The 59,906-nt window shown below is 48.6% G+C and overlaps 1 protein-coding gene across 1 annotated transcript; it reads left to right on the top strand.

Annotated features, from left to right (window-relative positions):
- Positions 1–30,945: 30,945 nt before the first annotated feature.
- LCMT2 (leucine carboxyl methyltransferase 2) lies at positions 30,946–56,136 on the top strand. Its single transcript, XM_078602211.1, has 11 exons — positions 30,946–31,103; positions 33,306–33,387; positions 34,050–34,284; positions 36,729–36,882; positions 37,395–37,584; positions 39,901–40,008; positions 40,976–41,059; positions 41,830–42,124; positions 42,693–42,914; positions 43,352–43,449; positions 55,778–56,136. Exons 1-11 carry the CDS (start codon positions 30,946–30,948, stop codon positions 56,000–56,002), a joined length of 1,851 nt encoding a protein of 616 aa, XP_078458337.1. The 3' UTR covers positions 56,003–56,136.
- The last annotated feature ends 3,770 nt before the right edge of the window (positions 56,137–59,906 follow it).

Genomic DNA, 59,906 nt, shown 5'->3' with positions numbered 1-59,906 from the left:
GTTTTTATTTTTTACCGAATTCGAAAAAAATATATCTTCTTGTTATTTTGGTTGCCGACCCCTGGCCATGACCGACTCGGCGTGGTGAAGCCTTCATCCAGCGGTGGATTGACAAAGATAAGTTACAATTCATAAGAAAGTTTTTTAGGTCAGATCGCGTAAGTATAAATGTGTCATAACCGTCCACCGCCCGACACAGCCAGTAAGGTTTGTCGCGTAAACAATGCGCCAATTAGTTACTACTTCAGCCCACTGGTGTGTTGGAGAGTAAATCCACAATATTTACAATAAAAATTCACATTTACAATTCAAATCCACAACATTTACAATTCAAATTGTTTACAATTCGAATTGTAAATGTTGTGTGTTCATAGATGTACAACAAACTAAACACAAAAGCAGTTTGTTGTCCTTCCCCCGCACCTCCGATTAGCACAGTTGGCTACGTACGGCGCGAAAGAAGTTCAACATACATATGGTTTCTGTAAAAAAACACACTATGTGGCACCAGATGTGACTAACGCTGTAGTTCGGTTGAATCGTGCAGGCAGGCGCTGATGTCGTCATCGTCACGATCATCATCTCTCTACCTCCCGCCTGCATCATCATCATCGGAGTGCGTTTTCACGAGCGCTCTGATGTCACCGTTCCCCCGCCGGGAGCTCCCTGAGTGCAGGGCCAGGCGGGCAGGCGGGATACGCGGCAGCTCCCGTTGCTGCAGAAGGAGCAATTACCAAAGCTCGCGCCGCCTTCTGCTGCAAAAAAGGAAGACACGCGCACGCACAGCGTGGATGAGCGAGCGAATCATGGGTGACATCGTGGTTCATAAACGTGGTCATTAACCCAAAAATGATGGGCCAGAAGCTGAAAAGCGTGGAGATATGTATGCTGTGAACGAGATTTTTTCTTAAGGAGGAACACGCGGATTAGAGAACATACCCTGGTGAATAAGGTCGACAATTCTCCGAATTATGCGTCTTATTTTCGGTCGGTGTTCGTGCGTGCGCGTGACGATACATCTTTAACTTTATGGACACCGGGAACGCGGTTAGGGTACGCCTTACTTTCCGGAGCGTCTTATAATCTAGAGATTTCACACAAAGTAGGTGCCACAAATTGACCACGGTACCTTGCTGATCTTGTCAAGAAGCATACACCATCACGCGAACTCGAGTCATCCACGTAGCAGCGGCTTTTGGCTAACCATTGAACAAAGACGGTCACGGCATTGCGCGCTTTCAGATGCGCTTCTGCGGCCGTCTGGAACGCTCTTCCTTCCGATATTAGGAAGCCACTGGAGCTACGCACTTTTACATTTCGATTGACAGCCTCATTTCTTTAAGACTGCTTTTTGTGCTTCGATTAGCACGGTTGGCTACGTACGGTGCGAAAAAAAGTTAAACGTACAGGACATGCGGAGAATACGGCCATTCAAACTGTTAATACAAGTCAGTGGGCTTGGACAGGACACGTCGTAGACAAAACATGGTCGAGAATAATGACGGAGTGGGAGGCAACGCATGGAGCACGTCCCAGAGAAGTCGTCCGCCGAGGAGGTGGAGCGATGAAATCGGCTCATGTGCAGGTGCTGGGTGGATTATCAGAATCAGTATTTATACTGGAGAAATCCGATGAGCTATGGAGCTCTTTTTCACAGATGTCCATTACCCACATTCGCAGGATCGTGAGAGAAGGCGACGGCTTTGGGGAAGTCTCCGCCTTGCAGTATGCGATGAAGAAGGTCCATGACCCGAAGCGTCGTCGATTATATGCTTTCTTTAAAGTTAGCGTTGTTGGCGAGTGTGTTGAAATGATGTTTTGTTGTTGTTAAGTGTCCCGCAGTCGATTGATCATGCCTGCTGATGATGATGACGAAGACGCCGGAGTAGGCATCTTGCCTCACCCTTACCAGCTTTAATCACATCCCCCAGTTACGAAAACTGGAAATGTGTAAATGTGTTTCCTGCCGCGTGGGCGCGTGTGGAAGCGTGTCAACTTGTCGCGGCGTGTTATCAACAACCATGGTATAATTGTTTTCCCACTGCTGGATTAAGGCCTCCTCTCCCAGCTCCGTCGTTCGGAGCGGTTTGTTTTGATCCAAGATCATCACGCCGGTGAAGTATGTCAAATGTTAGCCATCCTGACTGTGACTCGAAGGAAATGGCAGCATCGTGCAATATAGCATCAAATGCAACTGCATCCCCGGTCATTGTCACAGGTGCCACGCTGGTCACTGCAGGTTGACACCGCGGTAGAAGATTGGGGGGGGGGGGGGCGAGTGTGTAGGACCGGTTCGCATATCACTGGCCACTGGTGTGAGCGGTGAGAATCGGCCTCAGTGCGCCGGGTTCAAAGCGTAGTGTAGTACTGTACCCGCGCATTCGCCAGGTGCGAGGTCAGTGTGTTTTGTTTGCGGTTAGCCAGTGGACGGCATGGGTCCCTGTACACGGAATGTTATGGGGGCACCCGCTGTGCATCACGTACGACTAGGCAGCTGTGAAAAAGAGCTCTATAGCCCCATCGGATTCCTCCAGTATACTCTTAGGTTTTCTCGGTAATGTCACGTAGGTAAAAAATTTATAAATAATAAACTAAATAATACAAATAATAGAAATAGTAATAGAATACAATAATAATGATTTATTATTTCATTTCTATCATTATTTCTATTATTTGTATTATTTATTTTATTTTTATTTTATTTTTTACCTACGTGACTTTACCGAGAAAAACCTAAGAGTATGAATCCTTGCAGTCACGAAAGCTTCAAATCTAGAATCCTCCAGTATACTTATTCTGATTCAATCTCTCTCCGAGCCTCAATTGTGGATAAGCGTGTGGAGTGGTTATTCATGGTTGAGTCATCGCCTTATTTATACGAACTGCCCGTGTTTCTGCTGGGTCGGTGTGTTGCCGATACGTTGCATGACTTATGGGGAAATGATGGCACACGTCTTTGGAGGCGAGGGTTGATGAATCATGCAGTTTTGTAAGGACTCCCAATCCCGCTCGGACTGCGAGGTAGGACAGAAAGTGGGTTCGTGAATCAGTCTGTGCTGGCCTATGAACGTTAACCCCCCCACCGCCCACTCCCCCCATTCGTGTGGTGGGTTTTCTCCGGGTACTCCTTTTTCTTCAGATTCAGTACACTCGCTGCAGAAATAGGTCTTTGGCCGAACACATCAATGCTGAACGCTGCTGAAATAGTCTTGAAACCATGGCTTTCTCATACAAGTACATTGTTTGGTATTAAATCAGGTTGCCTGTACTTCACCACGTTGGTCAGTGCTGGTTGATGAAGGCGGGCAGCACGGATGTGCGAGCATGGTAGTGCAGTACAACGATTGATTTTTCTGCACCGCCCTCTTCTGCTATCCGAACGCGTAGCCCCGAAGCTGACTACAATGGCTGACCACCTGTTTCATGCACGCTGGTCACCCACCCATCCAAGCACTACTCAGGCGCAGCACCACTTAGCTTAGCCAAATCACTCGGGCGCATACAGAGTGATTTGGCCAGCGGCTGGAAGCAACAATGCAAAGTACTGCACACACAAAACTACAATTATGCACGATTTTTTATTTCGGGTGTTGAATGCAGTAATTGCAGAGGTGTAGGCATCATTGTCACAGATGTAAGAACGAGACTACTAATTATTCGCTTTAAGTGCTGCCAAAGAGCAGCATGGTTTATAAACGCGCTTGCCTCGCGTCATTATGGGGCATTGATCTCCAGTGAGGCAGGGGGTAGAAAGCCATCAGCAGCAGCAATACTCTATCCACTGCTGGATGCAGACCTCACCAAAATTGTTGCCATCCCTCGCCGTCCTGTGAAGCGACAATCCGTCACCTGGCTCGTGCACACGAGAAACGTGGACATGATGAAAATGAGACAAAAGCTGAAAAATTGTGCAAAGAAAGATTGTGGAGGTGCATTCTTGGAACTACACCCAGAGACCGAAAGAGCAGCCTTTTGATAAGAGAACGCAGCACGTTGGAGACACCCTATTTACTGCGAAGAAAGGCAAGTGGGGGCTTGGACAGGACAAGTCGCTAGAAGGGATGATGTAAGGAGCGTCAAGACTGAGGACGCAAGAGCCATTTGGGAGGTTGCTAAGAATATAGATAAAATAATCTTACAGCCATTTAACAATCAACTGCTGGTGATGTGGGTTGTTTCATTCATCCTGCACTGCGATGGCCAATATGAGTTGGTGAAGAGGGTGCCCACGAACGGTTCCCTGGGGTCGTGGTTCCCATTGTTAAAAAGGGGACCAGAGGGTGTGCTCCAACTACAGAGGAATCACACTCCTCAGCGTCCCAGGCTTATGCCAGAGTACTGGAGAGGAGGCTCCGTCCGGTGGTCCAGCCTCAGATTCAGGAGGAACAATGGGGATTCTGTCTTGGAAGTGGAACAATGGACCGGCTCTTTTCCGTCTCACAGATATTTAAGGGGTCATGCGGAGTATGCTTCTCCGGTCTATCTCTGCTTTGTAGACGTGAAGAAAGCATATGACCGTGTTCCCCGCAATGTCTTGTGGGTGGTGCTGCGGGAGTATGATGTATTGGTGACGCTTTTGTGCACTATCCAGTCCCTCTATTCCAGGAGTGTGAACTGTGTCCGTATTCTTGGTGTCAAATCAACGTCGTTCACTGTGGATGTTGGACTCCTGTTTGTGATTTTCATGGATAGGATATCGAGGCGTAGCCGAGGTATGGAAAGTATCCAGTCCGGTGGCATGAAGGTGGCGTCGCTGCTTTTTGCAGATGACGTCCTCTTAGCCTCGTCAGTCTGTGATCTCCAGCGTTCACTTGAGCACTTTGATGCCGAGTGTGAAGCGGCTGGGATGAGGATCAGCGCCTCCAAATCTGAGGTCACGGTTCACTCCCCGGAGACGGTGGATTGTTCTCTCCAGGTGAGAGGGGAACAGCCGCCCTGAGTGAATGAGTTTAAATACCTCGGGATCTCTTTCGCGAGTGATGGTAAGTGTGATGCGGGAAATCGGCCAGCAGATCGGTGCAACGTCCGCAGTGTTGCGGGCACTGTACCATTCCGTGGTAGTGAAGTGGGAGCTAAGTTCCTCAACAAAGCTCTCGGCTTACAGGTCGATCTACATTCCCACCCTCACCTATGGTCATGAGCTTTGGGTAATGACCAAAATTATGAGATCGCGGATACAAGGGGCCGAAATGAGGTTTCTCCGCAGGGTTGCCGGGTTCACTCTCCGTGATCGGATGAGGAGCTCGCTAATCTGGGAGAGCTTCAAAGTCGAGCCGCTACTCCTCCTGATCGAGAGGAGCCAGTTGAGGTGGTTCGGGAACCTGGTAAGGATGCCCCCCGGTAGACTCTCCCTGAAACTCTATCACGCAGGACACGCTGGCGGGACGATGTCACTCGGGTCGCCTAGGAACGCCTGGGAACGCCTGGGAATTCCTCAGGAAAAGCGAGAGTTTGTCGCCAGGGAAAGGGGAGTCTGGACCGCCCTACTCAACGTGCTGCCGCCGGGACCTTCACTGAGACAAGTAAGCTGAGAAACGAACGAAGTACAAGATGGAAGAAAAAAGGTGCGATGTATTTGGCTGGGTGGCAAAATTATTCCCAGAACAATGTTCCAGACGCTTTCGGCTGGAATTAAGCACTAGATGTAAAAGTAATTTACACTTATAAAGGGCGTTTCACCTAGAGGTGGCAAGGCGCTGCACAGAGCTAAACGCAAGTAAGTAAATAACTCAGGCAAAATCTAAACCGAAAATAAGCATGCAGGCTCATTGTTTAACCACAGACACAAATACCCCCCCCCCCCATCCACGCTCCCAAACACATAACCAAATTAATTACGAGTAAAGGCCTGTATAAGTAAAAAAGAAATTCTTAAGGCGGGATTTAAATAAACCGAGGGACTCATCATATCGAATATTCGATGGCAGTCAATTCCACAACTTGGGGACAACAGAAGAAAAGGGCCCCAGGTAAACCATTGAACGGAAGTTCGACCTCGGCACACACAATAGCCCACATTCAGTATTGATGTTAATACTGTTGAACACATAAAGGCGGACGGGGGGGGATATAAACTTGTCCATTGTTTCAACTGCCGTGCTCGGAGATGGACTATACCTAGATTTGAAGCTTTCGTGACAGCAAGGATTCATACTCTTAAGTTTTTTTCGGTAAAGTCACGTAGGTAAAAAAAAATAGAAATAAAATAATAAATCACGACTTTTCGGAGGCAACACAAGTCTCCGTCTTCAGGTGGGACCATCACAGCTAAATTTACTGTATTAAGTGAGGAAAAATCCAAGAGACAAGCTCTTAAATACAAGTTAAGGCGGAGGGGCTTATCTGAATGTGGTAGCCAGGGAATGGAACGGTGGGGGGGGGGGGGTTAAAATGGAATAATTGGTGCACCTCAACCCGGGGTTACGGCCGATGTTAGCTGACAAATACAAAATACAAAATAGCAGTACTGTTAAACGCTGGGGATGTCAACACTCGGTAAAGTAGACTAGTATCTGCCAAATAAGATGGTACAAATACGTGCAGTTAAATCTTTTTTACAGGGTTAATAACATCTTTCCAATGATTGCTCAGTTTTATTTTTTACCTACGTGACTTTACCGAAAAAAACTTAAAGAGTATGGACTATACCATGGTATACCTCCTCAAATGCCAGCCCTGCCGCCAGTCACAGGCCATAACCCCACGGCGTCGCTCGTTTTGCGCGCACGCTTTAAGCGTTAATGACCACCATTGCGAGTCTAATGGAATAATGACTCACTCGCAGTCAAGCCGCCTCAATATTGATTTAGCCATAACCTGGGAGAACACAGCGCACGTGCAGGGCACCCTCAGTGAGTGCGATCGGCTGCTGGTAGGATTACGGTAATTGCTAATGATCACATGCGTTGCGCTGCCGCATGCGACTGCAAAGCATCACAGCAGCCAGCCGACCGGCTCTCTCTCTGTTGGGATTTCTTGCGCGGAAGACTCATTAACCTCGACCATTTCAACGTGGACCCAGCCCACACGGACTGTGCCCATCGTACAGCCCCAGCAGTTTAACGTTACGTCGGTCTTATCATATCTATAGTCTGTTCCATTGTTAAAATTACAACCGAGAAGCGATTGGATTATGGTGTAATGATGAAGGCATAATTACCGCGTTGGAGGCCAAGCAAGTGAAGGAGTCCAAAAGGACATTTCGCGGAGATGGAACGATTGAATCGGCACCACTACGGGTGCTAGGTGGATTGTCACATCACAGAACCGTGTGTGATGATGATGGTTTGAGGGACGCCTTCATCCAGCGAGTGGATCGATCATGGTTGATGATGACTGATGTGTAATTGCCATTAATAATCAGCCATTGTCTTATTCGCTGCTGGATGATCCCCATAGCTGCCACCTCTCGCGATCGATCCCGCGGTGTTCCAAACCACCTCGCGCCAGCACGTGAACTAATGTCATCGCTCCATCTCCTCTGTCGACGTCCTCTGGAACGAGTTCCATTTTTGGCTACCACCACTTATACTTGACAACCGTTCATCATGCGTTTGAGCGACGTGTCCCGTGCACCGCCCCCCTTCCCCGCTACTTTTCTTAACAGGCTACTGCTACGGCGTATGTTATAATATTTGACATTTGGAAGGCCTATTTCATCCAAGGTTCCCAAAATGCGCCGTATTCAGCTCGCCTATGTTATATTATCCAACTGTTCCTTCTCTTGTCAATCATTGTTGGAGTCATGCCGAGCACGATTTACACGAGACTCTATAACAAGTATAACCCGTAAAAACAAAGTTTTTCACTATAAATCCTTTATATGCGTGGCGGCTAGAGTCCTCTCGTCCTCTGGCTTGAGATGGCTGTCACCTATGGGTCAGATGATTGCATTGCACCATTAAGCAATTGGTAATTAAATATAATATTTTTGACCTAAAAAGTGTAAAATTTTGGGAAAAAAATTTCACGAACATTAATTGTCACGCACAACGAGTCTGTGTGGAAAATGTCAGCTCGATTGGATCACGGGAAGTGGGTTAAAAACGACCGAAAGATTTTCACGGTCCTAAGCAAGCAAGCGAACTTAATATAAAGGATTTGAAAATGAGCTTTGCTGACTGTCACGCGCGGTTGCATCGAGTGACAGCGAAATATATTTACTGTCCCTAATTTGGCTGTTAATCCCTCATTAGTCTCTACCACGTGGCATCAGCTCTTGCCACGACGTATCATTTGAAAGTGAAAATGATATATTTAACATTATCATGAATATCTAGAGGGGAAACAGAGGTATTGCGACACATTTTGCGTGATGCCCATATTTCGTGTACCACTGTGAAAATTTTATTTTTATCTGAATCTTAGGAATGCGTCAGTGATTGTTCATGCTTAGTATAACGGTTGTGCTCATGTCAACATCCAGTCTCTCTGTAAATCTCTCGTTGTGACAAAGATTGTGCATTATGATTGTGAATATAGCATGTCATCAGAGTACCATAACCATAACCCAGTCTGCCATGCCAACGACATCAGATATATCTGTCTCGCTGTCTCTCTCCCTGCCAAACGCGTGTTGGGATTAGCTCATTGGCTAAGGATTCTTATTGTGGGCAGCTACATAGACGCAAAAACGCGGTTTCTAGACACCAAAATTATCCATTGTGACCATTGGAGGCGGTGACATGGCCCAGCGGCAGTGTTTTTGTCGAGGTCTTCGGTTCAAATCCAGCTTGTTAATAATGTGGGTGTTTGAACAATACAAAAAACGCGCCATCTGGTTTACAAGTGGACGTCCAAGATCCCGTGACGTCATCCCACGGAGAAGTAGTCCACCGTGCACCGTGATGGTCCACATTTTGGACAATTGTACACGTGATTCGCAAATTACTTAATTTGGAAACACGCAGCGATTGTTACTCCCTGACTGAGAATAATCGAACAGGATCCTCCTGCATAAAAAATCTTGAGACTCAGTGAGGCTTTTAAAAAATATCATGAAATTAACGACTTAATTTTTATACCGTACACGCAAACAGTTAAATGAAATAACGTATTGATTTGCATAAATGATGTTTTAAATAGATAAACTACCCAGAAGTGCAATTGCCCAAATATCCCAGTGCCCTCTTGAAAAAGCCATGAGACTCGCGAAGGTTTTTCTAGATAAAGACATGGATTTATTATCATTATCCCTATGGATGTATTATTATCATTATGCGACTATACCCAAAGTCTCGCACTCGTACGACGAGGATTCGCTATGCCGGCAAAGATTAACCTTAAAAAAAATAGGGTCCAAATACATTGCTGTGCGACACCGAATCCACACTGACATTATTTGGTATCTGACACGGAACGAGCTTAATTTGAGCGTAACGCGGTTAGCATCGACGCGGGCCGCCACGAGCGCACGGCGGGCGCGGCACACGAAGCTGTGTGGGCTCGCTGTCGCGTTTCCACCGCCACGAGCAAGCGTGCTGGTAGAGATCCCCGGTTTGCCGGCTCATTCACACACGTGCCTGTGTGTATGTATATACGCACATAACATTCGTGACCCCACGCCACCAACCCCAGCTGTCCCCTCCAGGGAACGTCAGCCATCGGCTTAATGCCATAAACCGGCCAGGTGACTCAGCGGTCGAGTGAGCGGTTCCCAGTCTGAAGGTTACCAATTCGAAATCCTGCTTTGTGGCTGACTCAGCCCATCAGCACTTGACGAGGGAGTCAATGGTGGTTGTCCTATGGAGAGGGCCTCGTCCCCACCACCGGCACAGGGGTTGTGATCAGGAGATGAACAACCGTTTCGATGCTCACGTGAGCCCGGAGATCACTCGACTGACGATGACATTCACCGGAACATTCGCACACAGCTATTGCAGCATTCATGCAGCTCTTGTACCAGGCTTAAGGTCGCATTCAGTGTCGATGGTCCGCTGGCATGTAAACCAAGGCCGTAGCCATGGAGTCAACATTGGGGGGGACCAAATCTTCCAGGGGGTCTGGGGGTCCCCCCCCAGAAAAAAGTCTAAATTTGAAAACGAATTTCCTGCCATTTCCTGCCTAAAATATAACAAAATTCACTAACACATAGGATTGACATTTTTTTTTATTTTTAACAATAATGTCTAATAGTGTATTGTATTTATTACATTACTCTGTTTTTTTCTTTTTTACCTTTTCTTGTTTCATTGTATGTAATGACAGATTAAGGATTAATAAAGTAAAACCATAACCACAATCATATAAACAGAAATCTATTTTATAGCAATATATTGGGGGGGACATTTTGAGCATATTTGAATATTGGGGAGGATGTGTCCCCCCCCCCCAATATATATTATATTTACGGCCTTGATGTAAACCGACAGACCCAGGTAATATAGGGTGAACTAACACACACAAAGACAAAGACCCGCCCCTTCCCCATATAGCCTAAACAGACTGTTAGGGCAAGTGCTGTCAGCAAGCACCTATGAAGGGCGGCAAGGAACACGAGGAGGCGGGTGGTGAATACCACACCCGGTCGCCCCTGTCTCCCCATTTGGTGATGTTTATACACGTCACCAGGTACTCATTTGAGGCGGAATCGACCTAGGGGAGGCCCAGTACTGGTTCAAATAATAATCGTCACTGGTGTTGGCCGTCAGTGGCCCTCGAATTCGGGTACACTGCCGCTCCCAATAAAGACAACGATCCCCCGTATTACATTATCAGACCGTTGGGGCAAGTGCTGTTAGCGAGCACTGAACATACATGCACACAGACGCTCACGCGCACGCACACAACCCATAACCCTGCCCCGGAGTCGGATTTAAACGCTGCGAATAATCTCACGATTACAGGAGCATACGCTTGAATATCGCGTCTGTTTGTTCCCGTAAAGCGTGAGGGTAACGCACATCACTGCCGCTTTAATTTAATACGACGGCAGGTGCCACCGGCGTGAGATGATGCCATGGGGGTGCGTGGACACCCAGCGCGTTAGCCGCTCGTTGTTTTGCGGAGGTTCACGGTTCGTGTCCAGCGTCCGCCCCCGTTCAACACTGCTGCGTGGTTGAAATTCACCGCAACAAAAAAACAAATACACGCGTCGGTTGCTTCACAGTTGGACGTCGGTGACGTCAGGAGCCGGCCACTGTTTGCCGGCGTCACGGCTCCAAAATGAGGCAATATTTGAAAAATGACTCGCAACTTCATCAATTGTTGTGCTGTACTTTCTATGCTTCCGTGTCTATGCCCCCCCCCCCCCCTCTTCACCAACAAGCAGAGTGAAGTATGATCAAATAACCTGTCGACCCGCAGAGCGTGAGGAGGCCCTAGTCCAGCAATAGATTTACTAATTAACTGTATATATCCACCCCTCAATCTGGCGACAAAACACACGTTTTATATATATACTTGACGGTTGAAGGCAGTACACTCTTGAAAAAGACACTCATTGAGGCTTTTTACTGGCTAAAGGGGGTCATAATTATCATGGCTATCGAGACCGGACCAGAGTTTACTTGCTGTATAAGGTTGGTCTGCAAAGCCCTTGCGCTCATGGGCTAAACACGTTGCATTTTTCATACGGAGAGACGAGCGGACATAGAGCCGTTTGACTTGAAGCAAGGCTCGCTGTTTGCAAGCGAGCCTAGCTGTGTTGGCCAATGGACCTACAATGCAATTCTCGTCTCTCTACTTGTAAATAACGGGTGGAACAACGAATATATTCCTCAAACACATCCCTGCGGAGGGAGCTGGTAGGAACGTTGGGTTGCTCGGTCAATGGCCAGGGTCAACGGCGGCGTGGTGTATTCCGCAAATATGCCCGACTGTGAGGGCGGGCACAAGCCGGCGTGAGTAGGTTAAACGTTGTAAGGGCACCACAGGGTGACCAGCCCCTCCCCACCCAGCCCCCCCCCACCCAGCCCCACCCTCCCCACCCAGCCCCTCCCCACCCTCCCCTCCTCACCCAGCCCCTCCCCACCCAGCCCCTCCCCACTCTCCCCACCCAGCCCCTCCCATTTTTGGATGCACGACGGACGGACGGACACAATAATCCCCTGTGGGCTAGTGTAACCAGGAGGTTCCTACCAGTATTAACATATCGACACTGAAGCTCAAGATACATTCATGGGATCGCGTCGATTCGTATTTGTTAAGGGTTAACGTTAATTTGTTTTAGCAGCTACTAGTGGCGCTACCACTCACAGACAGCAACGTGTGGCTTACGAACGCCCCCGCCGCAGGTGGTGGCCCCCCTATATTGCCCCCTGATTAACGCGTGCCCCCCTCGAACCTCGAATCGCCACCGTGTGTACAGAAAGAGACGGAGGCAACGTCGCTGCCGCCCCAATAATCTCGACAGCACACACCCGCACAGTCCGCCGTGTCTATGTAACATCGCAGCAGCCCTTTAAACCCAGGGCCATGTACTCGAAACCGCGTGAGTGCGTGGGGATGCATTACAGCGGCGGCGATTGTCCAATAACGACACTGGGGTTGCCGTGGAGACGAGAGTCAATGGTGTGGGAAAGTCAGCTGGCAGGGGCCTCGCATCTGATCGCGAGCGAGAATTTCCATATCGTGCCAGGTTGTGTGTGTGCGTGATCTGAGTTCCATGTCCGGCCACCACACCACGGCAAACATCACTGGGGTGAGTGAGTGATATTGGAAAACCACTCTTGGGATGAGCTCCCCTTACCGACTGCTTCATCGATCCACGCTGACCGTCGTGGGTGGTGAAGTATGGTCACAAAACCCCCCACGATTGACACGGCGTGGGGAGGCATTCATCAAGCAGTATATTGACAGAGGGCTGACATAGTATGATTAATTTAGAGTTCAATATTTTGGACCGTTTACAGGAACAGTCTGTCAGTAGCGGGGTCCCCTAGGATAAACACTGTGAAGAGCGTATTATTAATTTACGTATTACGTGAATTTAGTACCGAATCGCGACAATGTTGGAGTCAAAAATTTAAGGTCCTGCAAATTAGTGCTCCCCAAGTTATCATGAATGTCGAACATACTATGGGAAATCGTGGCCCACGGCATAACGATTGTGAAATATCCACCAGTTGGCTCATGGCTGTAAAAGGCAGAGATGCTACTGCTGCTTACACGGTACCCCTACAGTGGTATACAGTGGCCATTGAACTGGACGTGACTCTTTCGTGATGCGCCGGGAAGATGCGTTTATTGTTGCCACTCGGAGATGGCGAGAGCTCGAAAGCAGGCTTTTAAAGGGCTACGTTATGGGAACGGTAACAACTTGATGACGGGTCCGGAGGGTATGGTTAATGGGGACAGCGGCAATGGGGGGGGGTAGATATTTCATTGGTTAAAAAATCAAATACAAATACTTTTTTATTTTACCAGGTAAGAAGGCTCACTGAGCTATACAGCTCTTTTACAGAAGCGAGATGGCAACAAATGACAGCAGCTCAACGAAGTGGCTTATCGGTTGACATTTAGAGCAACCAAATACTCTCAACGAGTGTTTCTAAATGTGGAGGGGGAAAAAACGGAGGACCCGGAGAAAGATCCAGGCGTCAGGGTCCGGATCGAACTCACGACCACCTGTGTACCTGGCGAGGTAGTTAACATTTCGCTACCGTGGGTGCCATGGTGGCCAGAAGTAGTAGCATTCGCTCTAATTTGGAGTCTCTGGGAGCAGTGATGTCCACACACTAGCAGGTGGTTAAGTTGCGCGACGATTTCGAGAGCGGTCTGGACCCGCCTCTCGGAACCGTTCAGGTTGCGTTAACCACCGAAGCGTCAGCTGTGAAACCAAATCAGGCCCGTCGGGTTCGCAGTGTAGTGCGTTAACCGCTGCGCCACCACTCCTGTTTTTGGCGAACACGTGTTTCTCCACCGTCACCAGCAAACGAAGATGCACTGGTAAAGCATCAAGGAAGACAGGATAAACAAAGGCTGTTAACCTACTCTCAAAACACTAATCCGCAAATTAATAAAATAATAATTTTTAAAATAATATTTTTCATGACGGAAAACATTCATTAACAATACATCCAAATAAATCACGCACACGTTAACAGTGACCTACTTACCTCCATGGTTAGGCACATCATATGTACGCATGTATCCTTTATTTAACGAGGAGGTTACATAACCCCATAGAGACATGATGAAAACAACAATTCCGCTTTTAAACTAAAACTAAACTTTTTATTTTACCAATTGAGGCCCACTGAGCCGATATAGCTATTTTTCAGAAGCGACCTGGCCACAAATATGAGCTCAACGAAGTGGCTTATATGGAAATGTATCGCAGCCAAATACTCTAAAAGCATGCTTCTCAATTTGGCGAGAAACTATGAGGATCCGGAGAAAAATTCACGCGACCACGGGGAGAACATGCAAACTCCAAATATACAGCAGGCGTCAGGGTCGGGATCGAACCCACGACCTCTCGCATACCAGACGAGGTAGAGGCAAGGTCTGCCTTGCTTTTGCAAGGAAGACCTGGAAAGGTTATGAACGACATCGCCTTTGCAGAGGTTATTGCTTGCAGCTGTCACGCCACAACAAAGGGAAGCTCGTGGAGAAAAGTGTCCGTGTAAGTGGCTAAACTCATTAGTGTGCAGGCGGTGCAACTTCACCGGTGGCCACGGGACGGAAGGGTTCCCATGCGCCTGGCTACAAACATACAGATAATTGTACGAGGTATGCCATTCCACATGGCCATGTTGAGGCAGTGACACGGCCGCTCACAGCGCAAAGGTGTCATCACGTGTGGGGCCACCGTCAGTTTCACAGGCTCGCTTCGCCAGAGATAACAGTCCCAGGGCCCTATTTAAACGACATCTTATCACTGATCATTGGGTTGTGTCAAGTACGTGTGAGTGTACAGCATAGTTGTTACAGGGCACAGAGCAACAGCGACCATTCATATGTTATTACTGAGCGTTTGTAAATGTAACACTGACCGAAGTGGGCAAGCACCGATCGCTTTGGTAGTCACTAACCATTAAAGCCGGCCTTGGATAACACTGATCGGGTAACCTATAATACAGGTAGGTAAGGAAAGCCTGAGTCTCGATGTAACCCAGGTCGGCCTTGCAAAGGAAGCATTTTTGTTTCATGCGTCTCAATGGGTTTATTTAATCTCCTGGTAAAATAAAGAACACTGACTGAGTCTCCAAGTATACTGTCGACATTATGTCATACGATTAATAGATGTGGATGTGGAACTCTCATAGAAAGCTCTGTAACATTTGTCCGTGTTAAGAGTACGGCTTCTGGTAGATGACATCGCAGGCAAAATTCTGCCGCCACATTCTCACCCGCCCTAGCGTTATTTTTATATTCCTGGCATTCACACCGATTCTATGTAGTCCTCGGTCGATTAATTCGAATTAAGGTAATATCCTACATCTGTTATAACGGTCATGGTAGAGACCATTATCAACTCTCCACACTGGAGAACTCAGTTTCATATCTACAGCTGAGATTAAAACCCTGAATCTCAGCTGTGTCATGTAGCTCAACATTTTACCAAAACTCAAGTGACTGCGTTGGCGCTGGTGCACAAGCACGAATTTATGTAAAAACTAATATAAACACTCCACTTTCTCCATTAACACTCTAATAGAACAGACGCGTGTGGCAGAGGATGGCATGTCGGGCAATGGTCTGCATTACCGGGTGGCTGCTATGAGCCACCTGGCTACCACGTTTTCCGAGGCGCGTTGTTGCTGTTGTAGTAGTGGTGACCTCACAATTAACCTGAAAATAGAAATTGACCGGTTCGGACAACGTGAGTGTAATAGCCTTACTTGTGTCTGTTCAAGGTTAATTTGCAAGTTACACTGCAAACCATAGTGGTAAAACAAAGCACCAACAATCCTATAGAAGCAGTTTAAATTCAACGTTCAATTCAGAATAAGAAATATTAAACAAAAAGGAATAAAACACAACCTATTGCATGGTTTTGTGCTGTATAGCCTCTCTTTTCGGGTTGTACCTGTGCATGGTACAAGTGGGGGGAAAAAACATCTCCTGTATAAAAACAGGAGAGATTGAAATTGTAAAACAGTGTTGGTTTTCGCCTCTTGTGGGAGCAGGGGACCCAGGAGGAGGGGCCGGGGTTCCGACGGAGCAGGGGAGGGGGCTGGCTGGTGGAGGATGAAAAGGTGTGGGAGAGCTCGTGTCAAGGCGAAATCGCTTGAAAATCAGTTGCGCCCCCCGTGTTGCTAAAACAGCCAATTACTGCAGGGGCAGCTGGCGGGAACAGCGGGTCTCCTTTGTAAGCGTCCCCCAAACGGAGCTCTTATCTCAGGCGGGGCATTAGTGCCGCATTCGCGTGGAAATTGTGTCGCTAATGACTGCAATCGGTAAAAACGCATCTCTATGCGCCCCTACGGGGCACCAAATATGATGACACGGGTCGGGGAGTTGAGCTCCAGGGGGGGGAGTGTTATGGGAACGGCGGGCCTGAGTTGGACACGTGGTGACGAAGTTCTGTGGGGGTGGGCGGTGCGGTAGTGGGGGTTCAGATGCTACGTGACGTAAACTAATGGCATTCATCACTACGTCGATATTTAATGGGTGGCCATTAAGACGTATGAGCAATGTCAAATTATTGAAAGCAAATTATGGTGTTGTTATTATTCCTGTAAGTAGAGTCCCTTAATACTAGATTTGAAGTTATCGTGACTGCAAGTCACCTAGGTGAAAACAAACTAAATTAAATCACGACGTTTCGGAGGCAACACAAGCTTCCGTCATCAGGTGGGACAACCAAAGCCCACTAGAGTAATTCTGTTGTTTTTTTTGCTGTGGTTGTCCCACCTGATGACGGAAGCTTGTGTTGCTTCCGAAACGTCGTGACTTAATTTAGGTTGTTTTTTTTTCACCTACGTGACTTTGAGTCCCTTACTTATTTCCCAATTAAAATTGATCAACTTTTTACGGCCACTACTGGGGTCATGTGCTGTGATTGTTTTCCCAGTGTGAGCCATCCGACTGCGATGAGGTTGAATTTTCCATGTGAGGCTTATTTCGACTCAAAACACATTAGTATTCATCTGGTTTACTTTCTTCAACAAGCACACATACACTTGTTTTTTTGACGAGGAGGACACCCTTTTGGAAAGACGTATACATATTTATTCAGTCTATCAATGACACAAACTCCGGTCATTCAAATAAACGGCACTTATTCGACACTAAATCGTTAACAATATATCCGGTCGATAATAGTTTTTTTACCCTTTTATCTGGCAACAAAACTGACGCCTTTTTTACAAGGAGTCATGTTTGCATAGACCACAATACCTGCAGTCAATATGCAAACAAAAAACATAACTCTGATAATGTATGCACTGTCCTTGAAGTTGATTGGTCCACACCCGAGACAGCTTTCCTTAGAGCCTAGTCTCACATGGTGTTGGACCAGATGACGCCAAAAGGTGCACAACTCAAAGACAATGCACCATCAGAGTATGAGAGCTCGGGGAAAGCATTTACACCATTGGAACCTCATTTGCCAGTAAAACAATATGATAATTGTTTTTTTACCCTTTTATCTGGCAACAAAACTGACACCTTTTTTTACAAGGAGTCAGTTTCCAATGGTGGTAATACATCCGGTCGTTTTAGCATTGCTGAAGAGTTGACGGGTCACGCGAGCCAGCCAGACTCGTCATTGTGAATAGATTTACCTCACGTGACCTTGGTTCGTACTAAACGAAGTCGCGGGATGTGTCCAGCCTGCGGGCCATACTTTTTTTGCAGCAATTATGTTGTGTATTCCGCTTGTTTATCCATGAAAGCCTCAGCGAGTCACGACTCTTTTTCAAGAGAGTCCTACCAAGAATCAGCAGTAGCGGCACAACGATTGATCGCTATTATCCCAAAGGAGTGATATAATGGATAATTTTACATAATTGGACCATTTCGCTGCCACGCAAACAGTCTACTCTTGTGACTGACATCACGCGATCTTCAAAGTGCAAATAATGTGCACGGGATTTTATTAACGGCTACTGTTAAGAAGCGAACGGCAAAACAAGCATGATCAGTCATTCATGGAGAATGGTGACGCATTGAATAATGTCAAGTTCAAGACGAGTAGGACGCAGAGCAGGAATTTAATTCACTGTGTAGGCAGCTGGAGAACATCCTGTGACTTACAAAATGCAATTACCGTCATTAGAAGCCATCATCTGTAAAACGCGTAAACACTTGTATATTTTGGAAACTAAGACCCCCTTTCTTTTTACAACTGTAGACATCGTTAATCTGGATTTGAAGCTTTCGTGACTGCAGGAATCCACACTCTTTGGTTCTTTCGGTAAAGTCGCGTAGGTAGAAAATAATAGATCACGACGTTTCGATCGCAACACAAGCAACCGTCATCAGGTGATATCAACACCGCAGGGGAACTGCTGCTAATAGGATCGTGCTGCAGTTCCCCTGCTGTGATTGTCTCACCTGATGACGGTTGCTTGTGGTGCGATTGAAACGTCGTGATATATTATTTTCTACCTACGTGACTTTACCGAAAGAACCAAAGAGTAAGTAGACATCGTTTAAAATGAAATCCAATAACTGTAGTGGTTTTGGTTTGTAAAATAAATAGTGCACCTGGGATTCATGTCTGCTTATTTGTGGTATCAATCATGATAATTACGAAATTGCATCGCTGGTAAACTAGAAAAATAAAAGTACATTACGCCGACTATTACTTTATACAGACACAAGTTCCTGGCTGGTTGTGTGCCTGCCTAGAACTGACCTCGTTTTAAGATGGATCATTTAGTCACGGTAAGTGCTGGCAGCATCATAAATTAAAACTGGCCAAAGGGCATGAGATGCATGAGGGGAGGAGGGCCAAGCGGTTTGGGAATGCAGCAGACTCGCCCACCAAAATCCAGGCCTGCCACGAATTCCGACCACCAAGCCAAAGCAGCAATTGTTATTTATCATAGCCTTAATCCTACCCAACACGATCTTATTACGAGCCCTTCCACTGACCTTAACCAACTCGCCAAGAATAACCTATTAGTGTTCCCGCTGACCATTGCCTTAACCCCACATAATGTGCTTCTCCAGGTCACACATTCACTGTTTATTCGATTTAATATTTTTATTGTTCACAGAGGGCCTCGTCCATCCAATTCCAAACTGTCGTCCCTCCTCCTCCTTGTCCCCGAGCGCTTCCACCAAACCTTCGTTTTGCACCTCCCCAGCCGCAGACTTAATAAATCTTTGACTTGCAATAAAACCATTAATCGTGATATAATTAATCATAATAATATCATCATGAATTATAATATCGTCAAGATGATTACAGCTTCGTTCCTCTCCAATCCCAGCTGACTTCTCTCCCCCCCTCCCCCCCTGGTTCTCTCATTGTCGGAACTGAACTCCCAACAATCTCACACTCCCCAGCCACCGCAATGATACAAATGCTTTTTTGAAGAAAAAACAAACACCTTTTATATAAAGAAACTATATTCGCGCATGAGAGTGTGTCGCTGTTAACAAATGCCCGTAGGCAGGATAATGCAGACAAAAGCGGGTGAGTATTGCGTGTTTTTTTAAATTATAATAATAGATACTAATTACATTAATAGCGTAGTTTATAATTGAAAGTGATTTGTCAAATCCCATGCCGTGCTGAGCATACTTTCCTGAATTTGAACCATGAACCTCTGCAACAAGCGGCGAACGTGCTACTCCTGGGCAGCGTCACCGCTGCGTGTTCGCGGTGGCTATCGCGTGTGCAGGCGGTGCAACTGCACGGGGGCCCACAGGCCAGAGGGGCCCAGGCGCCAGACTACGAACAGGAGGTGAACATTGGACGGTGGCTCCCATTTAATTCCTTGCACGAGGGGGTCATGCCTACCATGCGACGCCACTTCGTGTGTGCAACGTGCCTTGGTCGACTAAGCTTCAAATGGGTACCTGGGGCGGTGTGTCAACATCACCACTGGGGAGACAAAGGAGGCCGGGCGTAGTGCTGGCCACGTTTGTGTGCCGTGCCGGCCTTCATAGGCGCCCGCTAACAGCACTTGCTCCTATATTTTGTTAAGGCTACACGGGGGGGTCTATGTCTTTGTGTGAGAGAGAGAGAGTGTGTGCGTGCGTGCGTGTGTGTGAGAGTGTCTTTGTATTTATACGTGTGTGCGTGAGTGCTGCAATCATTGTTAGATGGAGTATAGACCACGAACGCTGCGCATGGGAACGCATTTTCTTGAGTAAGTAGTAATTGGATGCTTGATCCCAGGATATCAGACATGCTGACTTGGAATTCTCAGCTTCAATATCCTGTATTTAAAGTAGGTGTTAATGGACGTCAGTTGCGCCGAGAGACATCCTGAATGATCAATAACGAACACACTGGTCATCCTTATCACCAACATTCTTGTTATTATTTTATTTTCTAAAGTGAACCTTAGCTAGCTGAAGCGGTCCACCTACTCCAAACCATTGGCTTGTTCCCTCTTTAAATTTTATATTTCGTTAGTGCCGTATTAATTATATTCTTTCGATATTATAGCATTACGTAATGGACCGCGCCTTAAACGTTCCTCGCGTGCGTTATTAATGGGAATGCTTAATGCATTCTGCAATCCGGCTGTGATGAATCAATGTAATGCATTTTTTTCGCCAGGATATAGCAGAGCCTACAGCACAACGGGCCGACGCTTGGTCAATACTCAGCATAAATGCGTAAAATTCCATTAACCAGCATCAGCAATCCACAGGCCATAAGGTCTGGAAACAAATGTATATATGCGCACACTCGTCATTGGTGGTGGGCTGAGCAGCCCCGAAACGTCAGGAGGGGGGTATCTTAGCACCCCCCCTCTGACCCCACCCCCCTCCCGATGAAGGTTCAGCCACCCTTTCTCAATTCTTATTGGCAAGTAAAAAATGTTGATACAATATTTACATTGTCTCTGTGCCCTCTGACATCACAGCGTGCTCGGTACACTGTCACATCACAGTGTTCTGCATTGTGATACCATTTCACGCTCTGTGCATGGTTATATCACATGCTCGCTGCACTGTGACATCTCAGCATATTTTGTGACATCACATTAGCCCGGTAGCATCGGGGGATAGGGGGGGCTGTAGATGGATAACCCCCCTCCCACTTCCCACTTAAGGCTCAGTTCCAATCTAAATGTTTATGTCAGAATAAAACAAATCTTGGTACAGCCTTTCCTCGTGTACACATAACTATATTTCTCAGATTTGTTTAAATCACATAATCAAAATTCGTCTGTCCTCATGGTGTCTCGAACGACGAGACTGACAGTAGCGGTAGCAGAGAAGGCAGTCGGAGACGGCTCATAATAAAGTGGTTGTGATTTGAACCTCTCTTAACATAAAGGAACACAATAGCACCTTTTGAACGTAATCCTGCGATAATAACCCTGTCGCTTTTTGACAATGCGTGTCTTTCATGTGACTCATGTATACTACCCATCATATGTACGCTTTATGACGCATCCATACAATTGGAGAATAATTATGAGGCATTCTGTATAATCTGCATACATTTTCGGCGCCCTTCGCAGCTTTGCCGCCTGGGCAGTTGCCGTGAGGTCGCCCAAACATAAAGCCTGGGCCTGAGACCAAAGATCTGTAAAGTTGACAGCTATGTTGAGAGTTGAACACGTGGGTGCGAATGAGTAATTTCAATCGCAAGTTCAGGAGGAAATTATTTTGATCAGAGGAATCCATAAAATGCTAAATACATGGATTGAGAAAAGTCTCCTCGGTCATAGCTTGTTGAAGGAAGTTCTGGAGAGAAGTACGTTGGGAAAGAGACCCCAGAGGAACAACAAGAGAGATGCCTCTTCTTGGTTCTTTCGGTAAAGTCACGTAGAAGGGAAATAATAAAATAATAAAAATAAAACATAATAATTATATTATATAATTTTTTTTATTGTTTTATTTTTATTACTTCATTATTTCCCTTCTACGTGACTTTACCGAAAGAACCAAGAAGACGAATCCCTGCAGTCACGAAAGCTTTAAATCGAAATTTAAGAGAGATGCCGTTTGACGATTTAAAGGAAACTGGAGACAAACGATGAAAAGGAGAATAAGGTTCAAGATACGGTTTTTTGATATTCGTTCCAAGCCTCCACGCACTCTGATGCATGTCTCAACCGAGGAGCATTAGCAACACTGTACGGATTTTCTTCTGAAGCCCTCTCCGTGGCTATCAGACCACAACATTGGCATTTACCTCCTGAACCCACTGCTGCCATGCGCAAGAATAGACCAGTATGTGCGAAACATTTCAGAATGCGCCATTGGTACCTCATTTGCCAGTAAAAGCATGATAATTGTTTTTTTACCCTTTTTATCTGGCAACAAAACTGACACCCCGAGCTCTCATACTCTGATGGTGCATTGTCTTTGAGTTGTGCACCTTTTGGCGTCATCTGGTCCAACCCATGTGAGACTAGGCTCTAAGGAAAGCTGTCTCGGGTGTGGACCAATCAACTTCAAGGACAGTGCATACATTATCAGAGTTATGTTTTTTGTTTGCATTATGACTGCAGGTATTGTGGTCTATTCAAACATGACTCCTCGTAAAACAAGGTGTCAGTTTTGTTGCCAGATAAAAGGGTAAAAAACCAATTATCATTTCAGAATGCGTTCTAATTATGTGTTCACACACGGAGGGAGACTGAACCAAGGGTCTGTCATTGGGGCAGAGGACTAGAGAAGAGAACGGGCAGCGCTGCATCTGGTTTCACTCTCGCGTTGGTGTACGGACGCCGAGTTCATCCAAGCAACACCGCAGCATCGCGGATTACCTTCGTGTCCTTCAGAGCAACGAGTTCCGCTCGTGCCGTTCACCACTCGAAGTGGCGCTGCTTTGTAATTCGGCGCCACACAACGAGGGGATTGCGCGTTATTAAAATTACAATAGAGCAATTACACAAAACAGCGTGTAACGTAATCGCTAATTGCTAAAATAAACAGAGCGCCGCACGCGAGCGGCTCGCGCTGAAATGCGGGTAAACGTACCTCTCTGAAAGTCTCATAGTAGCGGGGGCCTGACATATTAATCGACTGGGCGGATTGAGTTGTCTAACGGAGTGATTGGATTCGGCAGCGGCTGGTGAGTGCTCTCTTACACCAAGCAGTGGCCGGGGTGGAATTGATCGCATTGTTCACTCTCGCCCATTGCAAATATACATATAAAGGAGCAGCCCCTGCAATTGCTCGCGCACACGGCGCTGCTGCATGGCAGAAGGGCCTTCACTTGGAGGGAGCTCTTCAGGTTATTTGGACCCAATGTTCCACGCTGCTGGGCCAACGTGGTTTACTGGGCATGCACAAACATGTTGTCACAGGGCTTTTTGGGTCACGTTGTGGACAGCCGAGGGCAGTGCGGTAACATTCAAATGTTGTACTGCACAGTACTTGTATAATCTGACGCCTTTGCTACCCGGCTTCACCAACGTGCACTGCCCAGCGTTGGTGAAGTGTAGTGAAATGACATTCACGACCCTATAAACAGGCACGCAAAGGAGCTTATCCAGCGGTCGATTGAAAAAAGGGCGAACAAGTTGTATATTAAAACTTGATTTGAAGCTTTCGTGACTACAGGAATTACTCTTTGGTTATTTCGGTAAAGTCACGTAGAAAGAAAATAAATTAAATAATAGAATACGACGTTTCGAATGCAACACAAGCTGTCGTCATCAGGTAGAACTAAATTTGAGAGAGAGACAAAACACAGACACGGAGACACACACAGACACACAAGCAGAGAGAGACAACACAGAGACACACAGAGAGAGACACACAACATAGACACACAGACAGACACAAGCAGAGAGAGACAACACAGAGACACACAGAGAGAGAGACACACAACATAGACACACAGACAGACACAAGCAGAGAGAGACAACACAGAGACACACAGAGAGACACACAACACTGTCCGTGTGTCTCCGTGTCTGTGTTTTGTCTCTCTCTCAAATTTTGTTCTACCTGATGACGACCTCTTGTGTTGTAATCGAAACGTCATACTATATTAATGTGTTTTCTTTCTACGTGACTTTACCGAAAGAACCAAAGAGTAAGTTGCATATTACACATAATGCTCCACCACCACAGAGCCCATACCTATCTGTGTGTTATAAACTGCATGAGGTGAGTAATCATCATCGGATATCACTCAGATCCGGAAAAACGCTGGCGAACAGTGGAACACCGCGGGAGTGCAGAATTAGACTCCTCGTTCGAGACCCATTCATCATCGCACCTACTCGCCTTGAAATTTCTCCTCGTCGGCACTGATAGTCGTGTAACCAGCAATTGCATCCGAACATCAAGAGACCAATGCGCGCACATTCTTATAATTCTTAACTTGAAACGAAGACGAGCCACGCGAATGCAATTTGTTGCCATACAACCCAAACTATGGACCGTATAATAAACCCTGCGATAGTCCATTAAAGGCAAGCCACATTGGCGCGATTGTGACCATGCCAACTCAAACCAGACTGTCATCATGCTGAGTAGAATTCCACCATCTCCTGAAAGCCCTCTCGCCGTGGATAGCGGACCTTGACATTTGGCTGAAACATACCGCCACGAACAAGAATCCTCGGTAAACTGAAGCCAAATAACCGCAGAATTCCCTCCCACGGGCAACGCAGTCGAGGGCCGTGTCCAAGTTCCGCCCTTCTCCCGGTCTAGGCTGCCCCCTGCCGGAGAAGACTTCCATCGTCATCATCATCACCCATGGACATCAGAGAAGTTTGGCTTGCTGCTGCTGCTGTTGCTGCCCCCGAGGCCGGCGTGATGACAACCACTGACCCGGACGGGTTCACTCCACTCGGACACCCACCCTACTCTCCGCCTCCCGGCTCGCCGCCCCTTTACTAATGAGGGTAAAAGCAGAAGGGAGGAAGAGTTTGCGTTTAATCGACCACCCCCCTCGATCGTTAACGCCGCGTGTCAGCCGCCCCTTTGGGGTCCACCATGCGGCACGAGCACGCCTCGGTATGGTCGACGGCGGACGACGCGTCGTGCCGCGCAGAGGCGGTTTCTTCATTAGGGCGATTTGGCGATGCACCACCAAAGTGTGAAAGGGACTTTTTCAATCACATTCACAATCTCATTCAACCACAGAGTTACGCTAGTCGTCACTGTGCCTCTGGATATAGTCCAATCAGCGTCATGTCACGTTCTGTGGAGTAACGCCTCTTTTTGGGCGATTTCACTCTGGCTGAGAATCGCCCAGAGTGTTCCCATAGACTTACATTCAAAGATGTTTTTTTTCGAACTGCAGGCACTGCAATGCATTCTCTATGGGTTCCGGGAGGGCTCGCACTAACGTGCTTACGTCATCATACGTATCCTTAACTTGTGCAGCGATTGGTGGGAACAAACATCGTTGTTGGACGGAAGCCTTGTATGTCCAAAACTGTTACTTTTCAGGAAACGAAAGAAAACCAGTTTTTGCCCCAAAATAATTTCCAAGCACTTTTAATGCTTTTCATTGGTTAAATATTTGTAAAACACATTGACAGATGTAAAGGGTGACCAATAGCATACATTTTTGAAAAAATATGGAGATATAAAATATGCATTCTGCCTGATACATTATTGCTGTGGGGATGGAAACCTTGTATCTCCATATTTATATAATAATAAATAATTTATTTTATAACTAAAATAAATGTATTTATTTTGTCAGGTCTGCGACACAATCTTGGTCCACACCAAAGAAAGGTTCTCCTTTACCGACCACCTTGTAAGTGCCATGCTGCTACAAGGAGAGATGTTTCAACAGCATGGCCATACATTCCCTGTTGAGGCTCTGAACATCACTGTCAGGGCATACCCTATGTTAAATAAGGCGACGCTGAAGACTGAACTGTCTGTCATTTATGAGAGTCCAGAATTCAAGGGCTGCTGTGGTGCACTGGCGCTGTACCAGGTTTTGCTGAAGTACAACCTCCAGGATACTTTTTCAGAGACTGTTGCTCTGTTGAACATCCTCATAACCACTCCCATGACAACTGCTGAAGCTGAGAGGTGTTTCTCAACCTTAAAGAGAATCAAGGCATTCCTGAGAAATGTAATGGGACAGAAACGTCTGAATGCACTGGCTATGCTTTCCATGGAGAGGGAACTAGTCAGGAACATGCCTGTTTTCAATGAGAGAGTAATTGATCACTTTGCTACTTTGAAAGGGAGAAGAGCAAAATTTCAGTATAAGTAAGCAGTGTATTAAGCGAGTAATGTGATGTAAGCAGTGTAATAATAGTGAGTATAGAAACAAACAAGGAGATGTATTGTGAGAGTCACTTTATTTTTCATTAATATTAAAGTAGTGAAGTTGCCTTTACATGCTTAAGCTGTTAATTTATCCATTGCATGGGTGGACCTTATCCTTATCAATCATCCAAACATTTGCCCCCCCCTGAGAGATTTTGCAGGAGCCGCCACTGGTCGTGCGCATCCTTTTACTCAGTTGCTCGTCCGTGTCACGCGGTCGACTGGTGATCAATTTAGTTGCGATTGTCAGCAACGTCGTCAGTTTCTCGGTTTTTGCAAGCAGCGTTCTCAGTTGGTCGCGATCGTCGGCGCGTTTTGTCTTTTTATCGTCACCAAAGACCCCTTGCGCAAAGTGTCCCCAAGCAAGAGCAGCGCGAGACGATGTAACCCAGCCCGAGTGAGCGAACGCGATAATGATGAAGCCAACCAATATTGACCCACGGTAAAGTCACGTAGGTAAAAATAATAATATGCAAAATAATAGAAATAATAATATTATTTTATTTTAATGAAATATTAACTAATACAAATAATAATAGAATATTAAATAATATGAATAATAATAGAAATAAAATATTTTATTTTAATAAAATATTATTTCTATTATTTATTATATTTTTTTAATATTATTTTATATTATTATTTTTTACCTACGTGACTTTACGGAAAAACCTAAGTGTATGAATCCTTGCAGTCACGAAAGCTTCAAATCTAGAATTGACCCACTGGTTCAACTCGTGATGACTCATCCGACCACGACGATTCGGAGGTCGTGCGGTTCGATTCAAGAATCGAGTTTCGTTTTTCATCGTCCCGTTTGCATTGTTTTGTCCTCGCCATTCGCCCAACTCTTGCAGCATGTACTATGTTCGCGCGGGACGGAAGGGGCGTTTCGTCATTTAACAAATGCTAGAGACGGGTGGTACAAATGTAAAAAGCAAAAAAAGTATCGTGCACATGTTCTAACTTCGCAAAGTATGCCAGACCAGAAGACACAAAACTCGGTGGGATGCGTGTCGGGCGTCCACAGAGGCCAGTGTCGCGAAATCCACTGTTGTGTCGTGCTTCTCCGCTCTTAACATCTTCACTGCAGCCTGACGCCTCATCCCAACCCATACAGTCGGCACCATCATTCCCGTGCCGCCCCACAACAAGCCAATGCGGATTAGCTGCGGAAACGGTTGGTGCAGGGGCGGTTTCTTCATTAGGGCGATTGGGCGACGCACCACCAATGTCATTCAACCACAGAGTCACGCTAGCCGTCACTGTGCCTCTGGATATAGTCCAATCAGCGTCATGCTACGTTCTGTGGAGAACCGCCTCTTTTTGGGCGATTTCCCTCCAGCTGAGAATCGCCCCGAGTGGTCCCATAGACTTACATTCAAAGATGTTTTTTTTCGAACGGGGGCGCTGAAATGCATTCTCTATGGCTTCCGGGAGGGCTCGCCCTAACGTGCTTACGTCATCATACGTGCTTACGTCATCATACGTAAGCACGTTTCATCCAACAATATAATTTGTCGCCGCCTAGTGGAATCTTTAATAAAAGAAACTTGAGTGGTTTGTTTTAATAGTGAGTATAGAAACAAACAAGATGTATTGTAAGAGTCACTTTATTTTTCATTAATATTAAAGGGGTGAAGTTGCCTTTACATGCTTAAGCTGTTAATTTATCCATTGCATGGGTGGACCTTATCCTTATCAATCATCCAGACATTTGCCCCCCCTGAGAGATTTTGCAGGAGCCGCCACTGGGTTGGTGATAGGTTGTGGTAAAGCATGGCCCAAACCAATGCCAACGATGAACGAAACGGCGTGGCGAGACTTCCATCCTGCAGTGGATTTGCAAACGGCTGAAATTGAATGGTTGGATGACTTAATCGTGCATTTGCATTGTAAACTGGTGATGTTGAGTACCCCCACAATAACCACGCAAACCCAATTGCTCTTACATTGCAAGGTTAAGTGAAGAGCACTTGAGGCTCTAAATATTCTTAGGTTTTTTCGGTAAAGTCACGTAGGTAAAACATCAAAATTAATGAAAATAAAATAAAACAAAAATCACGACGTTTCGGAGGCAACACAAGTCTCCGTCATCAGGTGGGACCGTCACAGCCGAATTAGCTGCATCAAGTGAGGCAATGATTCAAGAAGTAATCCCTTATAAGCAAGTTGAAGGGGGGAGGAGAGGGGGGGGGAGCTCATCAGAATGTGGTAGCCAATGAAAAAACAATGGACTACGGCTTGGACGAGGTTGCTGCTGTACACGCCAACACAATGGACAGAGAGGGGGGAGGGGAGGTCTGATACACATGATAGACAAAAGAACGAAAATGCCCATATTTATACCAATGCTGGCTGAACAATGAAGAGAGCACTGCCAAAAAATAACTGGGGATGTTAACACTCGGTAAAGTAAAGTAAAATAGTGCCTGTCAGATAAGATGGTCCAAAAAAGTGTAATTAAGTCTTTTTTGCGTGGTTGATAACATCTTTCCAATGATTACTAAGTTTGTACCCATCATCACGGTTGAAATTATGTCTGTGTTTGTATATTTGTATGGCTTCGTGTACAAACCTTTGATGGTAGCCGGGAGGTTTGCAGAGAACCTTGGTCTCGGAAAAGACAATTTCATGAGAGCCCACCGAGTTGTAGCAATGATCGGCAACGGCAGAAGAATCAGTTCTGCCGTGTTTCAGATCTCCAATGTAGCAATCACCACAAATGCAACTCAATTTGTAGACTCCAGGATACTGTAAGTCAGGAACGACATCCTTCACAGATGGAATCAGATCACGGATTTTATGTACTGTACTGAATCGGACTTGGATCTTATGTTTGTTTAGAATTTTGGAGATCTTTTTGGTCACACCTGCTATGTATGGTAACGTGATGGTTTTGGTCGGAGTTTCAAGTGGCTGTTTCTGTGTGGTGGGAGAGACAGCTTGGCGGATAGTACGGTCAGAGTATCCGTTCATCCTGAGGGCCCGATGTACATGTCTTAATTCACCGGTCAGGTGGTGTTTGTCAGAAATGCCATGGGCTCTGTGGTATAGCGTTTTGATGAGAGAATTCTTTTGAGATGGGTGGTGGTGGGAATCCGGTTTCAAGTAGGAATCTGTGTGGGTGGCTTTCCTGTAGACAGAATGTCCCAAGGATCCGTCAGGCCTCCTCTCAAACAGAATATCCAAGAATGGTAGTTTACCGTCTTTCTCCACTTCCATGGTGAATCTGATGGATGGGTGTCTAGAATTGATGTGGTCCAAGAAGTGGTTCAATGCTGGGAGGCCATGTGGCCAGATGACGAAAGTGTCATCCACATACCTCTTCCACAGGGAAGGACGCAGGGTAGATGTCTGGATGGCGTCTGATTCAAACTTTTCCATGAACATGTTGGCTATAACTGGTGACAATGGGGAGCCCATAGGGGTACCCTCATTCTGTTTGTAGAAGGTGCCATTCCAGGTAAAATATGTGTTGGTGAGGCAATGCCTAACCAGCGCAGGTGCATCAGAATTCAATCCATGTTGGACTAAGTCCTCAATTATTGTTAGGGTGTCCGGTACTGGGACTTTGGTAAACAAAGATACTACATCAAAGCTGACGAGGATGTCATCAGGAGATAGTACCATGTCCTTAACCATAGAGACTAATTGGGTTGAGTTGAGTACTGCCGAAGAGGTCTTGCCTGTGAAAGGGAGCAGAGTATCTGATAGAAAACGGGCTAGTTTGTACGTAGGAGAGTTTATCGTCGACACAATGGGTCGTAGCGGGGTGCATTCCTTATGGATTTTGGGAAGACCATAGAGTCTGGGAGGTCTTGCCGCCGATGGCAGAACTGATTCTTCTGCCGTTGCCGATCATTGCTACAACTCGGTGGGCTCTCATGAAATTGTCTTTTCCGAGACCAAGGTTCTCTGCAAACCTCCCGGCTACCATCAAAGGTTTGTACACGAAGCCATACAAATATACAAACACAGACATAATTTCAACCGTGATGATGGGTACAAACTTAGTAATCATTGGAAAGATGTTATCAACCACGCAAAAAAGACTTAATTACACTTTTTTGGACCATCTTATCTGACAGGCACTATTTTACTTTACTTTACCGAGTGTTAACATCCCCAGTTATTTTTTGGCAGTGCTCTCTTCATTGTTCAGCCAGCATTGGTATAAACATGGGCATTTTCGTTCTTTTGTCTATCATGTGTATCAGACCTCCCCTCCCCCCTCTCTGTCCATTGTGTTGGCGTGTACAGCAGCAACCTCGTCCAAGCCGTAGTCCATTGTTTTTTCATTGGCTACCACATTCTGATGAGCTCCCCCCCCCTCTCCTCCCCCCTTCAACTTGCTTATAAGGGATTACTTCTTGAATCATTGCCTCACTTGATGCAGCTAATTCGGCTGTGACGGTCCCACCTGATGACGGAGACTTGTGTTGCCTCCGAAACGTCGTGATTTTTGTTTTATTTTATTTTCATTAATTTTGATGTTTTACCTACGTGACTTTACCGAAAAAACCTAAGAATATGATTCCTTGCAGTCACGAAAGCTTCAAATCTAGGCTCTAAATAGTGATGCTTAGCATACCAATCTTCCTGTTCAGCCAGTTATTCAGAGTGCTGGTGATATTCGCAATAGGACGCCACTCGGCAGCGATGCGGGTCTCTCCGCATGCGCGAGTGGAAGGAACGAACGACAGCAGCATCCTCAGCAAGGTGTCCATGGCGACGGCCGGATACGTGCAGGACCAGCTCCTCGCACACTTCACCTGCGAAGCCCAGTCGCAGTGGCGGCGATCCCCTCTCATCAATAGGTGCGGGACCCCATTCGCCCAGCCAACCCCTCTCACCTTGCCAGCTCCACTCACCTTGCCAGCCCCTCTCACCTTGCCAGCCCCACTCACCTTGCCAGCCCTACTCACCTTGCCAGCCCCTCTCACCTTGCCAACCCCTCTCACCTTGCCAGTCCCTCTCACCTTGCCAGCTCCACTCACCTTGCCAGCCCCTCTCACCTTGCCAGCCCCACTCACCTTGCCAGCCCCACTCACCTTGCCAGCTCCACTCACCTTTCCAGCCCCACTCACCTTGCCAGCCCCTCTCACCTTGCCAGCCCCACTCACCTTGCCAGCCCCACTCACCTTGCCAGCCCCTCTCACCTTGCCAGCCCCTCTCACCTTGCCAGCCCCACTCACCTTGCCAGCCCCTCTCACCTTGCCAGCCCCACTCACCTTGACAGCCCCTCTCACCTTACCAGCCCCTCTCACCTTACCAGCCCCACTCACCTTGCCAGCCCCACTCACCTTGCTAGCCCCACTCACCTTGACAGCCCCTCTCACCTTACCAGCCCCTCTCACCTTACCAGCCCCACTCACCTTGCGAGCCCCTCTCACCTTGCCAGCCCCTCTCACCTTGCCAGCCCCTCTCACCTTGCCAGCCCCACTCACCTTGCCAGCCCCACTCACCTTGCCAGCCCCTCTCACCTTGCCAGCCCCACTCACCTTGCCAGCCCCACTCACCTTGCCAGCCCCTCTCACCTTGCCAACCCCTCTCACCTTGCCAGCCCCTCTCACATTGCCAGCCCCACTCACCTTGCCAGCCCCACTCACCTTGCCAGCCCCACTCACCTTGCCAACTCCACTCACCTTGCCAGCCACACTCACCTTGCCAGCTCCACTCACCTTGCCAGCCCCTCTCTCCTTGCCAGCCCCACTCACCTTGCCAGCCCCACTCACCTTGCCAGCCCCTCTCACCTTGCCAGCCCCACTCACCTTGCCAGCCCCACTCACCTTGCCAGCCCCACTCACTTTGCCAGCCCCTCTCACCTTGCCAGCCCCACTCACCTTGCCAGCCCCACTCACCTTGCCAGCCCCACTCACCTTGCCAGCCCCACTCACCTTGCCAACTCCACTCACCTTGCCAGCCCCACTCACCTTGCCAGCCCCACTCACCTTGCCAGCCCCGCTCACCTTGCCAGCCCCGCTCACCTTGCCAGCCCCTCTCACCTTGCCAGCCCCACTCACCTTGCCAGCCCCACTCACCTTGCCAACTCCACTCACCTTGCCAGCCCCACTCACCTTGCCAGCCCCACTCACCTTGCCAGCCCCGCTCACCTTGCCAGCCCCGCTCACCTTGCCAGCCCCACTCACCTTGCCAGCCCCACTCACCTTGCCAACTCCACTCACCTTGCCAGCCACACTCACCTTGCCAGCTCCACTCACCTTGCCAGCCCCTCTCTCCTTGCCAGCCCCACTCACCTTGCCAGCCCCACTCACCTTGCCAGCCCCTCTCACCTTGCCAGCCCCACTCACCTTGCCAGCCCCACTCACCTTGCCAGCCCCACTCACTTTGCCAGCCCCTCTCACCTTGCCAGCCCCACTCACCTTGCCAGCCCCACTCACCTTGCCAGCCCCACTCACCTTGCCAGCCCCACTCACCTTGCCAACTCCACTCACCTTGCCAGCCCCACTCACCTTGCCAGCCCCACTCACCTTGCCAGCCCCGCTCACCTTGCCAGCCCCGCTCACCTTGCCAGCCCCTCTCACCTTGCCAGCCCCACTCACCTTGCCAGTTCCACTGACTTTACCAGCCCCACTCACCCTGCCAGTGCTACTCCCCTAAAAAGGGCCCTGCTGTCTGTACATCGTCTCTGCCTCCTGTGCCTTGCGTGTTTATAATGGCATCATCACGTGTGTGTGTGCACACGTGTGTGGTCGTGCAACGGTTAGCACGCTGCACTTTGAACCCGGCGACTTGAGTTCAATCCACGCTCACATCCAACACCGGTGACGATTATCTGAATCGGTTCGGGGCCTCCACTAGGTCGACTCATCCTCAAATGAGTACCTGGTGCGATGTGTAAATATCACCACTGGAGAGACAAGCTCGGCTGGGCATGGTGCTGGCCACCCACCCCTTCGCGTTCTGTGCCGGCCTTCATAGGTTCTCGCTAACAGCACTTTTCCCAACAGTCTCTTCAAGGCTCTACGGGGGATCTTTGTCTGTGTGTGTGCACGCAGGGGTTATTATGTAAAAGCCAAAGCTGTGGATTATGTCTTGACTCGCTTCCTGGAGCAGACACGAGCGGAGCCGAGGACACAGGTGCTCAGTTCTTTGCGACGATTTGGTCATTCATTGAAAACGTTTGGACATGGGCACTGTGTGCGGTTATGTAATTAGACATGTCCTCTAAACACTGCTTACAAAGCAAGTTTCATCTTAGCGCTTTCGGTTACTTCTCTCGCAGTATACGTACGTGATTTGCAGCAGAGGATAGTGCAGAAAAAAGTCCATTGTACCGTATTGCTCTATGCTTCCGGCCTTTAGAAATCCGCAGTGACCGGCGTGGTGATGTACGATCAAATAACCTCCACAATCCACGTGGCATGTGGTGGCTCCTCCGCCAGCATTGGATTGACGAAGGGCCTGTGTACGCGTACAAGTATACAGGGTGAACTATTTATAGGTACCCCACTAAAATCAATGGGGGGGGGGGTAAATTATAGAAAAGAGAACATTTTATTTCAAAGCCTCTACGCGTCTTCCGTCAGCGTATTAATGCTTTTAACGCTCTCTGCCGTTGGGCATTAAGCCATTGCTCCCGCAACATTTAATTGCCTGTCACGAAAGAAAGCAAGGGGCATCATTTGAAATCGGTGGGGTATTTACAAATGGATCACCCTGTATTTCTGCACACAACTTCGTCTCGGGGCCCGGCTCTGCACTCGCCGTGGCCTCTCTCCGATCGGCGTCGAGGCGAGCAGATGGTGTCGCTGGGCGCCGGCTTCGACACCGCTTATTTCCGACTCAAGTCGGAGGCTCGGCTGGGCCGGGCCGTGGTGTTTGAGGTGGATTTTCCGGCCGTCGCGCGGAGGAAGGCGGCGCTCATCCGCCAGAGCCCTGAGCTGCTCGCGCTGCTTTCCCCGGGGCAGGTGTGGTTTCATGAAGCCGAGTCCGGCGATGAAACTCCCAGGCCTGACGACCCTCCTCTGCCAAAAGGTGACTGGGGCCGCATCGGAGAAAAATCCATGCGATCATGAGAGAGACATGCAAACTCCAAATATACAGGCGTCGGGGTCGGGATCGAACGCACAACCACCTGCATACCAGGGGAGGTAGATTCTATAAACGCAGCCTCCCACTACAACGGTCCAACCTTCCCTGTGCTTCCCACTACGTTCAAAACCATTATGTTATCACGATCATAATTCGTAAGTACATTTGAAATTTGTGACGTTCTTAATTGGCTAACACTGAGTCGGTGGTATTGGCTAATGGGTGGAGCGGTGGCACAGTGGTTGGCGTGCTCCTGTCGAAACCCAGCTACCTGATTTCTATTCCTAGCTACGTGCACCATAGGTGGCAAGTAATATCTGAAATGGTCCTACACTCTTCCCCCTTCAACGTCCTGTACTGGCCAGCATGGTGAAATATGGTAAAACAACCCCAACGGCCAACATGCCATGGAGAGGCCTTCATTCAGCAGTGTATTGCCAAAGAGCTGTACATACCATGAGTGGTAATAGTCGTGACATGACCAGTAGTGACAAGGAGACACATAGCAATTGAGCAATTATATGGATTCTTCGTCTCACGATACTCGCAATCAATCACATTTATGAGTAACAGTAATGTACCGTTTATGCAAATAATTAGCAAATTATATGCAACTAGCGGGAAGTACCAGGTATGGGAAACTCTCCATTCTCTCCACAACTGCCCTACCACCAATTGGAAGTTGTGGGGGTGGAGTGTCCGATGGTACAAAATACCCATGTAGGTGCTTAGTTTTGGTGGGGTTGATGGTAAGGCCCCACCTCTTGGTGGCAAGCTCCAGGTTCAGCAGCAGCGCCTCCAACTCCTCCTCTGAGTGAGCGGCAATTACCAGATCATCGGCATACGTAACAGAGTTGACCAATAGGGAGCCATCCTTGACCGCACCCGGGCATCAATCAGCCTCCCATTGTATCTGTACCAGATGGAAATTCCTCTGGTACAGCCATCAAAGGCTTCACGGACCACGTGGTCGAAAAATATGTGGGAGCCAGAGGACATCCCTGTGGCACCCCAAGGTGAACAGAGAATGACTCCGACTCCCGGCCTCGTAGTTTTATCCGATCCCGCTCACCATCATGAAGGTCCTTAATGATCGTGAGCAGAGGGTCAGGGACTCCGAAAGCACGAAGAACAACCCAGAGCCCAGGCCTACTGATGGTATCATCGGCCTTGACCAGGTCAATAAAGCAGAGATGTAGGTCTTGTTGGAATTCGCTACACCTCTGCTGTAGCAGTCGGACAGAAAATATGGCATCAGTGCAGGACCGCCCTTTCCTGAAACCACATTGGGGCTCCGCAAGCCTCTCCTCAGCGTGCCTAGCAAGGCGATGTTGAATAATCCTTGCCAGGACCTTTCCTGGCACATTGAGGAGGGAGATGCCCCTGTAGTTGTTAGTCTGTGCGGTCCCCTTCTTAAAGAGGGGGACCACCAGGGCATCCTTCCAATCTTGCAGAACCCGTCCAGTGGTCCAGACTGTTGTTATGATGTCATGTAGGGCAGTCTGTGCACAAACGCCACCCTCCCTCAGCATTTCGCTTGGGATATGATCTCTGCTCGGTGCATTTCCTGGTCACAGACTGGATCGCCTTCAGTACTTCCTCAACAGATGGCACCTCAGCCAGCCACTCACAGGAGGTGACTTTCTCCTCCAATATTTGAGGCACCGCAGCCTCAGCAGGGTCATCCCCACTTTGTCCCACGTTTTCCTGGCTGAGGGATTTCCCCTCCCCCAGGATCTCACAGAAATGCAAGATGTCTTTGAAGAGGTGGGAATACCCACACTCTACCCCACCATGGGTGATGAAATAGCCCTAGCTATAGCACTTTTGCCGCTTGTTGCAGAGGTTCCCGGTTCGAATCCATCAGCCACCCTGATTAATAGGCTGGGTGTATTAATACTGTGGGTGTATTAATGCTGTGGGTGTATTAATACCGTGGGTGTATTAACCATGATAATACTACACACCGTCTACTTCACTGTGGACGTTAAAGATCGCGCGACGTCATTCGCAAGAGTAGGCCATTATGTGTGGGTGTCGGGGCCCAAATTTGAAAATTACACAATAAATAACTCGGGATTATACGTAGCAATCATTGCCCCTTACTGGCCCAGGTCACTTTTTGAGATGACACTGTCCTCGTCTCTTGAGTTGACACCTGGTTAACAAAACGAACTTAAAACTTGCCAATCGACTAACTGTGCTGTGCCCATTTATACTTCTGGGTGGACTGAGTCGGGGGGGGCATTTCAAAAACTTGGCCGTCGTTTCAACTGGTACACCGCAAGACGGAACCAGCGACATCTGGATTGCAAGTCGAGTGTGTTCGGCCGTTACACCGCGGTGGTAGTGAGGGTTTAATATGTCCCCCCCCCCGGTCTGGCGAGGCCTGTGCATGAGCAGTGCCGACTACTGCCTGCTAGGCGTGGACGTGACGCGGCTGCGAGAGCTGGAGGAGTCGCTGGTGGGCACCGGCTTGGACCCGGCCGCACCCACTCTGCTGCTCTCCGAGTGTGTGCTCACCTACGTCGACGCAAACAGGTGCGGCCACAGATCCAGGATCCACGCTCACACACGTGCAGATCCGGAATCCGCGCTGTCACATACAAATCCAGAATCCACGCTCGCGTACAGATCCAGAATCCATGTTCACATGCACACAGTTTGAGCCACCGTTAACTGATCTAGAATCCACGCTCACACACAGATCCAGAATCCACGCTCGTATACATATCCAGAACCACACTCGTACACACAAGAGTGAGCAATCATTCACAGATATTAAAATCCACACTCACACATGGATCCAAAATCCATACGCGCACACTTACACAGAGCCAGAACCGCACAAAACCAACCACTATCCAGGTAAATCCTGTGGACAGTTTCTGAGATGTGACGTGGTTGGGTGCATTTTGGGTTATATGGCCATAGGTTTGCTACATTTTGATAAGGAACTAAAACGACCAGCCTTTGATCTCCAATGCAAAGTGCGATTTGTGCGATCATAGGCATCTCCGGTGTTTGCCGTCATTCCCGCCCACTGTGCGCAGAGCCTCGGCCCTCATCGGCTGGGCGGCGGAGCGGCTGGTGGCGGCCACGTTCGTCGCGTATGAGCAGGCCCACCCGGGCGACGTCTTCGGCTCCGTCATGATGAACCACTTCAGTCGACTCAGGTCGCCGCTGCGAGCGCTGCGCCGGTTCCCCACGCGCCACGCCCAGCACGCGCGATACCTGAGCCAGGTGTCACCATCAGCTCTACGGCAACTCGCAAGGGTCACAGGGTAGCCAGGGAGGGTGGCTGGCCGGTGGTGGGGGGCGGTGAAGGTTGTCCAGATATCGTTTCTCAGTGGCAGCCCCCACCGTCTGGAACGCCATTCCCACTGCACATTTTCAGCAGCGTTAAATCCGCATGGACTTTTTTTGTACATATGAAGTATAGTAAACTACGGCGGGAAACCACTTATTCACACTTGGGTTGTCACAATAACACATGTTGTCACTACAGCTCACGCTACACGTTCCACCTGACACGGGTGGTAACTACTGCTCACACTACATGTTCCACCTGACACGGGTGGTAACTACTGCTCACGCTACACATTCCACCCGGCTACACACACACGGGCATTCCAGCCCCGTAGCATCCGGGGAAACCTCTAGACCCACCCCAGCTTGGGTACGGATCGCGACCACTGGGTCCCGTGGCCCGGTCCTCACACGGACGTCGGGCCCCCGGGTCCCAAGGTCCCGCCTCTGAGCCACACAGGGCCCCGGTCCCTACAAGGACAGCGGGACTAGGTGTCTCAGGGCCCTATCTCTTCCTCCTCCGTCTTCCGTCTTCACTGGTCACCAACTTCTCCTCGAGCGCCCGCGCGCACCGCCTTATATAACCCTCCGCTCCAAGGAGACGGAACCTATGCGGACCGCGATGCGAGCACCCACCCTAACCGACCAATCATCACGCGCTGCCACACGATTCCTTCTTGTGCCAGCGCACATAACCAATCCCCACGCGCTGCCACACGATCCATCACTGTCAGCGCGCGTCACCAACACACAGCCAATCACCATCACATAACCCATGACCCCGCGCTGACCTACGATCCCTCACCGTCAGCGCGCGTCACCACTACACATACATTAAAAAAATATATTGAAGGAAGCACAAGGGATAGGGGAAAGGGGAGGGAAGGTGGTTGGGTGCACAGCCCCACTCATGTAGGGGTAACGGTTTTGAACGTGGTATTTTTAGGGGAGGAGAGGAAGGAAATGCAAGTGGGGGGAGAGACTATACTATATAATAACCGGCATGCGCTAAGTGAACTTGTCATTCTTATTGGACTCACTCTGCATGGATTTTTAAGAGATGCTTAAAGGCACCAACCCCTCTCGCCTGGCTTTCGAGCAGGGGCGGTTTCTTCATTAGGGCGATTGGGCGACGCACCACCAATCTCAGCCGTTACTGTGCCTCTGGATATAGTCCAATCAGCGTCATGTCACGTTCTGTGGAGTACCGCCTCTTTTTGGGCGATTTCACTCCGGCTGAGAATCACCCCGAGTGGTCCCATAGACTTACATTCAAAGATGTTTTTTTTCGAACGGCGGGCGCTGCAATGCATTCTCTATGGCTTCCGGGAGGGCTCGCAACTAACGTGCTTACGTCATCATACATAAGCACGTTTCAGTCAACAATATTATTTGTCGCCACCTAGTGGAATCTTTAATAAAAGAAACTGAGTGGATTGTAATAATAGTGAGATAGAAACAAACAAGATGTATTGTAAGAATCACTTTATTTTTCATTAATATTAAAGAAATGAAGTTGCCTTTACATGCTTAAGCTGTTAATGTATCCATTGCATGGGTGGACCTTATCCTTATCAATCATCCAGACATTTGCCCCCCCTGAGAGATTTTGCAGGAGCCGCCACTGCTTTCGAGTAACACTGAAATTGTGTTATGAATTATATTGTTGTTATTAATTACATGTAAATGGATGAGACATTTCTTTTGACGATCAGTGGATAGAAAGGAGACATTTGCGTCGTTTTGCAGATCTGTTTGTTTCTCTGCAAGAAATCACACAATTCGATTTTTAGTCAAACCATGAATCTGGCTAAAGATTCGATGGATTTTGTCCACATAATTTTATAGGGCATTCAAAAGTGTCTTTAGTAGAGTTTCAGGTCCATCCTAGCGTGTGTGTAATTTCAAGTTCAACACCGGTTAACTGGTCATAATTTGTCTACTTGATGCTCAAAAGCGGGCTTTACAGAGAGCAGTTAACAAGTGTTGACCTTAGCGCGGAATATACGTTGCCTTCCCTCGAGAGAAATCTCTTTGAACCCATTAGTGTCCTTAATACTTCTGGAAATAGACGTAATGACTTCCAATGTAATTGCTCTTAGCCGAGCTTTGGAGTATGCTTTATTGGAGAGGGATAATATCGTTAATACTGCCGAAGGGTGGTAAATTTGCACAGGCATCCCACAAAAACGATGGTTCGTGCGTGGTCTGGACGACGCCGTCTCCTGCCGTCGTGTCTCCCTTGCGTAGGGCTGGGAGAGGTGTGAGAGCGTGGACATGAACGAGTTTTACCTGAACGTGCTGCCCGTGGAGGAGCGCGCGAGGGTGGAGCACCTGGAGCTGTTTGACGAGCATGAGGTACACCGCGTGGACGCGCGACGGCGCGCCGGTTCGTCGGTTGTCACCATAAATTGTCAAGCCCTCAAGGAGGTTCTGGAAGGAAGGGATGGTGGGCAAGGGGCAGAGGAAGAAAAATATATAAATTCTGCTTGGCGGACTTGAAGGCAGTGGGAGGGGAAGCAGAGGGGGCATTCTGGAATAAAGAAGAACACTCACGATTGAAGAGGAAGGAGGAATTTATTTAGTTTTTTATGTTTTTATATTTAAGTAGGAGCCCGGTACAGAGCACAAACCACGACATAAAGGGTGGGGAAGGTACAGAAACTGCACGGGCATAAGTCCCGAAGCTGCGCTCCTGAATTTAGAGGAGGGGGGAGATTGGGGCTCGCTGCTGCCGCACCGAGTGGGGACCGCGAGCGGGATGTGTGTAATTTTATGTAGGGAGGGGAAGGTAAGGGAAGAATAACTTAAGTAAGGGAGTAGAGGGAGTTGTGGGGGAAGAAGGGGGGGAAGATGGAGGAAGTCTTCATCACGGACCTGCTGCTTGGCAGAGGACTAATAGACACCAGTGATTGCACTGATTGGCATGTGTAAAAATCAGTTGTTGGCAGGGTTATGCAAATGATACGCTCATGGTACGTTACGTCGAACGGAACACAACCCTGCAAGCGGGACAACATTTGAGAACCGATGCCAGCAAGAGTGAAAAATTTGACCGACAAAAAAATAAGTTCTTGTATCAACTCACAACTCTGAAACCATTTATGAAATTGAGGTGAATCATAAAGTCTCGAATTCACCTGAAAAAAGGCGGTCTTTTACTCGCCGGTAGTTTACTCAGTGATTTACCAAGCGACCGTTCCCTGCAATTTAGAAAAGTTTTATCCTCGTCGCTCTGCTGGGGGTCTCGGCGCCCCGAGCCACCCAGCCCGCGTGACCCCTGATTTCCTGCTTGGTGAAAAAAAAAAACCTCTTTGTTTTTCAGGAGTGGCATTTGAAATGCTCCCATTATTTCATCCTGGTCGCCTCCAAAGGAAGGTTGAGCTCAGAGCCCGTTCTGCCCCCGCCGGCAGGTAGCTCCTTACATCCAGCCGGTGGACATGGGCCATGACCTGAGGTCGCGTGGCTTTCCCAGCGCTTGGCTGAAACACGGTGAAATTGCTCTTGTCTGCGATCGTATTTATCCACGACTGTGCAAACCCTCTTTGTTAACCAACTTAAGCAGATGTTAAGTTGTCTTACGAGTGCATTCCTGAATAAATGCATTCAGTACATAGATATATAATCACGATAACACGTTGCACCACTATAATTGCTATACTTACAAAGCCGTTGTTCCATACTGTAATAGTAAAATATTTATTGGCATCCATACAAAATAAATAGTACATGTAGTCTGAGACCACAGAAGGGAGAAATTGTGGCACAGACAATTTTTATTGTCTGAGGTAAAGATAGGGAAGGGTCGCCCAGACAAAACCTAAACTTTAGGATAAGGCAAAACAAGCGTAAACTAGACAATAAAAACATATTTCTCTTGTTCTCTTCTTGGAGTCGGGTGCAGACGTAGAATGTGTCGTCTGCGATTATTGCTTCTCAAATGAGTCGGTTTTCTGGCCAACATGTTTGTGTTCGCATGGAGTGCTGATTCACCGACTCGCAACATGTGCGGAATAGCTCACGAGTATTGAACCAGTGCAAGCACGATCCACCCACGACTTGGATAATCCTCCCACGGACGTATCGAGCATTAGCCACCGGCGACAGTGCGGTACGAAGCCGGGGCCCTCCTCATGCATGTGCACGGTGACCCCTGACCCCCGTCTCCCTCGCCGTCAGTTCTCCTCTTCTCCCTCAGCATCATCAGGCTTTGTCAGCAGTGAGGAGGAGCGTGAGCTGCCCGTGCTGTCGCTGTCTCCGTGCGAGGCAGCCCTCGCCCTCCCGCCCAGCTACGGCCACTGCTCCTGCACGCTGGGGCTGCCCGCCTGCCGGGCCGCCCTGCTCACACTAGGTGGGTTCGGGCCCCGGCATGGGCGGCACGGGCCTCTCACCGGGACCTGGCTTCTGGTGCCGCCCGGATTTGTGGGGGCGGAGGGCGGCGCGGTGGTGACCAAAGACTTTGGACCCAAGTGGGGTGAGCTGTGATTGTTGGTTATTGTCTTTAACGACCCTTTGTCAGTCCGACTCCTGGATGAAGACAGAGTGACAGCGTGGTGAGGAAAGGCTCCCCCGTACCGCGTCGGTAATATGGGATGCTTGATCATGCCGTTTGGTGAAGAGGAGGCCCAGGTTCTGATGTCACTCACCACTGATGTTAACTGTGACCAGGAATCAAACTCAGGTTGCCAGGTTAATATGTGAACCACTACACCGGCGCTCCACCCGAATGTCATTACATTTTACTCACTTTATCATCTATCCAGGGTCAATAAAAATTCGTACCACTTTGCGCGAAGTGAACAGTGGTCAACAGTGGTTTTCCTGCAAAAGGAACGTGGAATTTACACACGCGCCAGCATGGACGAGTGGGGTGTATTGTTATTCAAGAGATATGCAGAAAAATTGCCCTTCCATCAAAACATGCATTCTGCCTCTGTTCCCATGACCGCGGCATCAGCGCGCGTGCCTGATGAGGCATCGTTGCTTGTGCTCAAGAATTCACGGCGTATTTTTTTCCGTCCCACCGCCACCGCCACGTGCAGATGGACGCATGTACCCTTCGCGGACGGCCACTTCGGCCCACGAGGCCGTGCTGTTCGGGGAGCGGCACTCGCCCGCCAGGCCCTGCGCGGACGTGTGGCTGGCGCACCTCGGGGGCGGCGCGGGAAACGCCTCGTCATCACTCGCGCTCTCCGAGGTGCCATGCATCGGCGCGGCCCCCTCTCCACGCTGGAGGCACGCGGCCTGCGTGGTGAGCTGCCGAGGTGAGGGAGCGAGGGATCCTCTCCACTGCGGCTCTTATTTTTCCAAGCCCCGGCTCCAGTGACTTTGTCTCTTTTCGGATTTGAAAGATGTAAGTTCGGCCACTTTGTATGTATGTTGAACTTCTTTAGCACCGTATGTAGCCAACCGTGCTAATTGCAGGTGCGGGGGAAGGACAACAAAATAAATGCAAAAAGCAGTTTTAAATAAATGCGTTTTCAACCTAGATGATTTAAAGGTGCATAGTTCCAGTAGCTTCCTAATATCGGAAGGAAGAGTGTTCCAGATTGCCGCAGAAGCACATCCAAAAGCACACGATGCAGTGACCATCTTAATGGTGCTCGTACTTTGACACAGCTGTCATCTCATCGTTTGTTGTTAACATCAAGGATAAGTAGTTCGGGTTGAGCTGTGAGTGCACGACTGTCTTGTCCGTCAGGGAGACGCTTTCTGTTTGTCTACGGAGGGAGGGACACCCAGCACCTGGTTCTCAGTGACTGGCACATCCTGGATCTAGAGGCGTTCACCTGGACTCAGGTGAGCAAAGCCAGGGGGGGAGGGGAACTCTTAACATCGCAGCTCATTAGGCCTCTAAATGATTACACACTTTGAAAAAGTGCCACTCTTGACAATGTACAACAGGCATGGGTACAGCCCTTGCGTCATTACAGAACTGGATGAGGGCCCTCCCTCTGCCCTGCGGGTCGCAGAGGTTAATTGACCATACTTCACTACACCGGTCAATACATGTCGGTGAAGATGAGGCACACAGACGTCGGAACATAGTGCGGCACAACAGTAGATTTAGCGGCTCTGCTGGCAGTGGAGCCCCACATAAGCCTGCAGCATGAGCCTTATGCGTGGTGATCACCCATTTCAAACACCGATCGGGCTCAAACTTGCGTAAGTTTCGAAATCTGGCGAGATTGGGTGCATTCAGGTCCATTCAGTCATAGGCATCGCTTAGGTCATTGCAGAACAACGTGATGTCACAGAGGTGCAAGCTACCAGACACCACGGAGTGTTGAGAGTGATTGTGTGAGCAGTAGACTCTGTATGTGCATGCGCAATATAACATTGTGGTCCGCGCGTGTGTGGTGTGTTTGTGTGTGCATGTGGGGATCGGTAGTGCAGTGGTTAACATGCACTACACTGCGAATCCAGCAACCCACTTTTGAGTCCCGCTCACGCCCAACATCAGTGACGAATTTCTGAATCTGTCCTGGGCCTCCCCGAGGTTGACTCGGCCTTAAATGAGTACCTGTTAACTACCTCGCCTGTATAAAGGAGGTTGTGGTGTGATCTGATTCTGATGATGCCTGTATATAAGGAGTTTGCATGTTCTCCCTGTGGTCACATAGATTTTTCTCCAGGTCTTCCGGTTTGTCGCTCCACATTTAGAATCAACATGTGTTTAGAGTATTTGGCTGCTATAAATTTCCACATGATAAGCCACTTCGTTGAGCCATCATTTCTGGTGGCCAGGTTGCTTCTGAAAAAGAGCTGTATAGCTCAGTGGGCCTTACCTGGTAAAATATATATCTAACCTATAAAAGTAATTTATTGTCTATCTGTCTGTGTGGACGCGCGCTTGCGAGGGATTTGGCTCGCAAACGGTGGGATTTACGTAAAAAAAAAATAGCCAGGTACCACGCCGTAAGCCCCGTAAATGAGTTTAATTAGCGGTTTAGTGCAATGTATCTTTATTTAATTATTTTTTGCGCCACTCGCCCGCCCGGGGGTTGCCCCTGGCAACGCACGCGCGTCATCGGTGGAGGGGGGCGATTTCTCTTTCGCCTTCATAATGCAAATAAACGCTGAGGTAAATTCTTCAAAGTTTCATGTCCCCCCCTCCCACCCCAATGTGTGCACTTACTACTATAGAGTCCGTAGATATTAATATTATAGCGCTTACATAGTATTATTCTAGCACGGGCGGAGGGATGGTGGGGGGCGGGGATAGCAGCCCAGCCCCCAGCCGGGGGCTCTGCACATAGAAACCTATTATTTTAATATAATCACCTTGCTAATATTACATTAAACTCACGTTCATAAAAACCTATTATTTTAATTATCACCTTGCAAATATTACACTAATCATGTTTGTGTGCAGACAACGAATATTAATATTTATTGCTTCTAAGTCCTTGTGTGCGTGTGAGTCCATGTGCGTGTCTGCGACGATGTTAGCGTGTGTGTGTTTGTCCGTGTGTGTTTGTGTAATGGGTTCGAATTAGGTGCACACACACGCAGCTTGGAGGCAACACTATTTATTAACGGTAAGTAATATAACACTGTACATGAGGTGGTGACCACCTTCCTCAACTCACTAACACTCTGGAACGCGACACAGACTGGACCAGGCAGGCAACGGCCTGCCATGTCTTCTCTTTGGAGTACAGTACAACAGCCTCGCTCTGCGTTCACACCACGCTTATATCTGGTTTGGCGTGGCTGGCTCCGCCCCGGCGTGGCTGGCTCTCTTCAGGCCACGCCTCCCTTCCCAGGACACGCCTCACTTCCCCCACCTCTGGGAAGGTCCGGATCCCTCCAGCACGTGACCCCCCAGGCACCCCCTTGGGGCCCCCAGCCCTCGTACAGGCTGACACAGTAGTGACCATTCTATGTCACTACATCACCCCCCCCTGTATAAACACACAGCCGTCCCCGGCTGTAACACAACTGTGAAAAATCGAAAAGGTGTGCCTCCGAACCAGCAACATCAATAAATGACCGGCGACCGATAAGAAATACAATCACGTAATATATACAGAATCGACGAGGGTAAAAGGGAACCGCACAGAAAACGGGGAATTAACAACAAATATACATGAAAACTGGCTAACCCACTTACGCTCCAGCACAGCCCCCCCCCCCCCATTAGAATCACGCATGCAATGACAGTCACCCGTTAGCACCCCCCCGCCTTTCCGACGTGGCGTCACAACCAGTAGCACGCGTCGGCCATATCGGGGGGGGGAATTTCCATGTTACCACCCCACCGCCTTTCCGACGCGGCGTCACAACCAGTAGCACACGTCGGCCATATCGGGGGGGGAATTTCCATGTTACCACCCCACCGCCTTTCTGACGCGGCGTCACAACCAGCAGCACGCGTCGGCCATATCGGTGGGATTTTAACCCAGTCTCTCTCCAAGACTCGCATCGCAGCACATAGCTGTACCGACCGAGCTGAGACGACCCAGTCTCTCTCCAAGACTCGCATCGCAGCATATAGCTGTACCGACCAAGCTGAGACGACCCATCGTTCACTCACTGCACAACATGCACCCTAACAACTGAGGGATACAGTCTCAACGTAACAGGACAACTCCACCTGAACCTTACGAATCTCCAGCCCACTGTTTCAACGCGCCTCGGAGGGTCTCAACCTCCGAGCCGTCAGGTCAAGCTGTCAGCCATAGCATGACGGGACCACACTCCTCGAGCCATGTGAGCGCACAGCCCACAAGGCTAGACAAGCCACAGAGTGTCTCGATCTCCGGGCTGTCAGGTCAAGCCGTCAGACACAGCATGACGGGACCACACTCCCCGAGCCATGTGAGCGCACAGCCCACTAGGCTAGACAAGCCACGGAGTGTCTCGATCTCCGGGCTGTCAGGTCAAGCCGTCAGCCATTGCATGACGGGACCACACTCTCCGAGCCATGTGAGCACACAGCCCACTAGGCTAGACATGCCACGGAGTGTTTCAATCTCCGGGCTGTCAGGTCAAGCCGTCAGCCATTGCATGACGGGACCACACTCTCCGAGCCCTGTAAGCGCACAGCCCACTAGGCTAGACATACCACGGAGTGTTTCAATCTCCGGGCTGTCAGGTCAAGCCGTCAGCCATTGCATGACGGGACCACACTCTCTGAGCCCTGTGAGCGCACAGCCCATTAGGCTAGACATACCACGGAGTGTTTCAATCTCCGGGCTGTCAGGTCAAGCCGTCAGCCATAGCATGACGGGACCACAACGTTCATGTTAGACACGCAACTCTCACTGGGCCACCCTGGTCAGGACCTGCGCCCCAAGATAGGTGACAGCCAGCAGCACAATTCCAAATCCCTGGCAGCACGTCACCATCGCAATTTAACACCATCACAACACATACAATTTGAATTATGATCCCCCACAGAACTGATCCAATGCCGAACAGGTACGCACAATTTGTGACGATCCCGAATATTCAATGGTCACAACAATACACCTCACATCCCGTATCCGTACACATCATCTCCGAGACTCGCATTGCAGCATGCAGCTGTACCAACCGAGTGGAGAGAGCAACGCAATTTGACAGCAATTAACGGAAACGCACCCCCGATTGATGTAGAACACAAGGGGCATTCCCGCACAAAAGACATCATCTGTGCAACAACGGACAGGGGCCAACCAGTGAGGTTGAAACACACCGAACCTGTCATTTCAAAAACCCCTTCAACATTAACCATGGGACTCAGGGCATTCGAATTTTGAGAGCAAAAAAACTAGACCACAAACCCCAAGAATCGCCGAATTGATTAATACAGTATATGCAGTATATGAAATTCGTACAGTCAATCATTTGGCGCAATGCTCCTCAATCATTTGGCGCAATGCTCCATCCAGTCCCCACATGGCAACACACAACCAATACTCCAGACAATCCGTACATAGTAAATAATCACAAGCAAGTACCCACCAGTCCATACACTGTTAACAATTTCAAGCAAAGCTCCATACGGTCTGTACATTGGCAACAATGACGATCAAAGTTTCTGACAGTTACAAGTGACAATCACGAGCGAAACTCCATACAGCATACACAATAACAATGGCGATTTCGCAACACAACGATGTAACAACACGAGTCATTAACACGGCAACATACAGGATATCAACGGAACTCGGGACACCAACAACGAATTAATCATTAACTACACCCAGAAGATACCGATCTCGACGCCGTAATTAACAACAACACTGTCACAAGCAGAAACCCGCATGGTCGCCGCGTCATTTTATCACGCACACAACCGGACGAACACGCTCCGCAAACCAGCGAGTAAAAAAAAACCCGCGATCGCAACCCGGCACACGCAAGATGGGTGAAGTTATTATTATTTTTCTCATGTCATGTCACGACTCGCCTGGCAAACTGTGAATATCGGAGGGCGGCAAGTTGGAGCACTGGGACGGCCCGAAGAATCTTGCATGGTGAACACGGCCTGCTCTTGCGAACCCCCATCCACAAGACGGGGGCGCCACCTGCACGTGTGGAACTCCCCCTCCGCAGGCGTTGATGTCGGCGGGAGCGGCGCTTTGGCGGGAACAGCGCCCCGACCCGCCGCCGAAATGGCGGGAGCGGCGCTTTGGCGGGAACCGTGCCCCAACCAGTCCTCGAGTTGGTGGGAACCGCGCCCCGACCATCCCTCGAGTTGGCGGGAGCAGCGTTTTGGCGGGAACCGCGCCACGATCAGCCGCCGAGTTGGCGGCCCCACCGTGTGGCCCGCATGCCTGGGCCTCCCCCCGCCAGCCCCCGCAGAGACGACGGTGTCCTCTCCCCGCGGCTCCATCGCTCCGTTCCCGATGGCGGCGAAGCAGCGGTGCGATGCCAGTCCCGCCGCTCCGCGTGCAGCGCCATCTCTCTCTCTCTGTCACCGGGGCTGCCATCCCCGGGGCTGTCCGAAGGATGGTCGTCACACCATCCCCGTTGTACGAAGGCGTCCAGATGAGTTTTGTCTTTGTTTTTCGTGTGCCCATTTTACTTCCCTAGGATAACACCTAGCAATATTTATATTTCCACAACTTCTGACACCAAATGTAATGGGTTCGAATTAGGTGCACACACACGCAGCTTGGAGGCAACACTATTTATTAACGGTAAGTAATATAACACTGTACATGAGGTGGTGACCACCTTCCTCAACTCACTAACACTCTGGAACGCGACACAGACTGGACCAGGCAGGCAACGGCCTGCCTGGCCCAGGACGACGACTCAGGACTTGACGACCGATGATGTCTTCTCTTTGGAGTACAGTACAACAGCCTCGCTCTGCGTTCACACCACGCTTATATCTGGTTTGGCGTGGCTGGCTCCGCCCCGGCGTGGCTGGCTCTCTTCAGGCCACGCCTCCCTTCCCAGGACACGCATCACTTCCCCCACCTCTGGGAAGGTCCGGATCCCTCCAGCACGTGACCCCCCAGGCACCCCCTTGGGGCCCCCAGCCCTCGTACAGGCCGACACAGTAGTGACCATTCTATGTCACTACATTTGCATGAGTCCATATGTGTGTGTACAAAAAAATTACTTTTCAAATAATACATTAATAATGTTTGTGTGTTGACACCTGCATATTGCATTAATAGTGTTTGTGTGCAGACAACTAATATTTCAATTTATTGCTTCTTTCACTAAACTCACGTACATAGCAAACTATTATTATTAAAATAAGTTTGGAAATATTAGAATATTATTAACTAATATTTCTATATTAAGTTGCAACATATTAAAATATTAATGTGTGTTTTTATGAAGCTGCGCCAGTCTACTGGCAGTCTGTCATGTGGCCTGTTGCCTGCTTATTAATTAAAGTCAGTGCACTGGCAGTCTATTATCTACACTGTAAACATTGCTACTGAGTGTATGCCAGTCTATAATCTGTTGCCTGCTTCTTCACCTCGCTCAGTGTACTGCCAGTCTTTCATGTAGACTGTATCCTGCTTTTTAAGCTGCTGACCGTATTGCCAGCTTATTATGTCGACTGTTGCAATGCTTAGGTCATTGAGTCAGTGTACTGTCAGTCTATAATCTAGACTGTAGCCTGCTTATTAACTTAAGTGTGCGTACTGCTGCTCTATAATGCAGACTTATTCTAGCTTCTATCTTCAATGCATTTCTATTGTTTGGTTTGCTCACCTCACGCTATTTACTGATATGTAGTACTGCGATGCTCATGTCTATGTTATACTGCTAAATGCGTTGGACTTTCTTAGCTACAGCCGATTTTATTTCGTCTATCATTTTGTTACATTTGTGGGCTAATCAACCATTTTACATTTGGTGTACTGCACCTTTTCTTTCAACCCAAGCGGGGAGCACGTAGCGAGCTTCGATGCCCCAACTTTTGTTGAGGTTGCTGTTTTTACGGTGGGTGAGGAACATGGTATGAGAAACAGTGTGCTTAAATACCAAGACAACACCATCAAACGATTTTCTGAGACAAACAGAGCATATGATGCCCTACAATACCACATTTTACTGTCGCAAGGCCAAGATGGGTACCACGTCCAGATTCCTCAAATTTTCAAAGCTACAGGACAAAGACATCCTCACAAAACTGTCTCCTCTAAAGACTTCCATTCCTTCATGATCATGGACAGAGGAGGAAACCACATATTACGGTATGCCAAAATTGAGAGTGAGTGCCTTCTTTCCATTCAACTGAATCAAAAACGCCTGCGTGTTGAACAGTATGCTCATCTCTGGGACGCTATCAATGCTGATGGAGATGCAAACGCTCAGAATGTGGCCAGATTCGTTTTTTTGCCTTCATCCTTCACAGCTGGACCAAGATACATACATGACAAGACTCAGGATGCCATGACGTACATCAGCCAATATGGCAGGCCCCATCTCTTTATCACCTTCACTTGCAATCCGAAATGGAAGGAGATTCAGGTTGACCATTAATCAACCAAACAAACACACATGACATCTTAGCAAGGGTCCTTAAACTCAAAGTTGATGACCTCATGATGCGTATTACGACTAATGAAGGAGGTCTCTTTGAAAAAGAACAAGCAGTAACGTGCACACCATTGAGTGCCAAAATTTCTGCTCACATTTTTCTATGGATGAGGGAAAAAAGTCATGCAAGTGACATTGGCACATTTATCAGTGCTGAGCTACCTGACCCCTATCAAGACCCTGCCCTTTTTTGTGGTCTGCAAGCAAATGGTCCATGGCCCGTGTGGGCAGTTCAATCCAAATTCGCCATGTATGCAAGACCGCAGGTGTACCAAGAAGTATTCATGAAACTTCTTGAAAGACACTCAGTCGGGCCATGATGGCTATCCTCTATATCGTCGCAGAAATACTGAGCATGGTAGATTAGAAACAACGCTCAGACCTGCCACTAACTCTCAAATGAAGGTTCATAACCGGTGGATCGTTCCCTACTGCGCTCTTCTGTGCAAGATCTTCGAGGCACACTTTAAAGTGGAATTCTGCAATTCTGTGAAAGTCATCAAATATGTTTGCCAATACATCAACAAAGGCTCTGACATGGCTGTCTTTGCCTTACAAAACAGAGGGGAAAAGTGTGGATGAGGTTAAACATGTTGTCCAAGGAAGATACAATAGCAGCTATGAGGCCATTTGGAGAATTCTTGGCTTCCTCATCCATGAGTGTTCCCCCACAGTCATCCATTCGGCAGTTCACCTCGAAAATGGTCAACGCATCTACTTCACCGAAGGAAATGTCCAACAACAGGCCCTGGCTCTACAAGAGACCACCCTGATGGCGTTCTTTGTTTTGTGCCAATGTGACCCATTTGCTGCCAACCTGCTCGACCGAGAAGTCCCTCTTACTATACATTAAGTGCTAAAAAAAATGAAGTGACGTGCTGCTCACGGTGAATATGATGCCTTACGAAGAGTCTACACAGTTCATCCCAGCAATCAGGAGTGCTACTTTCGCCGAATGCTTCTCCATGTTGTCAAACGGCCCAATAACAACAAGAATGGAATAAGGAATGCCCCAACAATCAATGCCAGACAACAACAATGCTGAACAGACATGCAAGTTAAAACCCAAATGCTTCAATAAAACCACGACATCTTGGAACGTGTCCGCATAGCCGGCCCATCTGCCTGAGGCGGGATCAACACTGGAACACCGGCAGGTGGAAGCAGTGATCCAGTAGAGGGCGACACCGCCAGATCCAGCGCAGGTGGGCATGGCGAGGTAGCGGCGTCCTCCAGTCCTGCCGTCTCACTCAAGGGCGCTGTGGGCGGTAAAAAAATAAACTTCAGAGGATCACCTTGCACAGGGGCAGCAGGCCTGTTGGCCACGTCAGGCACCGGGAACCCGGGATTTGGAGATGACAATGGCCCAACGGGAGCAACAAACGGCTTCAATCGCGACGGGTGAACAAACCAACGCCGACAGCCGTGATGAACGCGAGCACACTGAGGACGCAAAACCTCAATAATGGTTTGTGGAACTTGGAGGAGGTGCCCACAGGCACCTGCGGGCAATGAAGCCAAGCCTCATCGCCAACAGACTATGGCATGTCCTCTTTTGACCTCCGCGCACAACGTTCATTTTGAGCCTGGGTCCGGGAGGTATTCAACCTGGCCTCCGAAACCCGTCTAAGGGACTCTTGGACATGGTCAGGAAGAGTTGACTTAGGAGGTATAACCGGGGAACCCAAATTAACATCAACAGGCGGCACGTTCTCCCTCCCGTGCATGAGGAAGAACGGCGAGTATCCCGTAGATGCGTGAGGCGCCATTCTGTAAGCAGAGAGAACACTGGGTATCTGCAAATCCCAGTCAACTTGCCTCTCATTGACCGTTTGACACAGCATGGCGGACAAGGTTCGATTTAAGCGCTCAACCATACCACCCGTCTGAGGATGGTAGGGAGACGTACAAATCGTCCTGGTACTCAAGGCAGTGCAAACGTCACGTAATCGCTTGGAAGTAAAGTTCCTACCCTGATCGGTGAGCAACTTTTCTGGCGCCCCTTTATCCATCACATAGCTGTTCACAAAAGCGTCAACGATGGATAAAGCCGATTGATCTGGCAGGGGCCAAGCCACAAGCCAACGAGAAAAATATTCAACGCCAACGAGGAGAAATTTATTCCTACGAGGCGTCACAGGGAACGGACCCAACACATCCAAGGCAACCAATTCATTAATGCGCGTGACCGAAATGGATTGCAAGGGCGGAATATAACGTTCCTGGGGCAATTTCCTCCGGGCACACTCGGTGCATGATCGAAGTGCACTAGTAACGTCAGACGTCAAACCCAGCCAATAGTAACCCCTCTGCAGCGTAAGCAACGTTTTCTGAACGCCAAGATGGAAAAGGTGTTCACAATGCAACGTGCGGATCAACCCCGCATGGAGAGAATCCAGCACAACCAATTGAAGCCGGCGCGACATGTTATCCTGCCACATCAATAAATGATCATGAATCAAAACCCGACCCTCCTTGACAGAATCTGAATTACCCACGACCGGTACAGCCCGTTCCCGCAAGGAGGTCAAAGAGTCGTCAGAAAATTGTTTGCGCAACCACACCGAACGTGTGAGGCGCAACACACCATCGGCAGGAGGAACCCCCGTTTCGTCCAGAAGCGTCTCAACTGAGGAGTACAGCAGTTTATACTGGAGTGGCAAGCACAGCGAGACGTGTGTGGCAACTGCGACGCATCAGCATTAGCGTGACGAGTCCCCTTCCGGTAGGTGACATCAAATGTGAATTCCTGCAAGCACTCCAACCAGCGTGCCAACTGAATGCCCGGCTGCTCGATTTTCAACGAATATTGGAGAGCCGCATGATCAGTGCAGATAACAAACCTCCTGCCATATAAGTAGGGCCAAAAAAGTCGCGCAAAATGAACGATCGCCAGCAACTCACGACGAGTGATGCAATAGAGGGTTTCTACCGGCGAGAGCACCTAACTACCGTACGCAACGACGCGTTCGACGCCCCCCTTCATCTGTGACAGGACAGCCCCGATGCCCATGTCGCTGACGTCAGTGTCAAGGATGAAGGGGGACGAAAAATCGGGGTAGTCGAGAGTAGGCGCGTCAGACAGCCGATCCTGCAAGGTATTGAACGCAGCCTCCTCCTCAGGTCCCCAGTGGAAGCACTGATTTTTAGCCGTGAGCGCATGCAACGGTTTCGCGATGGAAGCGATCCGAGGTATGAACCGGCGATAATAGGAGGCGAAGCCGACAAAGCTCCGTACATCTCCCACACTCGCGGGAACTGGCCAGTCGCGAACGCACGCCCTCTTTGTAGGATCGGTGGAAATACCGTCCGCACTCACAATGTGGCCCAAATACCGAACGGAGGTCTGCAAGAGGTGACACTGTTTAGGCTTGAATTTGAGATTTGCCGAGCGCATCCGCTCAAAAACAACGTGCAGCCGGAGGAGGTGGTCATCAAACAACCGGCTGAACACAATGACGTCGTCCAGATAAATTAAGCAAGTGTCCGATTGGGGACCAGCCAGGACGAGTTCCATGAGTCTCTGGAACGTGCCAGGAGCGGCATTCAATCCCATCGGCAAACAATTAAATTGAAAGAGGCCTTGCGGAATTCAGAACACGGTCTTCTGCCTCGAAGACTCATCGAGGGGCAGTTGCCAAAACCCAGAAGATAGATCAAGGGTCGAGAAGAACCGCGCTCCGAACAAAGCATCCAAGGAGTCATCCATCTGTGACAGGGGATACGCGTCCGCCATGGAAACCTTATTCAACCGCCGAAAGTCAACACAAAATCGGAGGTTGCCATTCTTTTTTCTTTACCAAAAAAGGAGCGCCCCACGGGCTAGTGGAGGGCGAAATAATGTCCGCGGCCAACATATCATCAACAGCCTGCCACACACTCTCTTCTCGGACGGCCCCATACGATGGGGGTTCAAGCGAATGGGGCTAGCGTCACCCATATCTATGTGATGGGACAACAAGAACGTCCGACCCAAGTTGAAATTGTCCTTGCTGAACACATCAGAAAATTCAGACAACAATAGCCACAAATCTTCATGCTGAGCCGGGGACAGCGACGCGTTTTCGTCACACAATTTGGCGATCCATCGATTGTCCTATGGACACCTTTTACCGACAGCGCATACAGCCTGCGCCGACGTGCGCTCCTCACGGTTGGTAAAAGTAGTGAGCACGGACAGTGCCCGTGGGCATAACAACAGCCCCAGGTTCCCCTATCAATAACTGCAGAAACTAAGCCTGACCCATTCTGAGAATAGTCTGAGCACAAACCAACGTCAACCCTCGCGTAGCAGAATTAGAAGGCGTCAACAAGACATCATTTACCGAGACGTCGCAACAGATTTGCTTGCGATAACGGAGCAGAATCAACATTTGCGAACCCGATTGAACTGTAACGGTAGCATCAACCAAAGCCTGAACCGTTTTGGTGGACGCCGGACGGGGGACCGGTGATGACAAAAACCGCAATCTACGACCTGACGGTAGCTCAAGACAACCCTGGTCCACGAGAATCTTGACCGGCATTCTTGCCAAAAAATCAGTGCCCAACAAGCATGGCACGGCCAACGTGCGCGAGATCAACACGGGCCCCAACGCCTGAATGTCCCCAATGGCAATACACGCGTCAACCTGGCCAATGATCTCCATACTACCCCCGTTAGCCGCAACACAGACATCGTATACAGGGCGAACGCACGACGCCGGGAATGACAACAATTGAAAAATCACATCTGAAATCATCGTAGCAGATGCCCCCGTATCAACCAAAACGCGGACATCAACACACTGAATAGTGGCAGCGACCGTCGAGTATCCCGCCATCCAGCTCGTACCTAAAAACGTGGTGTTGAAATGTGATGAACTCTTTTGGCAGAGTGTACAACAGGTGTGTGGGTGTTACACCGCTATAGCATGGCAATAGGTCAAATCTAGGGATCTCAATGGTAGTTCTGTGATATCTGTTTCTGAAGGCCGTTCTTTCACATGGGGGGGGGGGGGTGGAGTGATGAAATCACAATTTAAAATAAAATTGTCTAAAAATAACTTTTTTTATGACAAACACTAAGCTTATTCCGTTTTTTTCGGGGGCGGCACCCGTTAAAATGCCATCCCTGCCACTGCAGTGCGGCGTGGAGGGCCCCGTGCTACTGCACGGACACAGCGCTGTGGAGCGGTGGGATAGCGGTGGCGGCTGTGGTGGTGGTGGTGACGGAAAGGACCATGAGAGCCACATATTCATTGTGGGAGGCGGTGGGAACTGCTTCTCCTTCTGCACGCACCTCAACCCGTGCCCGCTGATACTCCGCCTGCCCCAAACCTCCAAGACGACACTCAGGATGCAGAGATAGCCTGATCACCTTTAATCTTTAACCCAGTAAACATGGATCATTGGACCAGTGTTGGGTCAACGTCGGGCCAACATTGGTCCAGTGGGTCCAACCTCATTGGAGGTCAATACTGTTGGCTATGTACGGTGCGAAAGAAGGTCAACATATACACATGCCAATGTTGACCCAACGTTGGGTACCTGCTTGAGCCCGGCAGTGTTGCTGCAGGAGCTGTGACTGAAGGATGAACACGTCTTATTGCTAACACATAGAGTAGAGCTTTCATTCTTATTCATTGTAAATTTTTACCCCTTTTATGTGTGGTGGATATTCTACAGGTACTCGGGTTTTTTCTCAATGAAGCCATACACCCGTAGTAGGTCTAAGTCCATGTGTGTGTGTTCGAGTCGATGTGTCTGTGTGTGTGAGTCGATGTATGTATGTGTGTTAGTGTCTGACCAGCTAGTTGTGCCTCAGGCTTGTTCCATCTGGACCGGCACTCTAGCTGCTGCAGTAGGCTCACACCAGGCTCAACATCCCTGGCGAGTCGGTACAGTCAGCAGCTGACAACACACCAGGCTCAACATCTCTGGTGAGTCGGTACAGTCAACAGCTGGCAACGCCGAACCCCGGTCGGCGGTTAACTAACCCGGAAAACTAAGCTTGTCTGAGCCTGGGCATGTGGAACCCCTGGTGTAGGAAATTTCACCAAAACGGTCTTTGGACCTTCCACTGCAACCAGGACCATCTCCAGTCGTCTTGACTACGTCTTGCCACTGGGTACAGCTGGGGCTGGTCAAGAGAGTGAGGTTGACCCTGCACAACACACCCTCACTTAAATCCAAGTTCTCTGCGCAATTCATGGCAATTTTTACCATTGTCATTATCCAAGTCTTGTGGTGATGGATGAGCGACGAAGCAGCAGGCACGGATATGCTGGAAGCTGTAGCCGCAAACCTGCACGCAGGCGGCTCAGGATATTGGTCATTCCCTCACTGGACTGAAGCAGCAGTGAAGTCTGGCAGCACCCTGAGTGAATAAGCAGCCCTATTTACGATCACACTGCTCACCTCCATAGTGAAGAAAGGGTTAGAAAAGGTACCCTAAACATTTCCTGCTTCAAAACATCCTGGCCAGCCTACTGCAGTTGGCAGGATCCCATACTTGCGGTCAAAAAACAAATAGAATGAAAAAGACCAAAGTGATACCACTCACTGTTGGCGCATAGAATGTGCGCACTTTGATGGACACATCTGGATCAAAAAGACCTGAGAGACGCACCGCCCTCGTGGGCAGAGAGCTAGCCAGGTATAATGTGGATGTTGCTGCCCTTAGTGAGATCCGACTGGCCAATACTGGGCAGGTGACTGAAGTGGGTGAAGGTTACACATTCTTCTGGAGCGGACGAGGCCAGGAGGAGAGATGTGATGCTGTTGTTGGTTTTGCAGTAAAACAAACACTTGGTCAACCAACTGGAAAGCCAACCCAAGGGTATAAACGACCGTTTAATGACCTTAAAGCTAAAAAAGAAGCCACTATCATCAGTGCCTATGCCCCTACCATGACCAACTCTGACGAGATGAAAACAAAGTTTTATAATGACCTGGAAGTCATTATTGCTGCCACAGCCAGCTCTGACAAACTCCTGATACTTGGTGACTTTAATGCCAGAGGTGGAAGTGACCATCAATCATGGAATGGAGTCATAGGTGCACACAGCATTGGAAAATGTAACAGCAACGGTCTTCTGCTGCTGAAAACATGCTCTGAATTTGACCTGCTCATCACCAACACGATATTCCAACTACCAAAGTGCAAGAAAACGTCATGGATGCATCCTCGTTCACACCACTGGCACTTGATTGACCACGTCATCATGAGGAGGAGCGACTGGCACAATGTCAGGGTGACTAAGGCAATGTGTGGTGCTGAATGTTGGACTGACCATCGTCTCATCATCTCCAAACTTAACATCCGGATTAAGCCTCCCAGATGCCCACAAGGAAAAATACGTGTCAAGCGTCTTAACACCACTCGCCCACAACAGGAACACACCAGACTGGCCTTTGTTGAGGCTCTAGACCAGGGGTCCTCAAACTTTTTAAACAGGGGGCCAGTTCACTGTCCCTCAGACCGTTGGAGGGCCGGACTATAGTTAAAAAAAGCTATGAACAAATTCCTATGCACACTGCATATATCTTATTTTGAAGTGAAGAAACAAAACGGGAACAAATACAATATTTAAAATGAAGAACAAGTAAAGTTAAATCAACAAACTTGCCAGTATTTCAATGGGAACTATGGACCTGCTTTTGGCTAATGAGATGGTCAATGTCCGGTTCCATATTTGTCACTGCTAGTCGTAACAAGTGATGCAAGTGTGCATCCGTTAGTTTAGAGCTGGTTGGATATTTCAAATGTTTCATTCTGGAAAAAGTCTGTTCACAGACATAAGTGCTGCCAAAGATGGTTGCCATTTTGAGTACATGGTTCCTGAGATGAGGATATGTCTCAGAGGGGAGAGATGAATAGAAATTATGAAGGCTGCTTGACTTGAATGCGTCTTTCAGAGACTCACAATTCTGCAGTTCAGCCAGTTCCATTTGGTAAATTGTATCCACATTTTCAATGTCAATAGAAAATGGGTTATGGAAAAGCTGTATGTCCTGTTCATGGAGATGAAGCTCTTTAAATCTAAATTGGAACTCCTTTTGCAATGTTTCCAGTGAATCCACACATGTTTTGTTTGGGAATTGCAACCAATGGTTTTTCCGCTAACAGATTTTGAGTTGTGGGGAGATGGCAGAAGTTTTCCTCCTTAACTTGTTTGATGAGGAGGCCTAATTTTACTTCAAATGCTTTGACATGTGATTGCATATCACAGAGGAGCTTCCCCTTTCCTTGAAGTTGCACATTGAAACTATCGAGTAGCTCTGTTACATCTGTCAGAAAGGCAAGGTGCTATTTCCATTCTGCATCATTGAGCTCTGGTACTACTTTGTTTTTGAAAGCAGAAAAGCTGTAATCTGTGGAAGTAAGTCATAGAAACGTTTCAAAACTCTCCCTCGACTCAGCCAACGGACTTCTGTGTGGTACAGAACATCTTCATAGTCAACATTGAGTTCAGACAGAAATTCCTGAAATTGTCTGTGGTTTAGTGTATGAGCTCTAATGAAGTTAACACAAGATACCACAATTTTCATAACGGAGTTCCACTTCAATGATTTACTACACAGTGCTTGTTGGTGGATGAGGCAATGTATGGCTATTGGATGAGAATGGTTATGTTTGTCCATCTCTTGGTTAATGCGAGCAATTACTCCTTTCTTAGACCCCACCATGCTAGGAGCACCATCAGTTGTCACACTGGCTAGTTTAGCCCAATTCAGCTCCAAACCATTCACCGTTTGGCAAACCTTTTCATAGATATCCTCTCCTGTAGTTGTTCCTTTGATGCTTTGCAGTGCAGCAAGCTCTTCTGTGACTTCGAAATAGTCATTCATCCCACGAATAAAAATTAGAAGTTGTGCAGAATCACGAACATCATTGCTTTCGTCGAGTGCCAAGGAAATATAGGAAAGTTTTTTTGTGGAGTTTTGCAAATGCTGATGCAAATTGTCTCCCATTTCTTCAATCTTCCGTGTAATTGTAGGTCCTGAAAGACTCACTGTACTAAATAAATCGGCCTTCTCTGGACACATCTCTTTGGCAACAGAAAGAAGGCATTCTTTAACAAATTCTCCCTCCACGAATGGTCTGCCAGTGCACGCTATTAGCTTGGCAACTTGAAAACTTGCTCGCAGTGATGAAATATTTAGCTGCTTCTGCTTCACAAAAGTATTTTGCTGAGTTGTTAATGTATTTTTCAGTTTTAATATTTTATCTTTTCTCACTTCTCCGACCAAACAATCATATTTATCTTTAT

Source organism: Lampetra planeri, chromosome 1 (genome assembly GCF_965212315.1).
Source record: "Lampetra planeri chromosome 1, kcLamPlan1.2.h2, whole genome shotgun sequence".
Taxonomy (NCBI): Eukaryota; Metazoa; Chordata; class Hyperoartia; order Petromyzontiformes; family Petromyzontidae; genus Lampetra; species Lampetra planeri.
This window is presented reverse-complemented; position numbering and strand designations above follow the sequence as displayed.

Excerpts from the sequence above, each read along its gene's own strand:
- LCMT2 (XM_078602211.1), top strand. The coding sequence starts at position 30,946 with ATGCGGGTCTCTCCGCATGCGCGAGTGGAAGGAACGAACGACAGCAGC. Across the intron at positions 36,883-37,394 it reads ACCTACGTCGACGCAAACAG|AGCCTCGGCCCTCATCGGCT; the intron begins GTGCGGCCACAG and ends CACTGTGCGCAG. Across the intron at positions 43,450-55,777 it reads AGGCGTTCACCTGGACTCAG|TGCGGCGTGGAGGGCCCCGT; the intron begins GTGAGCAAAGCC and ends CTGCCACTGCAG.